At 40.9% G+C, this 67,859-nt stretch overlaps 7 protein-coding genes and 1 long non-coding RNA gene across 8 annotated transcripts in view; 3 read left to right on the plus strand and 5 right to left on the minus strand.

Moving 5' to 3' along the window:
* Positions 1-4,824: 4,824 nt before the first annotated feature.
* Positions 4,825-27,975, plus strand: LOC140373775 (uncharacterized). Its single transcript, XM_072460428.1, has 33 exons — positions 4,825-4,987; positions 9,278-10,563; positions 10,636-10,875; positions 11,226-11,495; positions 11,574-11,678; positions 11,774-11,892; positions 11,983-12,201; positions 12,537-12,624; positions 12,845-12,997; positions 13,591-13,688; positions 13,884-14,056; positions 14,136-14,207; positions 14,647-14,799; positions 14,903-15,025; positions 15,104-15,829; positions 15,910-16,131; positions 16,230-16,442; positions 16,523-16,753; positions 16,822-17,037; positions 17,367-17,582; positions 17,674-17,838; positions 18,471-18,701; positions 18,782-18,937; positions 19,011-19,214; positions 19,295-19,474; positions 19,921-20,126; positions 20,881-20,946; positions 21,069-21,113; positions 21,686-21,748; positions 22,616-22,795; positions 26,766-27,140; positions 27,562-27,681; positions 27,828-27,975. The coding sequence occupies exons 2-33, from the start codon at positions 9,286-9,288 to the stop codon at positions 27,945-27,947; spliced, it is 7,026 nt and encodes a 2,341-aa protein (XP_072316529.1). The 5' UTR covers positions 4,825-4,987; positions 9,278-9,285; the 3' UTR covers positions 27,948-27,975.
* A 406-nt stretch (positions 27,976-28,381) lies between these two features.
* On the plus strand, positions 28,382-29,934 carry LOC140373776 (uncharacterized). The gene is made up of 3 exons (XR_011929047.1): positions 28,382-28,478; positions 28,550-29,440; positions 29,512-29,934. It is a non-coding gene; the product is annotated as an uncharacterized lncRNA (long non-coding RNA).
* Positions 29,935-30,032: 98 nt separating this feature from the next.
* Positions 30,033-31,824, minus strand: LOC140374348 (casein kinase II subunit beta-like). Its single transcript, XM_072461216.1, has 6 exons — positions 31,664-31,824; positions 30,878-30,980; positions 30,687-30,802; positions 30,547-30,622; positions 30,281-30,470; positions 30,033-30,203 (listed from the first exon to the last, which is right to left on the minus strand). The coding sequence occupies exons 1-6, from the start codon at positions 31,733-31,735 to the stop codon at positions 30,113-30,115; spliced, it is 648 nt and encodes a 215-aa protein (XP_072317317.1). The 5' UTR covers positions 31,736-31,824; the 3' UTR covers positions 30,033-30,112.
* Positions 31,825-32,611: 787 nt separating this feature from the next.
* On the minus strand, positions 32,612-33,692 carry LOC140373834 (allograft inflammatory factor 1-like). Its single transcript, XM_072460529.1, has 6 exons — positions 33,623-33,692; positions 33,485-33,546; positions 33,312-33,378; positions 33,191-33,232; positions 32,946-33,111; positions 32,612-32,700 (listed from the first exon to the last, which is right to left on the minus strand). The coding sequence occupies exons 1-6, from the start codon at positions 33,636-33,638 to the stop codon at positions 32,613-32,615; spliced, it is 441 nt and encodes a 146-aa protein (XP_072316630.1). The 5' UTR covers positions 33,639-33,692; the 3' UTR covers position 32,612.
* A 535-nt stretch (positions 33,693-34,227) lies between these two features.
* On the plus strand, positions 34,228-35,862 carry LOC140374378 (uncharacterized). Its single transcript, XM_072461258.1, has 7 exons — positions 34,228-34,329; positions 34,420-34,734; positions 34,815-35,081; positions 35,161-35,187; positions 35,258-35,434; positions 35,509-35,550; positions 35,809-35,862. Exons 1-7 carry the CDS (start codon positions 34,233-34,235, stop codon positions 35,847-35,849), a joined length of 966 nt encoding a protein of 321 aa, XP_072317359.1. The 5' UTR covers positions 34,228-34,232; the 3' UTR covers positions 35,850-35,862.
* A 4,528-nt stretch (positions 35,863-40,390) lies between these two features.
* cyp21a2 (cytochrome P450, family 21, subfamily A, polypeptide 2) lies at positions 40,391-44,647 on the minus strand. The gene is given in 11 exon segments (XM_072461257.1): positions 40,391-40,784; positions 40,941-41,044; positions 41,668-42,017; positions 42,508-42,573; positions 42,647-42,733; positions 42,810-42,920; positions 43,006-43,101; positions 43,662-43,816; positions 44,086-44,175; positions 44,248-44,436; positions 44,505-44,647. Coding segments are annotated over 11 exon segments (1,614 nt in total). The 5' UTR covers positions 44,623-44,647; the 3' UTR covers positions 40,391-40,536.
* A 6,948-nt stretch (positions 44,648-51,595) lies between these two features.
* On the minus strand, positions 51,596-57,316 carry tnxba (tenascin XBa). Its single transcript, XM_072460954.1, has 14 exons — positions 56,113-57,316; positions 55,933-56,034; positions 54,692-55,591; positions 54,503-54,625; positions 53,874-54,017; positions 53,676-53,795; positions 53,449-53,604; positions 53,269-53,378; positions 53,051-53,183; positions 52,719-52,870; positions 52,553-52,649; positions 52,305-52,466; positions 52,054-52,217; positions 51,596-51,964 (listed from the first exon to the last, which is right to left on the minus strand). Exons 1-14 carry the CDS (start codon positions 57,245-57,247, stop codon positions 51,866-51,868), a joined length of 3,597 nt encoding a protein of 1,198 aa, XP_072317055.1. The 5' UTR covers positions 57,248-57,316; the 3' UTR covers positions 51,596-51,865.
* A 3,981-nt stretch (positions 57,317-61,297) lies between these two features.
* The window catches only part of c4b (complement C4B (Chido/Rodgers blood group)), an 11,076-nt gene continuing 4,514 nt past the window's right edge, over positions 61,298-67,859 (minus strand). Inside the window, exons 20-41 of the mRNA XM_072460255.1 lie at positions 67,700-67,839; positions 67,133-67,348; positions 65,706-65,757; positions 65,368-65,460; positions 65,089-65,295; positions 64,805-64,889; positions 64,527-64,719; positions 64,366-64,461; positions 64,140-64,299; positions 63,930-64,069; positions 63,706-63,861; positions 63,565-63,624; positions 63,136-63,226; positions 62,896-63,067; positions 62,726-62,816; positions 62,547-62,621; positions 62,381-62,483; positions 62,228-62,317; positions 62,038-62,145; positions 61,882-61,965; positions 61,678-61,810; positions 61,298-61,605 (exon numbers count right to left, since the gene is read on the minus strand). Coding sequence (XP_072316356.1) covers positions 61,470-61,605; positions 61,678-61,810; positions 61,882-61,965; positions 62,038-62,145; positions 62,228-62,317; positions 62,381-62,483; positions 62,547-62,621; positions 62,726-62,816; positions 62,896-63,067; positions 63,136-63,226; positions 63,565-63,624; positions 63,706-63,861; positions 63,930-64,069; positions 64,140-64,299; positions 64,366-64,461; positions 64,527-64,719; positions 64,805-64,889; positions 65,089-65,295; positions 65,368-65,460; positions 65,706-65,757; positions 67,133-67,348; positions 67,700-67,839 — 2,681 coding nt within the window. The 3' untranslated portion in view covers positions 61,298-61,469. The remainder of the gene's footprint in view (positions 61,606-61,677; positions 61,811-61,881; positions 61,966-62,037; positions 62,146-62,227; positions 62,318-62,380; positions 62,484-62,546; positions 62,622-62,725; positions 62,817-62,895; positions 63,068-63,135; positions 63,227-63,564; positions 63,625-63,705; positions 63,862-63,929; positions 64,070-64,139; positions 64,300-64,365; positions 64,462-64,526; positions 64,720-64,804; positions 64,890-65,088; positions 65,296-65,367; positions 65,461-65,705; positions 65,758-67,132; positions 67,349-67,699; positions 67,840-67,859) is intronic.

Here is a 67,859-nt window from a genome sequence, read left to right on the forward strand (position 1 = left end):
GAGTAAGTATGCATGATCCATGCCTTCGGCATGGGCTAGTTCACTGTACTTGCCAGGGGCGACGGGGTACCAAACATGCGGGCTGCGCCCGCATGTTTGGTCAGACAGTTGCGTTGCGGGAGCAATAGGCCCTCCGCCCTGCTGGGGCTCGGGCCTAAATATTCCGATGCGAAAACAATGTTTCCCATTTTTCAAATATCATAAACTATACATTTTCGGAAAGCGCTCGCGCTTTCCTACCTCATGGTGTGGGTCCCTGGTCACTGACGGGTACTTTCGTTAATTTTGAGTGGGCTCCGCCCACTTTGTGTTTTTGGCCCTCTATACAGTAATAATGTTCAATTTTTGCATTACATGCTATATGCACGGAACATGCAAGAGATGGGGAACGTATTTGTGAGGTACTTAGCGCAAATGAGTGCTTTATATGCCCATTCACTCATTGTTGACGATTTCTGTCATAGCAGGAGTAAGTATGCATGATCCATGCCTTCGGCATGGGCTAGTTCACTGTACTTGCCAGGGGCGACGGGGTAACAAACATGTTTGGTACCCCGTACCTGTCTGACCATGTTTGGTCAGACAGTTGCAACGCTGCCGAAGGCAGCGTAGCGGGAGCAATAGGCCCTCCGCCCTGCTGGGGCTCGGGCCTAATTAGTTAATATTGCATCGGAATAAATAAAGGGTGAAATAGACTCTCTCATGTGCTTTTACTCTCACTGGAAAGAAAACAATGCATTGTAGCTGTGGTTCAATGGCGCCCTCTAGTGGACACAGTGGGCTGTGGTAGACTGGATAATAACACATTTAAAATTATTAGTATGGTTAAAACGAGGTGATTTGACCATAATGATAACCTATTCCATAATGGCTCTTGTAGCAAGCACAGCCACAGGTGTAAATCACCTGTTCAAGCTTAAGCCTTTGAAGGAAAGGTGATTAAGGTCAAATCCATTAACAGCATTGGGCCACTGTCTGGGTCCATATTGTAAGGGCTTCCTTTTCACACTGCTTATGTTTAACCAATACAGTATTTGATTGAAGACGTTGCTTGATTTGTTTGGACCGTTTGGCAGTGTTAGAAGGCGGGGGACTGACCGGGTCCCACCCAACACCCAACACCCAAGTGCTTCGTCACTGTAGCTGCGTCACTGCGTCAGTCGGAAACCTGCCGATTACCTGCAACTTCAGAATGAGAGCGCCACAGCGGGACATGCCATCAAACTAAACAAGAATCACTGGTGGGCTGTGGTAGACACAGGTAAGAACTCATGTTGAACTATTGTAGCATGGACATTTTGCATGTCAGTGGCAAATCCCTTAGTTGTTTCTGAGTTCACGACACGCACTTGGCAGGATTAATTCCAGTGCGTGTAGTATCAGGGTTATTCTTGTTACCACATCACAACATGTAATGACTTAACTAATACATGTTTATTGCCAGGTTATTAACTATTAATAGGCTGTACATTTTGGTCCACTGTCCCAGTTTATTACAATGTCACAAAACAAAACATTCCTGTTTGTAGTCTGTCCTGTCCTGCATTAATGCTAACACGAGAGGAATAAATGAGTATAAAGGAAACTTGTTTTTATTACCGTTGTCACGATGATTCCATATTGCATGCTCAGTTAATAATATAAATGATTGTAATTTTGTTATTGTTACTGACCCATAATTGTGTTCCCTGACCTGGTCACATCTTCTGCTGCTGCTGCTGCTGTGGCCTTCATGCACATGATGTGAGTATCTGTCTTTTTAATTTGGGGGACATGGGTTGCTGGGGTGCAACATTTCACCACTGAGCATATGTTTCATCCCACAATATTCTTATAGTACTAAATGTGCTGTTAGGTCAAATATAGAGTTTTTATCCTCAATTGCAAGGGCACATATATTTTCTACAGTAACTCTTAAGTCGTAGCTATTTTTGGGAGGAGTTGATGAACTGCAGCTTCTTAGGTTTTATCTCCTCCAAACACATGCTCCCAGCATGCATTGCTCTTGTCTGCTCCACTATCAGTAAAATTAAGGGAGATCTTACTGTATATGTTAAACTATGCCTCCAAATGCTATTTACTGTGTCACGCGGTGATCTATTTACCTTTTAGCTCTGTTGCCTTTCCTAGACCCAGCAGGTGGCAGTGTAGACCAAATTAAGTTTCACATTTAGAATGGATGATCAAACACAACGTTGCATGGGCCTATGTGGCACAGAATGTCCAACTTGATTTGCTCTTTTGAGAGCCTCTGGGCTTGGCACCGTGTGCTAAAGAGATTATTTCACAAACGACATCTAGAGAGTGTGCTGGATCTTAAAGCATCTATTGTGATCTGCTGTGTGGCCTTTGACAAATACAGTCTATAGTGACTTGATGAGTAGATGTTTGTCTTAAATGTTAAACTGTTTGTTCTTTTAATTATTACTATTATTATAATTATTATACTACTACTATTATACATATACAAAACCAAACAAGAGCACAATAGCATGGTTGGGGTAAAAAGCAGAACATGGAGTGGTTCATAAATTCTTCATAACATAATGCAGGACTATGAATATTTATGGAGTTACCATCTATTCTGCAGCATACCCTGCTCTGTGTGATCGAGGCAGCAGCCAGAGCTAGCATTGTCTTAAAATTCCCTTAAAAAAATGCATGAGAGAATTTTATGAAAAATGCCTTGTAGATCTGTGTTGAAAATCTAAAGCAAAATGAACTGGGTGGCAGCAGTGGGGTTGTTACATAATCACTGAGGGATGGAGTCAGAGAGGATAAAGATGTTCCAAACAAACATAACCCCGTGCACTCAGCTGGAGTAATGCTCTGTGCTGTCGCGTGTGTTCGCCTCTGCTTTTGAACAAATGAGGAAGGAAGAGTGATGAAGAGGGGGCAGAGACTGCGTCAGTTGTTGGGTGTGTCTGAGTTCAGTCTGCCCCTGTCCCCGGGGACTGGAGCTCTCCTCTGGGGTCCGGCCTCACACCTGCTCCAGCAGTAGGCACAGGGCAGGGGCTCCTAGGCAACTGGCACTAACTAACCTCTTTGTTTACCTCCTCAATCTTCCTCCATATGGACCTGTACTTTGTCATGACAAAAAGGATCCAAATGCAGCTCCTTTCTAAGTGCAGTCTAGAGCAGTGGTAAATGTTTAACATCAGTGGTAGCAATCTGTATCTCCCCTGGTGTGTGCTCTGTGATCAAAGTCTAAAGCAAAAAATGTGAATCGACTGTTACAGTGGTACATTGGGCTAGAGTCCCATGGAATCTGCACCAGGCTGTTACGAGTACGAATCTTTTTTGGAGAAATCTTGTAGACTGGTAAGAATATTTGTACAATTTTGAATGAACTACTCAACATGGTCAGTGTGTATGTGTTTACACTTTTCTGTGGAGAAACCTCTGAACCTGCTGATGTGGTTAATGAGGCTGTAATGAGGTCAAGCAGAGGGGTGGACCCCAAATCAGGGTTCTAAAACAGCCCACAAGCAAGCAGGTGGAAGCACTATTTGATTACATTATAGACATTATTAGAACGTGGTTGTGTTGGACTACTTTTATTTCCTTCAAAGACGAAGAGTCTTGAGGTAGTCCAGTCTTTGCCATGACAGCTAATGATTTACACTCAAAGGTAAATCATCAAACGGACTCCGCCATAATAACAAGTTGCCGTTGGCTCTAGGGTCCAGGGCCTAGTTGTAGAAAAGCTCCTGCAGCTCTTGGACCCGTCCTGCCCATAGCTCCATGGTCCTGCCCATAGCTCCACGGTCCTGCCCACAGCTCCACGGTCCTGCCCACAGCTCCACGGTCCTGCCCACAGCTCCACGGTCCTGCCCACAGCTCCATGGTCCTGCCCACAGCTCCACGGTCCTGCCCATAGCTCCACGGTCTTGCCCACAGCTCCACGGTCCTGCTCCATGGTCCTGCCCATAGCTCCACGGTCCTGCCCATAGCTCCACGGTCCTGCCCACAGCTCCACGGTCCTGCCCACAGCTCCACGGTCCTGCCCATAGCTCCACGGTCCTGCCCACAGCTCCACGGTCCTGCCCATAGCTCCATGGTCCTGCCCATAGCTCCACGGTCCTACCCATAGCTCCACGGTCCTGCCCATAGCTCCACGGTCCTGCCCATAGCTTCACGGTCCTGCCCAAAGCTCCACGGTCTTGCCCACAGCTCCACGGTCCTGCCCACAGCTCCACGGTCTTGCCCACAGCTCCACGGTCCTGCCCATAGCTCCACGGTCCTGCCCATAGCTCCACGGTCCTGCCCATAGCTTCCATGGACCTGCCCATAGCTCCACGGTCCTGCCCATAGCTCCACGGTCCTGCCCAAAGCTCCACGGTCTTGCCCACAGCTCCACGGTCCTGCCCATAGCTCCACGGTCCTGCCCATAGCTCCACGGTCCTGCCCATAGCTCCACGGTCCTGCCCATAGCTCCACGGTCCTGCCTATAGCTCCATGGTCCTGCCTATAGCTCCACGGTCCTGCCCATAGCTCCACGGTCCTGCCCATAGCTCCACGGTCCTGCCCATAGCTCCATGGTCCTGCCTATAGCTCCATGGTCCTGCCCATAGCTCCACGGTCCTGCCCATAGCTCCACGGTCCTGCCCATAGCTCCACGGTCCTGCCCATAGCTCCACGGTCCTGCCTATAGCTCCATGGTCCTGCCTATAGCTCCACGGTCCTGCCCATAGCTCCACGGTCCTGCCTATAGCTCCATGGTCCTGCCCATAGCTCCACGGTCCTGCCCATAGCTCCACGGTCCTGCCCATAGCTCCACGGTCCTGCCCCGCACGCGGTTGTGAGGCGCGTTCATGTGCTCAGCCTCGCGACAGGCTCCGCCCCTTTACAAGCGTCAGACACCTTCAGCACAACAAAGCATGTGCGGCTCCGCTACACTGTGTCGACTCTGAACCCACGGAATACGCCTTTTTGTCTCATTTCTGTCCTTTTTCTCCCTTCCGCTTTGATGCAAATCTTAGAATAGGTAAGATTAATGTATGGCTCATGTTCTCCCTGTGCAGAAGGTGGTGTTTATTTTGTTTTGCGGCTCTTTCGGCGCCATTTTCATTCAGATTGTTTAAATGCCCTGGCACGCTCGCGCACCCAATCCAGCCTCTTGTGGTTTTGCGGTTTATTTGAAAAAGTTAGATTTTTTTGCTGGTTGAATACATTTGGACGCTAAGTAGCCTACTGAATAAATTAGAATTTACAATATAGTTTCAACAAAACAAAAGCGTTCTCTTGCGTCCTCATCAATTACAAGTTGTCGTTTAATATGTCCTCTGATTGGTCCAGACACATCGATTGTTGTAAAAAGAAAGATGGAAAAGGTCTGTTTAATACACTTCAAGTTTTATACACCTTTTGAAATGGCTTAATTTCAGTCCAATCAAACTATATCGATGGCTATATCGTTGTGATTTGATTGCACAAATAAAATAAAATAAAGGCAGCTTGTTCGTCTTGTTTTAGAACACACTCATTCACCAACAGGGGATTGTTTTATAGAAATGATGCCATCAAACTTTAAAACAATGTGTCCAATGTGTTCATACCTCTGAGAGACAAAAGGCCCGCGGGAGCGTTTAAATATTAGGGCACACGGTTTGTTCAACTTTGTGATGCTTCATGTTTGAGACAAATTATCCTCGGACATTTTATGGTTAGAATCTCCAGAATGTCGCGCTGTGCATCTGAGCGTCTCATCCAATAAGACTCATCTCCAGTGACACCGCTGTGCTGTATATAGATAATCTTTTATGGAGAGCGCAGATATGACGTTGAAAGAATGAGTTGGAAATGGAGCAGGTCTTAAGTAATCACTACACTGTGGTTAGACCTTAGACCTGGGCTCTCCTGCTGAATCAGCGAGTTGACAGTCCGAGGTGTGGAGGAGATGCTGAAAGAGGATGTTTTGGATGTTTGTTGCTGCTGCACGAGTGAGGTCACCAAGGTCCCAAAGGAGCTGGCTGCTGCTAATCCTCTTTTGGGAGTTATGATGCATTCATGCAGCTACACATCACTACTCTGTTGCAAGGCTCCCTTGATAGTGAAAAGTGCACAGGGAATGATCCCTGTGCAATCATTCCCTCTGCACTTTTCACTATCAAAACTGATCTAACCAGGGATCCACACGACACCAAACCGTCACATACATATCCTTCCATAATATTATTGTCATAGTTTCACGTTGGCTGATTATTTCATATCTTTACATACATAACATTTAAGAAAACATTTTGTAATGGCTCTTGTCTCATCTCCTGATAACACTTTTCTTTGCAGTGTGTTGCAAGCAGCGATATAGTATTACTCCAATTGGCTTTGGCTGTGAGGATATTGGAAATGGGTTTTGAATTGCTTTCAGGCCGACCGCAGTAAATCAATGAAGCTACTTCATTCTTTTCCCCTGTCGGTTCATGTTTCAGCACTGAGCTCTCAGACCATCTGCGTGTATTGATCCATCCAGTTCTTTGTTTGGAAATAGTTTTACAAACCTGTCCGAAGACTAAGCTGCCCTCTTTGGTCACTTAAGGCACTTTTCCCAACCATGGGTACGTGGCCACTTAGAATGGTTTCACATTTTCAAATAATGTGAAACTGAATAATATTTGAATGAAAAAATCTTGGTTATAAATTTGAAAACTTTTAGATTGTTTTCGGTGCAAAAGACCTCAGAATCATTAAAACAAGAAACATAATTGTAATAATTGATAATATACAACTAAAGCAAACAGATGTATTGTCTTTTTTTAGTGGTCCCAAGTTTAAATGTACTCTGAGTGTCAGATAAAACTTAGGACGTTAGACAAGAAAGTTTGGGAACCACTGACTTGCGGCATACATTTATTGGGGGGGGTTTGGTCAAAATGTATTTGCCCCAATGTGTTTTTACTGATATAATAAATGCTCTTGAACATTGAACATGTATGAACATATGTTTCATTCAAATTACAGATGCTTTTGATCAAGTTGCTGGGCAGGATTCATGTTAGCCATGCACGTGCCTGTGCTTTAGCCTGTGCTTTGGCATGTGTGTTTGTTTATTTAAGGAGGTTATTATGGCCGAGGACTGATACCAGCCCTGAGTTCATTTCTGTTGATTTGAAGCCAGGTGGGCGGAGCACGCCATAAACCCATGAATCAGCACAGGCTCCCAAACAGAGCAGCAGATGCACAAGTGAAGGGAGAGCCGGGGTAGATACTGCAGGCAGGTACATGAAGATAATCTCACTTGGGGCCTGATTAACTCTAAACTCCTTCTAATTCCTTAATCCTACTCTCTGTATCCAGGAACCATGGTTTCTGTATGTCCTCTTAGTGTTCGACAAGGTTACACTATTTCAAGTGTTGTTTTACTCCACTGGGATTGAAAGAACAATTCAGGAATTGGCCCAAAACAAATGTACTGCATCAGCTGTAGCAGAGAGCGTAGATTTAACATGCGGCTGGGGCTGTGCACAAGTGCGTGTATGCACAGTGCTCCGTGCACAAAAATAGATGTGAGCTGTAAATGCTAACTAATGAGACCACGTATCCTGGGCACAAGAACTATTTTTATACCACACCTCCTCCCCGTGTTCTGTGCTGGCTCATTCACTACATTTTATGCTCTATCACAGCAGCATCACTGACAATCTCTTTTGCCAACAACAGACTTAGACTCAGTGCTTTCAAACAAGGGAGCATTTGATCACAATTCATCCGGGTTGAGGTAACTGAGGTATTTGAATTGAATGTTAATTTAAAATAAGCCTGTAATGTATTCATTTATTTTGCTCGGTAATACTTTCTCTGCTATATTTACTAATGATGCGGTCCGGCCCTGCTCAGCTGGCAGATAGCAGAGATGTTCGATGGAAACACAAAATGGAGGAGGCAGCAGACACAACCTCAGCTGGTCCATTAAGGGCATGTCTGTTTTCTGACAATCACAATTGAGATGACAGAGCATTAAACAGCCCAGAGGAGCCCATGGGCACTGAGGCATGCCCGTGTGTGTGTGTGCTGACCCAGGGAACAGACCTATGGGGGGTCTGTGGGGGGAAGGGTACACTGGATTATTTCTAGAGAGTTGCACAGTTATTGGTCACTGGACACAAACAATGGGAGGGCTAAAGAGGATTTGGTTTGTGTCTACACCCCCCTCCTCCTCCTGCTGTCCCGCACGACCAGTGGGAAGTGTAGAGTGAGGAGGCCAAGCTTCACCCTTTGGGACAGCCCTGTACATCTGGAAGATTGGCCTGGCTGTCTGTGGCCCCTCCCCCACCGCACGACAGCCAGGAGACTTGAACTACTTATGGAAGGGCAAATACAGCCATATTAGTCACCAATTAAATCAGGTCTCATTCATGAACAATGCTACTACAGTAGAGCTTTAATCAAGAGGTGCAACTGAAGCCACATGAGTCTGTCCCAGGACCAGAGTCAGTGAGTGTAATCCCTCAGATATTGGTTATTTTTGGTTCTGCAGCTTCTTATTTAAATACTAACTCGATGCCACTCGTCTCCTGTATTATCGCTTGAGGGTTTGGGTGCCTCAGATAACCTGCGATGGTTGGGTTGTGAGCTGAGCAACAAGGCATGCTGGGAAATGTGAGTTTGAGCGGTGCTAATGGGCAGCTTGGGAGGAGAATGCCCCCTTTGTGTGCGTGGACTTTAATGAGTCTCTCATTGACAGTGTTGTGGGTTTGCTGTCATACGTCAGTGTAGACCGAGACAAACCCCTATTGTTATTCAACGATGTTTTTTTAACGTTTGATGCTTCTTTATTACATGGAATATTTATGAGAATTTAACAGATATGATATTAAAAACATATTTTTATATAATGTACAATGATGTCAAGCTTGTTAGTCGAGTGTTAATCAGTTGTCTTTGAAGAGACGGTAGTCTTATTTATTTAGTTTATTTATACAGGGGAAGACCTCAATGAGAGAAGCTCTCTTTTTCATGGGTACCCTGTGGTCACAGAACGCACATAAAACAAGTTCAGAATATCAAAATAAAATGTCAGTAAAACTGTCAAAGCTTTCAATAAAACATTCAATAAGCACAAAATATAGACTAAAGCCAAGTGTTAACTGTAGTATTTTTAAAGACAATTGACTAACATGATTTATTTAATTTAAGTGTCAAGCCAAGTGTTACACCCAAATTACTAGTATAGTGCTGTGTTTGAATAAATACACATCCCTACGATTACTAGTACTACCTTCCTGTTTGTGTGGGGAAGTGTTGCTCAGTTTGACCTTTCTTCATCTGTCTCCTCCAGTGGCTGCCATGACGACAGAGGCGAGTGCTTTAAGTGAAGCGGACACTGAGGGGAAGCAGACGGCCAGTCCCACCGAACCTGAACCAGAGAACAAACAGAACCCAGACCCAGAGGAGGGGGAGTCCTCTGCTGCCAAGGCCCAGGAGAAGGGCTCTGAGCCTGGGCAGGCCGAGGCAGCAGTCACCCCAGAGGAGGAGCAGCTGAAACCTCGCACCAGGACCTCTGCCGGCAAAGGCTTGTCCAAACTCTTCTCCAATTTCCTTAAGCGGCGCTCGCAGTGCTCAGAGGGAGAAGAGTTTGAGGCAGAGAAAGCCAAGGAGGACGAGGCCGACAAAGAGGCAAAAGCAGAGAAAGTAGAAGAAAAAACGGCAGAAGAAAAGAGCGAGGAGGAGGACACCAAAACACAAGAGGCAGCGGCTGAGGTGAAAGAGGAAAAGAAGGAAGAAAAGGTAGATCCCCCAGCCAACAAGAAAAAAGAGGAGGAAAAGACTGAAAAGAAAGGCAGTAAGAAAAAGAAAAAAGAGGTTAAGAAAAAAGTTGACGACAAGACAAAAAAATCTGACAAAAAGGTTAAAAAAGAGGATGATAAGGTAAAACCAGAAAAGGGAAAAGAGGAAACAGTTAAACCAGAGGAGGAAAAAGAGGAGAAAGTACAACCAGAGGAGGAAAAAGAGGAGAAAGTACAACCAGAGGAGGAAAAAGAGGAAAAAGTAAAAACCGAGGAGGAAAAGGTAAAACAGGAGAAACAGAAGGATGAAGCTAAGGAGGCTACAGCTGCTGAAAAAGTAGAGGAAAAAGTTGAGCCTAAAGCAGAAGCTAAAGAAGACGCTCCGGCTAAAGAGGAAACAAAGAAAAGTGACAGCAAGAAGGAAGTAAAAATTGACAAAAAAGGGGCTAAGAAAAAAGAAAGAGAGGAAAAGGAAAGGAAGAGGGAAGAAGAGAAAGCAAAGAAAAAAGAGGAAGAGAAGGCACGCGAGGAAGAGAAAGCAAAAAAGAGAGAACAAGAGAAGAACAAAAAGAAAGAGGAGGAGAAGGCGGCAAAGGAAGCCAAAAAGAAAGAGGAGAAGGTAAAAGAGGAGAAAAAGAAAGAGGAAAAGATAAATGACAAGAAAAAAGAGGAAAAGGTAAAGGAGGATAAGAAGAAAGAAGAGGAAAAAAAAGAGGAAAGTAAAAAGAAGGAAGAAGAGGCGAAAAAGAAACCGGAGGAGAAACCAAAAGAAGAATCTGTGAAGAAGGAAGAGAAGTCAGAAGAAGAGGTGAAGAAGGAAGAGAAGTCAGAAGAAGAGGTGAAGAAGTCAGAAGAAGAGGTGAAGAAGTCAGAAGAAGAGGTGAAGAAGGAAGAGAATTCCGAAGAAGAGGTGAAGAAGGAAGAGAAGTCAAAAGAGGAGGTGAAGAAGCCGGTGAAAGACGAACAGAAACCCGTCAAACCAAAGAAAGAAGACGAAAAAAAGGGGAAGAAAAAGGACAAGGGCAAGAAGGGTAAAAAGGGGTCTGCTATAGAACAGGTCAAGGCGCCCATCGCAGATCCAGAACCTGAGCTCAAAACGGAACCGGAGATCGAGCCGGCTCCGGACCAGCGCTCCGTCGGCAGTGCAGAGGTGAGATCTACTGTGTATAGTACTAGATACACTCGGGTTAGTTAATATTACAGATATGGGGCTTTATCTTTTATTATAGATCACTTCATACCCTTCATATCGCTGTATGTGTCCTCTTAAATCTGGGCTGTCCAAACTATGGAACTGTTGAAATGCGGCCATCAGACACACTTTTTATTTATATAAAATACTCTCAAATTTAGCTTTACTTCAAAACAACATTCAGAATATTAACGACAATTTGATGTCCTTTTGTAAGTTTTGTGTGAAAAAGACACTAGTTATTTTTTAATCTTTGGCCTTATGAACTATGACCCAACCAATTCCCCTAAATGTATATTATTCTATAGCAAGCGCCAGTGGAAAACAAAGAAGATCACGAAGTGGAGACGAAGCCAGAGGCAGAAGAATTGAAGGAAGACGGTGAAAAAAAGCCCTCACAAAAAGCAGAAGAGAAAACTTCAAAGGGAGAGAAAAAATCTAAACAAGAGGCAAAAAACCCAACAAAAAACAAGGAAACTGAAGACGCAAAAGACGCAAAGGGCTCCAAAGGCCGACAGAAGACCATGCAGTGCAAAGTCACGTTACTGGACGACGCTCTGTTTGAGTGTGAGCTTGATGTAAGAGGATTCCACTGTGACATTATTCCGTGTTTCTTTCATTTTCCCTGGACTTAACATTTATTTTCGTTTGAACAGAAACATGCCAAAGGCCAGGAGCTGTTTATCAAGGTGTCTGACCACCTCAATCTATTGGAAAAAGATTACTTTGGCCTTGCACACTGGGGATCCCCATCTACCATGGTAAACCGCTTGTTTTGATGTATTTGAATAATCACCTGTCATCAGCGGTACTGTAGTGTCCAACTGCATGTGTAACTTCCCTTGCTTTACTTTAGACGTGGGTTGACCTCACAAAAGAGCTTCGGAAACAGGCCACAGGAGGCATTTATGAGTTTACTTTCAACGTGAAGTTCTACCCCCCAGACCCAGCCCAGCTCACTGAGGATCTCACCAGGTAAATGCGTCTTCACTGAGCCTCTCTGTTTGTCTCCTTCGTTCCCCAGCCGTGTAGTAATTCCAGGCTGATGATTTTGTTCCTGCGTAGGTATTGTCTCTGTCTCCAGCTGAGGAAAGACATCCTGCGCGGGGTCCTGCCCTGCTCCTTTGTGACGCTGTCGTTACTGGGCTCCTACACTGCTCAATCCGAACTCGGGGAGTATGACCCCATGGTACATGGGACAGACTATGTGAAGGATTTGAACCTGGCTCCTGGACAGACCAAGGAGTTAGAGGACAAGGTCATTGAGCTTCACCGCACATACAGGTAAGACCTCATGTGTATTAGGGATGGGACCAAATCTAGCACCACAAGAGCTCACAAAATATAATAGCCACGAGATTGTGCACACATGTGTTTATGTTTGGCTTGGACAAAAAAGGCTTAAGTGCTGCTGAGTTATGTTAAGTTGTCATCATTTTAAAAAATCCATTCTACAATGGCAGCAGTAAAAACATAAAATATAATAAATGAAAATTATTCTGTCAAAATTGTTAACTGAACTGCACAATATTCAAAATATTTTTTTTCCTGTTCTCGTGGGAAATGTCTCACCACATCCTTTTGTAGTTACTGTCATATTATAATATAACTCGTTGCAGGTCGATGAGTCCAGCCCAAGCAGACTTGTTGTTTCTAGAAAATGCCAAGAAACTTGCCATGTATGGAGTGGACCTTCACCAAGCTAAGGTATGCTAGTATTTCATTTAAAGTTTTTGTTGTTTGTTGTTGTATTTTACAAGTTAAATTACATTTGAGTTGCTGAAATATTTTGTCAGTTAAAAACTAAAATAATACATTATTAAACTAATATCTTCCCCCTGGTGACTCTTTTCTGTTATTGCATTAAATGTGATTGCAGAATATTCAGTGGAACAGAATCATCTTCTAACCTCATTTTTTGCTTTAGGATCTTGAAGGTGTTGACATCACACTAGGTGTTTGTGCCAGTGGACTCATGGTTTACAAGGACAAACTCAGGATTAATCGTTTTCCTTGGCCTAAAGTGCTCAAGATTTCCTACAAACGAAGCAGCTTCTTCATCAAGATCAGGGCATCAGAGGTACATTCAATTTCTGCTTTCTTATATGATATAATTATTTCAACATTAATCTAATTCTGGTTAGAGCTGTAGTCAACTAAACATATCAAACGTATCAAAAAAATAAAAGTCAAACTGTTGATTCACTCCCAAAACCCCAGCAAAACTCACTCAATGCTTTCTCCTTTCTGCTTTTGTTCTTATGAATCGCTGTTGTCTTGACAAAATGATAGTCGACTAATGACAATTTTGCTAAACTAAGGCATCATTGAACTAAATGATCTAGGGCAGCAATCCCAAACCTTTTTTCTTGCAAGGACCAGTGCAGTCACTTTTTATTTTTTTCCGGGACCGGTTGCAGGGTCAGAGCCAGTAACAACAGCGTAAAATGTGTACAAACCTTTCTATAACTTTGAATTTAAAATAGCTTATTACTCATATTTGCTGTTTATTGGAATGATTGGCTCTATTTTCATGGTAAAACACACATAGAATATAGGGACAGAGCAACAGACTATTAAAGAAAAATAATAATACATAGTAAAACATGGGTTACATTTGCCTCTGGGGACCGGTAGCAGATGGCACTGACACTTTGTCGTTTTGATTTGCAGCAAGAACAATACGAGAGCACCATCGGTTTCAAACTGCCAAACTACAAAGCCTCAAAGAAACTGTGGAAAGTTTGTGTTGAGCATCACACCTTCTTCAGGTAAAGCCCTGTTCTCTGTCACTTCAGTGGCTTATTTCCCACCTGACACCACAGGTAATTTGACCTGAGGTGGAAATAAGTGGCTTATGCAGTACTTAACCACTACATACTACGATGTAGTATGTAGTGGTTGTTGATGTTTTGTCGTCGCATTAGTGGGTTGAATTAAAGTAATTTCATGTTTTATTTTCTCAGAGTTCCGACTGTGGAGCCTCCTTCCTCTCGGCGTTTCCTTGTGTTGGGTTCAAAGTTTCGTTACAGTGGTCGCACTCAGACTCAGACCCGCCAGGCCAGCTCTATGATCGACCGGCCCGCTCCGCGCTTCACACGCTCTGCCAGCAAGAGGCTGTCCCGCAACCTGGATGGAGGTATGTGGCATGTGTGGATATGAGTGAAAGCTCCATCTTTGATGTGCGCCCTATCACGTTTGCACGATTTGTTCATCAGCCAGGTGTGAGGTTGATGACTGGTCGGATTATCTGCTGTCCACCAGAGTCGTGTGTCCCTTTAGAATCTCAGGTACTTAGGTTTTGTGGAGCATTAACAAACTTACACAATCATTCACTGCTTTGTTTGGTCTCATAACAAGCGTTGATAAGCTGCAGCATCGTCTTCAATGCTTGTGCTCCTCATTTGTGGGCAACATTATCATGACATAATCTTCTGAGAGCAAACTTGTCTTTGTTTAAATTTGTGCTTGCAGTACCACTTTAAACCTCTCTTTTCTGGTTGCTGTGTTGGGCATAGTCTGCATGCCTTTGTCATGCAAACTCATGTGAGCCCAGGAGGCTTTGGAAAACGCCATTGACGCTTTTATGACTGCTCTGCTTGTGCGTGTTGAAAAATTAGATACATTTTGCAAGCCTTGCTCTAACATACATTTGCTGGATTGAAATGGTCTGGTAAATGCCACACCAGCTTCATTACATAATGTCTTGATGACATGATTTGTCCACAGTCACAGAGCAGTGTGTCCAGACTGACCTCGAAGTCAGTCGGCCGTGGCCTGAGCTGCTCCAGCCAGGACGCGTGAAGGATGAGTGGTCTGCTCTGCTCCATCGGCACCCTCCTTTTCCTCTTACACCAACCTTTGCTATGGTTAAACAGTCAGGTATATTTCAATGGTCGCTGTCAGCAAAAATCACTTATTTTATTCTGGCATCAGTCAAAATTCGTATTGATATTCTCATTCTGTCTTTACCTCGATTTATCAGTGGAACTTAACTTGTCAAAGATGAGCTCTGTAGAAAGACTGTTCCAACCGGTGCCAAAGCAGACAGACGACTGGTTCTTGTACTTTGACCGGAGTAGTGTGTTGAAAGGGGGCGATATCTCATGTAAGCATGTGGAAACACATTTTAGTTCATTACAAACAGCACATTATAATCTTATACCCACAACTTTGCTTCTTCTAGACCAGCTCCAGCAGAAGGAAAAGCTTTCTGAGGAAGTACTTGAGAGAATGCAGGAAACCATCACTATGGTGGAACCACTGAAGGAAGTGGGTGTTTTAGAAAGACGCCTGAAGGAAGTCAGACATTTAGAGGAAAGGCTTCAACAAGTGGACGAGCTGCAGGTGAGGCTTCAGGAGGTCATCGAGGAGGAGTTGGGGAAAGAGGAGGTGGCTAGGCTGAGGGACGAAGAGCAAGATTCAGAAACACGAGTAACAACAATTATAAGAACACTGGAGACAACAGAGGGGAACCAGGATGAGTTGGAAGATGACATAAAGAGGGTGTTTCTTAAAGGTTTGCTGTCTGAAGAAGAGGCCAGGCTTCAGCAAAATCTAATAAAGGCCACAGATAAGAATGAAGTAATCGAAAGTTTGAGAGAAAAGCTTGGCCAGATAGAAAAGGAGTGGAGAGAGGATGTAGATAAGGAGCTTAGCCTGTCAGATGTTGGCACCACTGCTGTTGTATCGTACCGGATGGAGAAAAGGACCAAGAAAAGGGTAACAATTGTTGATGAAACGACTGAAATAAAGGATGTACTGCCAAAACTTCAAATTGAGACTAAATCCATATTGAGCAGAACAGACATTCTTGAGAACAGGGCTAGCAGGTCTGCAACACCAAGCCAATCTGAAGACGTCTGGTTCAAACTTTTTGATCGTCTTCCATACAAGGCGGTTTACAAGCCAGGTACAGTATGCCGCAGTTGAGCCGCTGCAACTCACCCATTTCTCATCATTTCTCTCAAACATACACATTGTTTTTGCCAGTAGTGGTTGCCTCTATGGAAGGTGTGCAAACTGATGCCGATAATGTCTCAGCAAAGCCACTTATTTTGGAGAAAGTGGAAGTTTTCGTTGAAGAGATGAAAATTGAAGATGTGGAGAGGTTTGAGCCGACCTCTCTGGCTACACTCTCCCCAGTTCTGAGAATGGACGATTGGTTTGTCTGGTTTGATGTTGATCCAAGACATGTTCCTCGTAAACAAACAGGTACAGAGTTTGCTTCACTGCGTTGCGCTCAATCTATTGCATTTGCATACATTTTTTAGAAGGTTTTAAAGCATGGCATGGATGTTTTCTTGCACTAGCTACAACTCTGTTACGCGTCGTTGAGGTCGAGACAGACGAAAATGTTTTTGCTGACGTGCCAAGAGATAAAATGATTGAAGAAGTGGTTGGAAGCGGCAAATTGAAAGTTCAAAATGTAGCTGTAGTTTTGCCAGGGGCTGTGAGGAAAACAGAAGATGACTGGTTCGTTCTGTTTGATCATTCGCCAAAAGATGTGCAATACGTGCAACCAGGTATTACACATTTCCCTCTACAAATCTTTGCTTTGATTCTTAATGTGTTCTCCTATTCGTATGTTTTCATTATTAATCAGTAAAAAAAAATGTCATGCGTGTTGATGTCTACCACAAAGAAGAGATAATTTATTCTGAGACAATAATATCCTCAGAAATTGCTGGGATAGAGGAGATCATAACTGTGAAAAAGGAGTTGTCCAGGGTTAAACCAACTGAGCAGAGAATCCTTAAACCAGTCTCACAAAGGGAGGACGACTGGTTTGTTTTGTTTGATGTCCCCACCAAAACGTCTCCATACAGGCCACAAGGTTTTCGTATGCTACTATTTCATTTGCTCTTTAAATTAGTCTGGTTCTAATCCTGCTTGGTTTCTCAGTGGTGGCGGTGGCTTCTTATGGTCAGGATTATGTTGAAGAAGCAAGTACACTGACGCAGATGACAAAGATTTCCGTTAAAGAAATGACTGAGGAGAAAAAGGTCATTGTCGGTCCGGTCTCAAAAGCGAGGATTTCACAAACTTTCAGAGGGATCGAAGATGATTGGTTTGTCCTGTTCTTTGCTGGGCCTAAAGAAACTCCTTATAAACCTAAAGGTACTCAACTTTCTTCAACATCTGTTTTCAGGCACAAATGCAATACTGTAGGGAGGTTATAGATGATATAAAGATATTTGCTTTCAAATACAACAGAGACAGTTTACATTTTCAGGGATTTGGTGCTATATTTGGCTCTTGTTGGTCGATTACATCATATTAGATCAATAGAAATGATCAGTATCTAATGGAGAAGGGCATTTGCCTATGGAGTGGATGTTTTTACAGTTTAACTATTTTGGTTGAGGTTATTTTTTATTTGTAGCTTTAAAAACCTTTTCGCAGTGCTGCATGTTTGTCACTGGTTCTAATCCTGCTTGGTTTCTCAGTGGTGGCGGTGGCTTCTTATGGTCAGGATTATGTTGAAGAAGCAAGTACACTGACACAGATGACAAAGATTTCCGTTAAAGAAATGACTGAGGAGAAAACGGTCATTGTCGATCCGGTCTCAAAAGCGAGGATTTCACAAACTTTCAGAGGGATCGAAGATGATTGGTTTGTCCTGTTCTTTGCTGGGCCTAAAGAAACTCCTTATAAACCTAAAGGTACTCAACTTTGTAGCTTTAAAAACCTTTTCGCAGTGCTGCATGTTTGCGTGCAAGAACTTAACTTGATCATATGTGTATGTGTGACCAGCTGCTCGAACAATTCCAAAACCTGAGCCTAAAGTTGCAGTTAAAGTGGTAGAGACGAAAGCTGAGGCAACGCAGATAAAACCAAGGCCCTCTCAGCCGCCGCCACAGCGAGACGACGACTGGTTTGTTTTGTTTGGGCCCAGATCAAGGTTAATCCTCCCAACAGGTACATCTGTGTGACCTTACATTACCATTAGTGATGTGACAATAACTAAAGTATAATATTAACAACGTTTATATTGTGGCAGCACTAAAATGGGGAAAAGGAACTTGGTTTGTGGTGTTCCTTTTTTGGCGTGCCGCTCCATCAAACAGTGGATTTACTCTTAACATCTTACAATTCAATAGATTAAAATCCTGTTCACAATATTCTTGCAATTGAGCTTGCTACAATAATATATGTTGCCGTGCCATATGTTGCTACATCAGATACAACTGAAACTACTTTATGCCATTCAGACAATAATTCTAAAGCTGAAGAATCCCAGCAAAGCCTTTTCCAAATGTTTATTCTCTCAGTTAGTTAGTATCTATTATAGTATTTGACAGCTCAAACTACAGAAAACATATTTAAAATTCTCCACTAATGCAAAGAAAATTCACACAATAAATTTTAAGCCCAAAAAATCTTGTTCCAGCTTTTTTTTTTTAATTTAGCAATAGGTTAATATGGTAATTATTGTGACAGGCCTACTTGCGAAATCAAAATTTCAGGTATTGTTGCATCTCTAATAAAATCATAAGTTTATTTATTGCTTCACACAAGTGTCACTGATGATATCTAATCTATGGCGCTAGTGCTTCCTGTTAAACCTCTGCCGGATACAAGACAAACTTTGGGTGCTGAAATAGAAACGGCTGAGGCTCGGGCAGAGAAGTTGATAATTGGTGTGGACAAAAGACGAGATGAAACACGTTTGTTTGAGAAAAGACCTCGCCCAATCAGAGCCATGTCTGAAAGGGGGATAACGGACGATTGGTTTGTCGTTTTTGACATCATCCGTTACGAGCCTGTTGCCAAGCCGAGAGGTACTGCGAATTTTCTCAACATCAATTCAAACTTGACTATTAGCTCCCATGGGTGATTTAAAATGAGTCCTTTGTGTTAGCTGCCGTCAGAGAGAATGCTGCTGTTTTGCCAAAACCAAAACCAATTCACGATGATGTGAGTCCACTTAAGACTGTAACGAGGATTAAAACATCGCAACCAAGAAAGATTGATGATTCCTGGCTTGTCCTCCTGGATGTTGCACCTAAAATAAAAGGTAGTTTATAATGAGCGAGTTGTTGTGATTTGCTGTAGATCCTTGATGAGATTTCTTTATTTGTGGCCTACAGCTGTGGCTAAATCAGTTGGTGTTTCTCCTGAAGTAAAACCAACCAAAAGAGTAGTGACCAAAGAACAAAGAGTGCAGCTGGCCGTTACAGTAACAGAGATGAGGTGGCAAAGGGCAGGCGTGGAACGAAAAAGACCACCTGCTGAAATGAGAAAGGTGGATGATGATTGGTACATGCTTCTGGACAAAGTCGTTAAAGCCCCAGGTATAGTCAGGTTATCACATGGCACTTGTAAGATTGTCCATTTCTGTTCCTTCTAATTTATTCCAATACTTGTGCTATAGTATCTAGGCCTGCTCGTGTCCGGTTTACCACCAAAGAAAGCAACATTTACACTAAAACAAAGCTCACCATTTCTGAGACTCGTTCGCGGTTTGAGAAGCGGGTCCTTGAAGAAAGGCGTCCTCCCGCTCGGAGAAACGAGGACTGGTTTGTTCTGTTTGAACGTGGCCTCAAGAAGTCAGGTATTGGAGTGTTGGACTAACGGTGTTGTGACTGCGCTTCTAACACTACGAGCTTTGAGCCAGAGTGGAAAACTGTGTGGCTATGGCAGTAACATTTCTCACCAAGGCTAGTCAAAAAACACAATTTTACTTTTCGTGTAAAAGCTTTTAGGAGATCTTTTTGCTTTTTGCAACCTACTCTTTTGCTTTTACCTTTTAAACTTGCTGTTTGGGTACTCGTTTGTTGTACATTGCATGGTTTCTGCTTGATCATTAAACCTGTTTAAGGATCCCTTTGAGGGACTTGATAAATGTAACTCCTGCCATCACGTAAGTATGAACGCTTTCTTTAAAAAAGTTTGTGTTTTTTTTACCACCTCTAGAGTCTTGGCTGTGTTAAATATGGTTCTGTAAATGTAATATCTTGCTCTTTAGTCCAATGTGTAAATGTTTTCTTTCGTTTCCAGTGGTGATACCACAGCGAGGCGCCCGTCCCGTCAGTGCCCCGGTGTTCTCTCAGGCCGCTCTAGCTGAAGCCGGGATCCCCATGGCCCCTCTCGACCAGCCCCAAACCTCCACCCCCATCAAGGGGGGCCGCCAGGATGAGAGGCGACTGGAGGTCACTGTGGAGACAGAAGAGATCTCTAAAATGGAGCCACTGTCTGAGGTCAAGGTATGAACTTTATCAATCACATTCTTACCTTTTTAACCTAAAGCTCTTTTTCATTACAGCAAAGCAGAATATTCTGTTATAGACACTATTATCATATATTTTATGTCATGTATTTTACTCTTTAAGTATTGATACTTTTTATTTATTTTTTTAATGAAGAGGCCCAAATTGGACCTTGAATAGTAAATGAGACCACATGGTTATGATTGAAAATACCATTATATTCTGTTGCACAAAAAGTGTATTCTTGTGGAATCAACCTTAGCATCTAGACTTTTCCTAGTGGCAAAATAAGTTTGAAATGTGTACATCACTTGGGGTGGGCAATATTGACAAATATTTTTTTGGGAGTATACATATTCAGCCGATATTATCTAAATCCAACAGAAATGGGCCTTTAACATTTGTTAGTTCAGGTTCAATTATCAGACAAATGTGAATTGTCAAGAGTGCAGAAACCTTATACCCTTATTTGAAAGTTTACAAAATAACTTTTTTTCATTTTAACTTTTAATCAGCTCTTATTGTTACATTTTTGTCTACTATACACAATATACTTGCATATCTTCAAAACAAGAATGCACCATATTATCTAAATTGCGATATATTGCCAGCCTTTAATCATGACGATACCGGGATGTCATACTGGTCTTAATATTGTCTTTTTAGCTACTTCCAAATAATTCCCCTCATAAATCCCTATAGTTTTTCTAAGTAAGGTAATGAGAATGTGAACTGTGTGTGTGCTCTGTAGCCAATATGGAGGGACCGTAGAGAAGTAAATTCATCCCTGATGACCAGCATCAATGGGGACGTGAAGGTTAGTTTGCGAGTGTGGCCTGGTGCATGGCTCTGTAGAGACTTTGGCTTTGCTGTGTCACAACAATATGAAAGCCAAATGCAGAGGATGTTAACGCGTGTTCCTCTGTCCTCCCGCGGTAGCACCAGAGAGAAGTGGCGAGCTCGGAGATGGTGCAATTGAGAAAGGTCAGCAGCTCAGATGTGTGGCAGCCAGACATGATCCCACTTCCATTTTCAGTATTTTGGCTCTTTAGGTCAAATAAGTAACACTCTTTTCATGTGCTTCCATACAGCTAAAGCTTAAATGACATCACCTGCAGTGTATTTGTAAGACAATATGAATACATTACCATTCATGATCTGCTGTAACAGTTATAGAAGTATAGTTATTTAGATTAGATTAGATTACAAGGCAAAATGTGTTTCCTCATTTCTTACTGCTGTAAAACCTGGAATGCACTAGCATGATCCACCACACAAGACTCACTCTGGGCATGGTGTTAGTTTCTGCTTTTCTGGTTTTTGTCATGTTGCTATTTCTTTTCCTAATATGAATTTAAATATTTCAGCTAGTTCAGTACTTCTCTGGTTCATTTGCTGACATTAGCACGGTCTACTCTTTGCATGTTCTTCATCATTACTGTTGTTCTGTTAACATTGTAGCTTGTTTATAGAGTGCATGTGTGTTAAGGCACTTTCATTCTGACCCTGTAGAAAAGTGAACCAAACCCACTCGTTTTTTCTTTTCGTTTTCACAGAAAAGGGCAAAGAGAATTGAGGGTGACTCAATTTATATCAGACATAGCATTTTAATGTTGGAGGTTTGTATCTCTTTGGAAATGTCTGTTGCTGTTTGGATTTAATTTAGCTTCTCGCTCTCTGGCTGCTCTATAATCTCACGCTTTGCATGCTGCATGATATGCAGTGGCTTTGTAAATAACATGTTAATTGTGTTTCAGGAGAGTCCTGTCGGATTATAGGTCAATTAGGTGTTTATTTTACATAAGAATGAGGAAAGATTTTATTTACAGAAGTATCTGGGAATATTGATCACTTCAACGCTGAATGTTTTAATAGATCACCAGTATTCTCCTGTCTCCGCTTTTGCTTCCAAATGCAAATGTTTGGCTTTGATTGATTTGATATGAACTATTGATTGATTGATTGATTTTAATGATTTAACCAGTAATTGAATGGTTTGTAACAAACATGCTTTTAAGCAAAGTGGCTTTTTCTTATGTACATATCACTAAAGGTATAATGTATGTGTGTATATATATATATATATATATATATTATATAATATTTAATTATATATAATATATGATGATTGTATAATTATCTATTTATTTGTTTTCCTTTTTGCCATCTGCTTTGTCTGTCTCTCTAATCATCACCTGCTCATTTACAGCTTGTGCACAAAATAATGTTTGATATAATATGACTAAATAATTGTCACTCTGCTAATGTTATTCTGGAGGGCAACGCGCTTTGTCATCACTTCCCTAAAATCATTTAATTACATTTGCCAATAACCTGCTTCAGCTTAAAATATCAGACATTACCAGAATGCTTTCATAATTAATATATGTTCTTCATTTTTTCCTTTTCTCCTTCACCTTCCCCTCATCACATCATGACCTCTCTTAACCCCTCCACCACCTTATGTGGCGCTGTGGTTTGTGTAGGAGTTTGACAAACCTCAGGAGGACCTGCTCCGACACCACGCCAGCATCAGTGAGCTCAAGAGGAACTTCATGGAGGCGCTTCCTGAGTCTCGACCCAGCGAGTGGGACAAGCGTCTGTCCACACACTCTCCTTTCCGCACTCTGGGGGTCAACGGTCAGCCTCTGCCCGGCGCCGACGGGGTAAGTCTCACTCGTGTCTGCACATCACGCTTTAGATTTTAGTCTGCAGTTTCTACTTAAAGATAAACTATTACTTTTCTTGTCTCCATGGAGATGTTATTGTTTTCCCTGGAATGTTGTACAGTTATGTCTTACTTATTGTGAGCAAGGCAGCCTCTCCACAGGTCTGACCTGTAACTTAATCTAATGCTATCACCTGCAGCATAGATGGGTTAAATGCCATAAGGGAGATATTCCAGGAAAAGCACTAACACAGTGGTCCCCAAACTGTTAATCGCAATCTACCGGTCGATCTCCGTGCCTGTGGAGGTTGATCCCGAAGTGTACAATTGGCGGGATAAATGCGGTGAACAATCAGTTTGTTACACACAGAGATTGCGAGTGAAACGTGAGCTGTAATGTACTTTTTTTTTTTTACAACTTACCACAGCGCGAGCTGCGATACGCACAAGCACGAAGGAGGAGAGAGAGGGAGGATAGAGAGGAGAGAGGGAGGATAGAGAGGAGAGAGGGAGGATAGAGAGGATAGAGGAGAGAGGGAGGATAGGGAGGATAGAGAGGATAGGGAGGATAGAGGAGAGAGAGGAGAGAGAGGAGAGAGAGGAGAGAGAGGAGAGAGAGGAGAGAGAGGAGAGAGAGGAGAGAGAGGAGAGAGAGAGGATGGAGAGGAGAGAGAGGAGAGGGGGAGGATGGAGAGGAGAGAGAGAGGAGAGGGGGAGGAGAGAGAGGAGAGGGGGAGGAGAGAGAGGAGAGGGGGAGGATAGAGAGGAGAGGGGGAGGATGGAGAGGAGAGGGGGAGGATGGAGAGGAGAGGGGGAGGATGGAGAGGAGAGGGGGAGGATGGAGAGGAGAGGGGGAGGATGGAGAGGAGAGGGGGAGGATGGAGAGGAGAGAGGGAGGATGGAGAGGAGAGAGGGAGGATGGAGAGGAGAGAGGAGAGAGGGAGGATGGAGAGGAGAGAGGAGAGAGGGAGGATGGAGAGGAGAGAGGAGAGAGGGAGGATGGAGAGGAGAGAGGAGAGAGGGAGGATGGAGAGGAGAGGGGGAGGATGGAGAGGAGAGGGGGAGGATGGAGAGGAGAGGGGGAGGATGGAGAGGAGAGGGGGAGGATGGAGAGGAGAGGGGGAGGATGGAGAGGAGAGAGGAGAGAGGGAGGATGGAGAGGAGAGAGGAGAGAGGGAGGATGGAGAGGAGAGAGGAGAGAGGGAGGATAGAGAGGAGAGAGGGAGGATAGAGAGGAGAGGGGGAGGATAGAGAGGAGAGAGGGAGGATAGAGAGGAGAGAGGGAGGATAAAGAGGAGAGGGGGAGCCAGGTAGTGTCATAGCCTAATCCTACCTTTTCATGCAGTTTTTGTCTTTCTCAAAGCAGCAGAGCTAAAAGGAAAGTTGATTATCTCAAAGTCTCAAGCTTCTCCCCTGAGTGTTACCATGGTTATCACCAATAACTGATATATTAGTTTGGGGATCTTCAAGCCTATTTAGATGTGGCCACTATATTTTATTTTGCTAAATTACCAACTGTAGGCAACTGTATAATAGGCCATTTATTTCTTATAACATTTTCCTATCCCAGTTTCATATTTTGCTTAAAATTCCAGTTAAATACTCATTGATAATACAAATAACACTAATAAAAATAACAATAAATTGGAATATAAATCTCTAGGTAGATCTTCCAGCTTTGCTCAATCTAAAAGTATCTTGCGAGCCAAAAAGGTTGGGGACCAGTGTGCTTACATCTTCATGGAGTCAAGCATTTGCTGAAATCTCCACCAGAAACGTTTTAGTGCTTCTTTAATATTAAGTTCCTAATTCTACAGCTTTTTTAGTAAATTGTATGCCAATTGTCCTTGTATTTTATGATGTCAGTAAGCATGCCATATCTGTAAATACATGTGCTGTTTTCTATATAATAGTCAGACTGAAGCATATTGATTGTGTGTGTGCATGACATGTACAAAGCATAAGTTCTGGTTTGCAAAGCATGAATAAAGATGCATCTGGACTTGCACTGCCTGTCCAAAAAAGGGGGCCACACGCTCTAGTATTTGGTAAGACCAGCTTTGGCTTTGATCATTCGCTGTGGCATAGTTACAATAAGCTTCTGCAATATATTCTGCAATAACATTTAATTCCATCCAGTGTTATGCATTGTTTTTCAAATTGATCACACTCTCACTGGGGATTCAGATCTGTAGTACATTAGTTTCTGCGTCTCCTTTTTCTCCATGTTTTCTCTGCTTGATGCCAATGATTTGAACCTTCTCAAACACACTTTTTTTTGACAACTGGATTTGTCTTTACACACGGTTGTTTCAGAAATGAGAAGCCACTCACTGCATCAGTTGGGTTTAAACACTGTGTTGCAGCAGAAAGATTCTCACCTGCAGCAGTTATCCAGTTAGAGGCTCGGACCTACTGCATTTGCTTAGCTGAATCCAAGTGGCGACTTTTTTGGACAGGCAGTGTAATAACCTGACCACACTGCAGTCTGTGTGGGCGGCATCACATACTGTATGTCCCGTGTCTCTGACCCCGGTACACGCTGCATGACTGACCGAACCAGATCAGACCAGGCAAGAGCTGCTGCTGCATGACATCGAGGGACATTTGGACTTGTGCATGTTAAGACTCTTTCCTCTGCTCCTCCTCCTCCTCCTCTGATCCCTCCATGTTTTCTGTTCTAGTGCATTTCCTCTTGAGATTAACAAGAGACAAGACATCATTCACAGCTGATATTTTCCACTGCTTTAATTGTTAACTTTGAAGCAGTCACTCCATGTGCTTTGAATCTAGCTTCAAAGTATTCACCCTATGGCATGGTATGAACCGAAGATGAATTCAATTAGCGAAATGGTGGCCTCGGAGCACATCATATTGTCCAAGTCTTCTGTGTTGCTCGCATTGGTCTTTGCCTCACTGTGTGCTGTGTCTAACAGACAAATCGTTTAACACCTGTGGATGAACTTCTGTCTTCTCATGACGACTCGGGTCATCGGAAAGGACTGCATGTTAAAATGCATGTCTAAAACCCTTTCCATGCTTTGAACAGCAAATAACACTCAATATGATGTTATCCATGCTCAAGATTTAAAAAAGCAGTTATTGTTGGAAGTTGTAGTTCACTGTCAGCCATTTCAAAAGTCCTCCCTGTCATCTCTTCTCCCCCGCCTCAGTTTGTCACCCGCCTCCCTCGCGGCCCCCTGCTCGACTTCTACTCCAAGCGCAGCTGAGGGGCCGGCAGCCGCGGAGACCCCCACTCAGGTGTGAGCCGCGGACCTCACCTTGTCTTCTACCCATCAACCACTCGCTTCTTCTTGCTGTTCTATCCCTCCTTCACTCTGCAGCATCACTGTCGCATCCTCACCACCACTCATCCTCTGCTCACCTTCAGAAGCTGCCTTTTACCTGGATTGACTCACCAAGTTTCCCTCTGTTCTGCTTTTCACCTTTTCTCCTACTACAAAGACTTTTGGACTGAAACTATACTGTGCGTGTTTATTGGACTGAATCAAATTTTTTCGTACTAATCTGTGTGGTTTTGAATTTTTTTTTACACGATTTGTCTTTTTAAAAGTGAAAAAAAAATGATTTGTAGTGTTTCTGAATGTTTTGTATTTACAGTATTGTGAAGTGTTATAATAATAACTTAGGCAGCTTCTTATATTTGTACTCTGTTGCATGACAATCAATGACCGAATAATAAAAAACATTTCGTATAGATTAGAGTAAAGTTCACAGCAAAAAAATGTTTTGGTCATTGTCATTGGTCAAAAATATCATACTCTCTTACATTGACATTACTTCACATAAATGGGCATCGTATTAATTTAACCTTTATTAATGTGGGCCATAGTCTGCATACACCAGTAAAGCATTCATGACTGTCTCAAGAGTTTGTGTATGGATGTGTTTTGTTAACATTATGGGCAGTTGCACTGTTACTGTATCTTGTATGTGTCTTGTTTTAGAGTGTTTGTGATAGCCCTCAGTGCAGTGAGTCTAGGACCAACACTGCACATGAGGAAACCAGAAGTGCGTTGAGCTTTTCGGGCACGTCCAGTCCTGCAATAAGCCGCACGAGTGAGACTGACGGGCCGCAGGATCAGGAGTTATGCGATCAAGACGTGGTTGTAGTTTTTGAAACGTCGCTGGTGCCGGTTGTGGAGGTGGAAATGGCCCCGCTGCCTTGCCCTCTTCACGAATGTAAAGATTTACATGCAGCACAGATGAAGGAGCACCAAGAGTCACATTCGGGAGAGGAGTACCACTCTGGGACAATAGTTGGATCATCATCTGTCTCTTATTTCAGAAGTGTTGGTCCCAAGGTCATGCGCTGCTTCCAGGTAGCCTCCAGTGTCTGTGATTCTGTCTCTACTTGGCTCTTCATTAATTATGGATTGCACTCTTGAACACACCTTTGCAGCAGCTCTTTCAGATCCAAACAGCATGAAGGTCATATCTTGGTTTGGATAGTAGTCTCATAGGATGCTGCACAGGTGTGTGCAAAATACTTGGTGATGGGCAACTCTTTTTTTGGCACATTAACTTTGACCTTCCTCTCTTTCTATATCACTGAATGCTTGATGAACAATATATTTCCCTCTCCTCTTTGTTAATTGTCCTGATCTGCCTATAGTGGGGGGGAAATGATCTGGTGAAAGGCTCTATTATAATATTGATCAGAGGGAGTAACTTGCATGGTGTGATCCAGTTTCTGAGAGGTCTGTTAAACAGCCACTCAATGGGCTTTGCTCCCATCCACAGCCCCCATTGGTGCAGACGCAGACAGTCACCATCACAGCAGAATCCTCCTTATCCAGTGGCATCTCCACCACAGACGTCCCTATCGTCCCAACCCATTCCATCACCTATGAGTCTTCAAAGGTAGGGGTTTTAGCACCCGCCCGGCCCAGATCTGTACCAGCGCAGGCACATGCTCGTGTTCACTCTATGCAGGCCGACGCTCCACTGTTCGCAGGAAGAGGAAAGCACATTGCAAAGATAATAATGTAGTATCACCTCTCTCTCAGGTCGATGGGACAGACGAAGACAAAGAGTGTTCGTCTGAGTCCAGCTCCAAAACCGTGACATCAGAAATGACCAGCGGCACCACGGTCACCACCACCACCACTCACATCTCAAAGGCATGAGCTCAAAACGAATAGAAATGCCTGATTTGGAACCTTGCCCGATTTGTCCAGAGTTGCTATCGTAACCATACTTGAGACAAACCTAATTTTGGAGACTTGTTTGATTAAATTTACTCTTGGAATAGATTACTGATAAATACTTTCTCCAAGTCTGTACAATGTATGTATTTGAGCTGTTGACAAACAGAACAAAACTGAGTAAAGTCTGACTTAAGATGTAAAAGGCTAACTTGGATGATGATGAGCTAGAACTATCACTTTTGTTTCCAGTTCCAAGAAAAAGCTTAATTAAATAATACATTTTTATAAAACGACATTAAACTGAGAACTATTAAACACATTAAAGAGTTAACCGATTTGATAAAGGATGTGCCAAATTGGACCAGGTTCCAAATCGGGCAATGATATGTTATAATGTTTTGTATTGTCTGTAACTTTACTGCTCCTTTTTAGGTGGTGAAAAGCGGCTCATCTGAGACTCGTGTTGAGAAAAGAATTGTCATAACTGCTGAGTCTGACATTGAGGAGAAGGTATTTCCTTTGTTTTACAGTGTAAAGGAGAAGCAATGAACATTGATTTTAATACATTTATTCTTCTACAGGGAAAAGGATCTGGAGCCTCTGCGTTGTAACTGGGTCACGTTTCTTTCTACAAATTTTCTGCCATTGTTTTTCATCAGTGCATCGCACTACACTGTGGCTCATCTCTGCGCTCACACATATCAAATATCTCCCATAATTATTGTTGTAGACAAGTTGTAGCTGTTTTGTTTTGGTTCATTCATATTAGAAGACATTTGATCTGTTTTTTTAATTCAGCAGCAGCTCCAGTTGAGCGATGTCATGTTTTGCTTTTACAAGATTTTATGTAGTTGTTTTTACATGCTTTTTTAATCAAACCATTTCCTTTGTAGTTTTAGACTACATTATCCGCATTTATACTCTTGTTAACCATTCAAGGGAATTTATGTTGTTTACATGTCTAATAGTTTAGGTTTTCAAAAATACATTTTAAGTTACATACCTCGCAACACAATATGGACAATTCTGTGCCCAAAGTGGGCTTTGTTCCAGCTCAGGTACAAAAGTAGATCTGATTAATTTCTTCCCTGACCAGCCAAGAACCGGTAGCTTAATCATTATTGTAAAGTTTAAATTAAAAATTGTTCTATTTTGAAATATTTCTCTATTTTATAGAATTGATGCTTTTATAGTGTTTGTACAAATTAAGGTTTTTAAGTTATACATAACCATTTCCTCATGAATTGTGGGTTACTATTGTGTTGTGTAAGTATAATTTGGGATCATATTTTTTTTTTAAACAGTCTTGCTTTGGTTTTGTTTGCTCGTGTGTACCCTCATACATAGCCTGTTCTTTACTAAACATAACACCCTCTTTATGTTGACAAAAGTACATGGGGTTGGATTTATTATCACTGGACTTTGTATCTCAGGTTTTGTTACAGACCCTCACGATTGTATGAAGATTGTTTGTATGTCCCTCCTTGCTCTAAATGTGCATTTCTTTGTCAGTCACTGACAACGTCCACAGTCAAAAGTGAAGGAAGCTTTTAGAGTGTGACTTTTTCCTAGAAACATGTTTTCTATGTGACTTGTAAAGCAGAAGCTTTGTGATATTAATCTAATGTGTTTTTCAACATAAGCACGGCTCTTTGACTCAACACCATTTTAATGTATTTCATTCTTGAATCAAATTGTAAAGCCTTTTACCACAGTCTACGTAGATCACGTCACTGTTTTCTGAACTTCTGTAGAAGAAAATGTACCACGCTTACAAAATGTCAGTCCTTTGTCATAGCATGTTAGCCAAATTTGAATCCCCAAATAAGCCATTTGTATTGTACTAGCTATAATCCATCAGTAGTTTCCCCTAAAATGTTTGTAGAATATAAAATATTGTTGGATTGTGATTTATCCTTGTCTTTTTATGGAGAAAAATAAAACGTGCATTTTGCATTTACACGAATGAATAGAATGTTTTTAATTTTCTCTGAATGGCATATAAAAAGTGTGGACATCTGGTTCTATTATAGCAATGGCATATTGAGGCATGGACACTCAAAACCGAACTGTACAGGCTTTATTATAATACAGTATAATATCTGTTTCAACAAGAAGTAAACAACACAAGTGTCCACTGACACCTAGCGGTTGCTTTTGACTGGGCTCTTAAAACTTGAGGCAGCCTGGAGTTGAAGCTGATAGGCCATTGGGTGAATTTTGAAACCATATAGTCTGAAAGAAAAGAAAATGCATAAGATGGATTAAAAACACCCTGCACTAAATATTTATACCACAAAGTGAACAAACACCTTGGCACAAACTGGTTGGCTGGTCGCTTTGGACGATACTCTGGGTGCACCATATACAGCATGTGGGGGAATCCGGTGCCAAAATAGGCTCCGTCTGTGTGGTGGTGTTTGGAGGACTTGGGTGTGTACACATCCATGCACTTTGGACAGTAGAGCTTTACCATTGCTTCTCCGGGAATGTCTGACAATCCTGAATTAAAAAAAGATTGTCAATCCAGATTCCTAAATGCGCACATGCTTGTGGGGAGACCAAAAATATAACATACCAATGGGTAACATAGTTTGATTTTCACAATAGACTCTTGGGCAATGTCCAAAATCACCCTGTTGATACTTTTCCAGCTGTGAAAAAAGTCATAGTCAAGTAAAATATAATAAACCTGCTTTTAATTCTGTTATGACCTACCATTTGTGCGATGCCTCTGTTAGTGAGGATGTACCGTGCATGTATGAGACCATAAAGCATTTCTGCTGCTTGCTCTATCAAGTCACTCTGGTTTGGGTTGTCTTCAAGTTCTTCATCTGCAAAAATAGGCAAACAGTTTTGTTAACTCTCACTACAGAATATTATAGTTAAGTTAATACTTGAATTCTCACCTGGTTCTAAATCAAGGATCATGTCCAGAGCCTGTCGATAGTGTGGCACCTGCTCATTCAAACCCGTCAGATTAAATTTGTCCTGAATGTAGTCTTCATCGACCTACATAGAAAGTGACGAACGTTAATGTATTATTTTTTAATCTCATTGGCATTCTGTTAGCTAGCTGAGCGTTTGTTGCACTTTACTGTTGGAGCTGGGAAGTAGCTAAATACATATTCAGGATGGCAAGTAAAGTCAGTAGAATTGAGGAACTGTAATCCGGTTAATCTTTTATTTTGTGGTATTCAGAATACAGTTACTTTCCCAAAATCAAAAGGACTACATTGCAGTGTGTGGTTGTCCATGCAGTGTAGGCTTCAAACTGCACAGTAATAAATGAGCAAAATGGAAAGCACAGCTCTTATGGTGAGTGCATATATTATTTTCTTCTCTATTTTGGTGAAAAACAGTGAAGCAAAAAGATAAATAAAGCCATTTAATCCTAAAATCCTATGTTTCACACTATTATATAATGCACCTAAAAGTTAAAGGTATACCAAGAATTCGGAATGCAGTACTCTGATTGGACCATGTAATTAAATATGTAACAAAGTACGTTTTATTGCAGGCATTTAGTATTCTTTAAGTGATTCTTCCCATCACTGTTTACTGACGTAGTGAAGCATGGTATTGACTTGGTATGGTATGTATATTACAGGCGTATTATGGAAACGTATAAAACATATGACATTGTGTGGTTGAATGTCTTTGGATTGATAAGAGGAAAAGGGATTGGGCCGAACCTCACAGAAGAACTCGTTTCCCCTGAGGCCACAGAACCAGGAGATCCAGGACACCTCCTCTGAGCTGCTCATCCTCCTGAAAAATGATTAAAGAAAATGCCGAAAATGCAGGACTTTTGTGTGTAAGACTCAATGTAGCACAGGGCTTAATATTCATCTTTGTTAAACGCGTTTCTGCGTTCACTCGTCTCTACAGGCTTAGCAGGTCAGGCAAGCTTTTAGGCTAACATGCTATAACTGTGTTGCTAGCGGTGCAAACGCATTGTATGAGCTAAAAGTACATTTTATAGTGTAAGTTAAACACAACAAACTATGCTCAATGTTGGCACATGACGATGACAATTTATTACCTTAAAATGTTAAAATCAGGTCATATATCAACTTCAACTAGCTTCGCTTCCGCATCCGAACGATGAACAGCGGCGTTTCCGGCCATTTCCGGTTGTTTCAGAATAACATTTACATATATTTATTATATTATTATAATTTGCAGTAGTAGTAGTATAATTATTAGAAGTAGTAGTATGGTTGATATTAGTAGTAGAAGAAGTAGTAGTAGTAGTAGTAGTAGTAGTAGTAGTAGTATAATTATTAGAAGTAGTAGTATGGTTGATGTTACTAGTAGTAGTAGTAGTAGTAGTAGGAGTAGGAGTAGGAGTATTGTAGTATTGTTGTTTTTACTCAGATATTTTGTTCAAACTCATCAATCATTTAATCATTTTGGTCAGTATGAATATTGTTTATTATTTAAGCGTTTTAACATTGTAGATACCAGAAAGAAAAAAATAAAATAAAGTGTAGGCATGCAGAGACTATCCTACTTGCTATGACGTATGATGATGTTCATATACTGCATGTCTATTTTCAGTACTTAATTTTACAATGAGAAGCAGCAATAGGCTGAATTGCAATATTTCTCTGGCTTGTTCTCCTATGTGTTTATTATGGTTCAAGGCAGGTCAGAGAAGGTTTTCCGACATGGTGGACCTGATTCTTGCTGTTCCTGCTCCTTTCCCATGCCTTCAAACATCAGGATCCTGCAGACAACAAGTTATTGTAGCATCAAGGCATTTAATGTAACTCAGCGTTTTTGCAGGGCTTTAAAACTACACAAGCCACATCAAGGCAGAACCATAGAGTCAATGGGCAGAATCAAGTTATAGAACAACTCATGCACAAGATGATAATTTGTATGATTTGAATTGTACTTTCCAGCATAAGATTTACCATTTGAGAATCAAATTGCGCGTGGAGTATTAATATATTTGTGTATTATACTCACAACTTTAAAATGGCATTCCTCTTCCCCAGCATCATGTTGAGGAAGTCGTGGTAGCATATGGTGTCCTTTGATGACCCCCCAACCACCTCTGAAATCATCTTCTTCAGTTCTAAGTGTGTCTTGGCCAATCCGAGTTTCTCAAGCATCCGTTTCAAACCCATTAGGTCTGCCAGGATTGGGTAATAAAGGAAAGTTGGTCAAAAGTAATACTGTTTAACAACTCCTCTTCTAATCTGTTTTACTACCTATTTCGCCTTGGTCATTGAGGTCAAACTCCATGTATTTCTCTAATATAAAAAAAAATATATATATATTTAATCTCTTATAAACAATGTTATCATAATCAGTGTTTACAACAAGACAAACTTTTAAACAGTTCCAGTTTTGAAGCGAGTTCTTCCTCTTCTGCATATTTTTCATCAGATAGAAAAGCCTCAAATACAGAGAATAGATAGAAAACATGATAATAGGCCTATGTAGTTTTGTTTGTATTTGTGCAATGTTATAAAGCAAGGCACTAATTAAAAAATTCCGCTCACCTCATTGATAGAGTTCAGTTTTTCTTCTTGTTTAGATTTGAGCTGACCAAATGTCTTACCGCCTGCACAGATAAAACAATACAAAATGTGTGAATAAAAAACAATAAAACAGAAAAAAAAAATGAGACAGAAACTGACCTTGATGCGTGTTCATTTTATGCAGAACTGCGGTGCAGTGAAAATCCCTGCGAGAACTGCCCTGAGAGTGTTAAAGTGAGCAGAAGAGGAAGTCCTTAGTTAATCAGCCACAGTTTACACGCAGTAACATGCAATATAGGGCGAAATGTAGCAGCATCTCTTATTACAAATCTTAATAAACTCCTTCTACAATTATAATTAATCAAGACAATGGTTATTCCACATTACACTCAAAGTGTTCTAAATCTAGGACTCACTGAGACATTTTTTAGATATTGACTTTTCTAATGAAACACACTATTTTGGTTTCCATCAGCGGTAATAGGCTTGACAGTCTAAATACAGAAAAGCTTTACAAATACAATACCATTTCAGTCTCATTGTGTTGTTTTTACTGTAAACTTTTATGAAAATATATTTTGTCCATTAAAGCAATATTTATGATTTTTATCAAATGACAGAGGTGAGGATCATCACACTTTTCATGCTGCCCCATAGGGACGCTATTGCACTTATATTATTTGGCAAATCACCTTTCAAGAACAAATCTAGGAGAACTGAGAGTAGGTGGGGACATGAACAAGACAATACATGTCCCTTATGTTCATGTATGAGGCCACTTTTCATACAGGTTCCAAATATGGCTCTTTTAAACATTCTATTCTTGATGCAATTGGTTTTCTTTGTTGTCCAGTCTGACTGCAGAGGTAAGTACATTTGAATTGTTTTTAAATTATTGACATGAAATGTATGGACAGTGTCTAACAAAATGTATTTATTGATTTCTTGTATGCCAGATAACAAAGTCATTTCCACATATGTAGACGAAGATGTATCTTTTGATTGCTTTCATTCAAAACCTTTGGATACACAAAGCTGCTCCCGGTTAAAATTCACTAAAATATCATCAACTGGCTCAAAAGTTATACTTGCTTGGCCTGAGATCCCTGAGCTTCCTAATGCTGGACGTATAAAATGGATAACAAACGAAGACGTCCCAAATGTTCTCACACTGACTAAAGTACAAACATCGGATGGTGGTGACTACAGCTGTGAAATCTGGAATGGCTGGAAGTGCCTTCTTGCCAAAAACTTCACTTTGAAAATAAAACGTAGGCTGAACTTTATCAATGCATTCTTATTTTTACTTTCTTACTCCCTATAACAACTATTTCACCTGTACATTTATCAGGTTGCCCAAGCCAGGTGAAGGCTGTAGCACTTGGATCCTTTGTTACTTTGGACTGCTTAGTGGGGGACCAAGCCAGAGTCGAGGATCAGTCCTGGACCTGGCATATGCTGAAGTCTGGAAACCCCGATCTCCTCACCGACAGGTTTCAAGTGAATGGGTCGACCGTATCACTCAAATCAGCATCGGGTTCTGACAGTGGATGGTACCGATGTCAGTACAGGCTTGGAGACAATCAACGCTGCATGGATATCAATCTTCAAGTGGGATGTGAGTCTTTTTAATTTTTTATAAATGTGCAATAATCTACTGTCCATTTAGTAACTACTTTTTGCGTTAATAAATGCAGTGAAATTCATCACTAAAGCAACTCAAGGTCAGTTTGATAATATTTTAATATCAATACATCATTTGTTGTAAGATTAACATGTCTCTGCCCTGTACAGTGCCAACACATACCCAGAATACTCAGATCCTTCATGGTGACAGTGGGGAAGGATTCTCAACTGCTAACACAGTTGCGGTGTTAGCTGGAGTTGTCATCCTTGCTGCGCTTGTAGGAGCTGGACTTTACTGGAAACATAACAACAATAAAGTCCCACAGGAGACACCAGAATATGAGGGTCAGTTTGGCCTCTCGTCTGCACGTTTAGACCTGAAATGGAAGTGAACTGACAGGAGGCTTTTCTCATTTCAGATTGTGTAGATTTTAGTGTGACATATGATGTTGTTGCCGAAGGTGAGTTTAAATATGATTTTACTTGATTTTTTGAAAACACGTATGTATGCCATGTAACCATTAATTAATCTAAATGTTCAGTTGAGTTAGCCAATTGCAAGTAGAAATTGTTCTATAATGCACAGTTGAGATACTGAGTTCCACACAATAAAACATTATAAATAAAGTAAAATCAAGCACACTGAAAAGCTGATGTAATTCTTTTTACTTTACATGAGTTTATTTACATTCACCTGTACAAAATGTTTGTCATTTTAGAGATGTCCACCAGCCAACCCAGTTTCCAAGACCAGGACTAGCAGATTTGCACTTGTGAGTAGCTCAAAGGTCGTTTGAATACAAGTTCTCATTTATAATTGTTATCTTTTTTGCCTGCAGTTTAACTCCACTTGCTGTCCTGTGGGAGACGGTGCTAGTTCACAGCCTGTAGTAGATTATAGAAACTATCATTTGAGGTGACAACTTCTCTTTTGCTCTGGCGTTCATGATAATTCACATCCTCATAAACATGTGTCTGTAAAAAACAATTATTGGTCAAATATATTACTTTGATTTCCTTTTTTTCTCCCAATGTTTCATTCTTACCAAGCCAATATTTGCTTGAGCTTCTGTAAAAAAATAAACAGACAAGCCAGACTTAAGTCCACAGTTTTCATTTTGTAAATGTAATTGTACCAAACAACTGTACCTTGATCCTTGTTGTGCCTCCTCTTTCTGTAGAACAACACTATAGCGGCAATGCACAGTAAGACTACAGGAACCGCTATCCAAGCAAGGCCAAGCAACGCTGTAGGCACATGTACTTTTATTTACAATCATAACGACATTAGATTATAGGCATTTTTCACTTTAAATTCATTTAATAAAACAACTAATTTGTTACAATCTAGGAGAGGACGACATTTATGTTGGCCAATGTTTGTGTAGTAATATTTTTCCTATTAATATTTTGTCAGCTAGGGAACTTGTAGCAACATTGGATCATCAAGCTGCTAAATAATGTTTTTTGGTCTTCAGCTCCAATGGAAAGGGTGCCATCATATAAAATGGCCTGATTTGTATTTAAAGTTGGATTGTCACTAATTCACCACTTCTCTCATAAAGATATGATTGTTTTGTCTGGATTAGAATGTTCCACAGCATGGCATGTCTATCTCACATTTATTCAGTCAGGTGTTTTTATTGCTCAAGTACACATTCTTTCTGTGCGCGGTGTCACCTCTCCACAGATCTGACCTGTAATGTGATCTGATGCATCACCCGCTTGTCTCCATTGCAATAGGGGATTCTGTGTTAGAACTACTTCCTGTAAATTTCAACCTTGATTTTTCAACTTTTCTTCACAAATTGTCACTGGACTGATGTAAAGCTATGACACATACTGTATTTACCTTGTGTTTTATGTCTCCAAACAAAGAAATAATCCAAAAAAGCACTTTAAATGAAACATCTTACTTACGATTTCTATAATGCCACTTCTTTGCCGCCACTCGAACACCTTCTCTAAGTACTGAGCACACAATGACATCGGGGCCCAAATCAACCATTGGGATGGACAGTTTGTAGATGATACTCCTGTTTACTTTTAATAAACCACTTGTTATATACGGAGTATAATCTTCAGACCAGGTTAGGCTGAAGTCTTCATCACATGTGGTATTGGCACAGGTTAGCACACAGCTCAGTGTGACGTTTCCTTTTGGGTCCATCTCTGAGATGACTGCAGAGAGAAATGTGTAGAAAATATGAATATATGAGTCGTTGACAGTGAAGACAACATGTTTTGAACTCACTGTCAACTGTATGGAGCCAGATTGTTTTGAGCTTCCCTTCATCTACACACTGGTACTTCCCAGAATTTGAAGCACGAACATTTCTTATTAAGATAGTTGAACTCGTATTTGAGAAAGAGGTCAGTTTTTGGCCTTTTTCAGTCAAAACAAGAGAGGAAGTGTTTGAACAAGTGAGAGATACTGACTGACTCACTGCTGCAAACACTTCCTCTACGCCATCTGTGGAAAATAGGGCACATGTCACCACCAAGTACTAAATATATGCCTGAAAGTATAGCATGTTTCTTCCTAACCTGTCACTGTTGTTAGGTAAGAGGTCGTGGCTTTAGCTGAGCCATTTAGATAGACTTGACATTTCCATTGTCGGTGATGGTCGGTCTTTTTAGGTTGAATGTAAAGTTTCGAGAAGCAGTTGTTAATGTTCACAATTTTAAACCGCTCCCCTTTGAGCAGTGTATTGTCCTCTGCAAGCCACTTGACTTGTAGCCCAGTCCTGTTGCAAAGGCGTACGAGTCCACTATAATCGTTAATATGACAATGGAGCTCAAGTTTGTTCTCTTGATTATCTTGATTTTCTATAACTGACAAAATACAAAATTGTTGACTATAAAAATTATTTTGTGTAGTTTCAAGTCTACATTATACTTACTATGAAGGAACTGAAGGTCAACACTGGAGTTCTTGTTGCCACTATAACAAGTGTAAATGGTGGCGTTATTGTTCTCCATGTAACTGATGTGCAGAGAACAGTCTGTGCGCAAAGTAATGTTTGGAACCATCACGTGTCCATCTTTCACAAGCTCAGAGAGAGAGTGAGCAATGGTCCACGAGACGGAGGAGCACCCAGACCCACGGCTCACAGCGCATGGTAAAGTCACACTGTCTCCCAATGCAGCAAACATCACCACATCTGCAAAACACAACACTCATTTCAAACAGTGCTCACATATTAAAGCATAATAACACACGTTTAAAGCCAAAGCATATATAGATTAAACCCAGGATAGACCTCTCTGGCACAAATCTGGCTCATCAGAAATCACTTTCAAGACACTGTAGTTTCATTGAAAGTTGTCACCTGTCACACTTTGTTTATCTAAATACAGAGTCCAGATGACAGCTGAATCTTTTTCTACAATGGAACACTCCTGGAGGAATGAGTGATTACACCAACATGTCTTTATCACCTATATATGTGCGCTCTTATTTAAAACGACTGTATGGGCTTACCTGTTGACTGAAAAGCCATTCCTCTCAGAAAAGCAAATAGAAGTCCAATGCAAAATAAGATAATCATCTCGACACGCTTGTGGGCAGCCACTTCTGTTTCAGCTTAAAGAGTGCATGACCACAAATGAGTAAAATTATATTTCAGGAAATTGCATCACCTTTGGTCTAACTTCTCTTCACACAGCAAACTCAAATTTAACAAGGCCATGGACAACTGTAGGCAGGTTTTTATAATTCTATGTAGTAAAATATCATTCGTTGCGTCAATAAAACCACTAACACTTCAAATGGACACAGCGGAAAGTCTAAAGAATAAAACATAAAGTCTTAAGTCTAAAATGTGGTAGAATGTAGTAAATGCACCTTTGCAGTTGGCTGCCAGTCGCCATTAATAGCAACAACAACCACAACAACAACAAAATAAGATATTCCTTTATTGTTGCAACGCAGGTAGATACAGAGGAAAAGGACCGATATCTTATAAGAAGTTTAAAAAAAAACACTCTCTCAATAGAAGAACTCTTATAAAAAAAACTCTTGTAAACAAAAACTCCTATTGACAAAACCTCTCATTTCCTAATAATGAATGGAGGGGAGAAATAAAGATAAAATAAAATAAAAAAACAGCCAGCGTAAGACAAGATAATACTAATAATAATGGTAAAATAAACACTCTAATTTCATCAGTTATATGCACATGAATATGACGGTATTGCACATGGTTAAGTCAGTATTGCAAGTGTTCTGGGCTAGCAGTGTTTGTTATAAAGTCTGACAGCAGTAGGAAGGAAAAATGCATTTATCACTCTTATAATACACATTTACTTAAATATACTATTAATTTGTGACAAAATAGGACATGATGACATTTATCTCGGCCTATAACTTGAACTATTTTGACCACAATGTGTCTTAATTTCTGTTTGACTGAGTTGATACTTCAGAAAAGCCAGATGTGCTGTGCTGCCCGGTGGTGGAGTGGTTAAAGCAGCAGCACAGATGCCAGGCTCCACGTGCAGCCGGTCGCAGTGTCGCTTACAGCCAGAAAAGCCTTCAAAAAAAGAAACGTTTCATAATATGTGCCAAAGTGATTGGGGGAAAAAAAAAAAAAAACTTATATTGTCACATTTAAAGTGCAATATCACCACCAGGACAATGTTTTAGTTTTAACATCGAGGATTTGTTCGAGCTTTTCTCAATTCTCAAAGCAAAATAATCTGAAGGCTGAAGGCTCACTATCCTCAAATGACAACTAAAATACAGTGCAAAATATAATTTATTTAGTTGTTTAAAATGATTAGGAGGGCTTTTAAATGTCAAAGTACTTTTTACAAATACAAATGTGCACAGCAGATGGCGCTATAATCTACAACCTCGAAGGGCAGACAGCTACGTGTTTGAGAGAAAAAACAGAGATATATCCTTCTGTTTTATGTTTTTCAGACATGCCACTTCTTTGTAACTAAATTATATAACAGGGACAGAATGTGGGTAGTGCTTACATTTAACTTTGTCAAGAAATTGTTCTTAAGTAACTTTCTGACACCATATTTTTACTCCTACTTGAGTAATGTTTTTATTGAGTAAAAGTTCCTCTTACCGCTGCTGTACTAGTGACAAAGCCTTTATGTTGTCAATGTTAAATATTTGAACATTTTTGTTTCTTGTACTGCTCCTTCATGATGTTTTTCATGTTTTTGCATCTATTCTTTGGAAATAGCAGATTTTGAGCATTAAGTTATTGTTTTGTCTTTCCAATGAGAGATGTTACTCTATTACTCTTACTTGAGTAAAAGTTTCCCCATATACTATTTTTACTCTTACTTGAGTAATTTCTTGGACCACTACTTTGTACTTTTACTAGCGTAATATTATTATGAAGTAACTTTTCTCTCACTTGAGTACAATTTTGGCGTACGCGACCCACCTCAGCAGGAATGTAACTGGACAGTCCTACATCATTTTAGTTCAAATGTCCCAGTCTTGGCAGTGCTACGGCTTTAAACGGCTTGGTCTTCAGCACAACACTGGCCACGCCTTTCAGGTCTGGCGCAGGGACCTTGTCAGGGAGAACAAACTGAAAGTCCCTCAGCAGGTACGCCGTGAAGAGGAACATCTCCATTTTAGCCACAGACTCCCCCAAGCAGAGACGCGCCCCTCCTCCAAATGGGACCAGGGCACGAGCGGAACCCCCTCCGTCCAGGAAGCGCTCTGAAGCAGAAAAAGCCGTTTGGTTGATGTTATTGTACGCTTCGGAGGAACAGTCATTCAAAGTGATGAAGGGAGTGACATGTTAAGGTTAAGAAAACAGTCACGGTTGTGCAAAAGTTAGGAAGAGGCAAGGTCAAGGTTAGAAAAACACTTCACCTGGTCTGAAGCTGTAAGGGTCGGGCCAAACTGCAGGGTCGTGGTGAGCGCCAAAGAGGTTTGGAAGGATCACTGTGTTTTTCGGGATGAAATAGCCCGCAATACTACCAACAGAAAATGGAAATGAGTGTAGGGAGTGTTGGGTTGCTTGTTGAAACATGTGTGTTTTTCATGCTCTTATAGTTTCCCCCCTCAATTTTGAACACAAAAAATAGAACATAAAACATGCCACAGAGAGAACAAAAAGTGAAGGTGCATATTGTCGAACACACTGGTCCGTTTTCAAATTAAGTCAGAAGGTAATCTTTTCCATTTTTTAAATTTCAGGTATAATTTAGGTCCAGTCCTTGACCATTGGTTAAATTTCTGTCATACTTTGTTTTGTTATGGCTGTCTATCTTGTCAATACTCCTGATACATAAATAAGCTCTAAATGTTAACCACTTAAGTGAACAAACTTATAATACCTCAAATCCTTACAATAGACACAAAATAATAGTACTTTATTATATATTATAATCTTATATACTCCATCTATATTTCTCTTGCTCGATTTGTATCTGATTTTGGATCCTTTTGACAACCCTATTTCTTTGGAATATATTGTCTTGATATTCTTTTTTTGCACATCTCCAAAGCAACAATAGTACTATAATTCATTTGTATATACCCTACCTACGTTTAACTGAATTAGCTTTATATTAGTGTGCAGCGGTAGTCTGAGTACCTGCTGTCCCTGATTGCCCTGTGAGGCACGGCTAAAGGAGCGACTGGCCGAAGCCTGAGCACCTCGTGGACCAGAGCGTTGAGGACAGGGAGTCTGTGTCTGTCGCTGTATTTGGGATACTGTCCGTCCAGCACTGTGCACATCTCCTCATATACTCTGTTCTGCACCTGTACGAGGCAAATGTTTACTCTGATTTCTATCGCTTTTAGTGCATTTCATTTGTGGTTTGCACTTGCCTCTGGTCTGTGCAGAAGAAAGGCTATGGTCCAGTTAAGCCAGGCTGCAGTGGTCTCAGTCCCTCCAATAAGAAGATCCACAGTGGCCATGTGGACGTGAGTGTCTGTGAGCGTCTGTGGACACACACACCAACACACTAGCTACACATTTAATAAATACAATGTCTTCAGCCCATGGGAATATAGCAGTGCTGCTCTCATTTACACATGATACACATGACAGAGAAATACTTCTGGATGATAATGTTACTGTGACATTAACACCCAGATAAAATAGCTTTACATATAGGTTTACTTTATTGAGTATAGATTGAACAGAAATGACTTATTTTTGCTTCTAAATTTGTCAAAATGTATATATTTGTAGCTGTGCAATTAATTGAATCAAATTTATTACTGCTCTAATTGTTTACATAATTAAGTAATCCAGATTATTGACAAGTTAATGAGTAGGAAGACGTTTTCAAATGTATTGCATCTTACCCCTGTTGTAAGTTGTAAGTATCAATGTTATGTTCAAAAACCTATTTTCACCATTAAATTCTAATTCTGTTTTTAAATTTGAAACATTAATATCATAAATGCACTTCAAGATGGTGCTCACCGTGTTTTGTTCAAGTCCATGCAGTAATGAGCCAGTTATAGCGTCTTCACTTCTCTTTTCTAGAGACTACACAACAGGACCAAATGACACACCAAACACTGACATCAATATTTGCAAAGAACAATATATATCTACCAACTTTAAAATCATTGAGATGTTTTTGTATGATGTCATCTCTCCGCACCACCTCTTTCAGAAGACGTGCAAACACTGGATTTGGTAGTTTCTGTAAAAAAAAACCCACACATATTAGAATTGTGATCATATACAACTGTGTGCGTTTGAAAGCATTTCTCTTTTACTCTGAGCAGTGGGAAAGAGTCCAAGGCAGAGATCCAGGATGAGCCCCACAGAGCCACAATCTCATTCAGGCAGCTGTGCAACTGCTGCAGCTCAGGTGAACTTTTGTCATACTGGACACAGACAGAAAAGCACACAAAACCAGGTGAAGTTCAGATTACAGTGTAAGTCAAGTGACATGTGCATTGTGTCGCTTACTTCTTTTCCAAAAGCCAGAGTAGTGATGACGTTACTTGCAGCCACTGTGAAATCCTCTGACAGATCCACAGCTGTGCCTTTATAGTCCATCAATACCTCAACAAAGTAATACATTTATTTCATAATGCCATATCACAGTACTAGGTGCTGGAGATTTGTAGATTTGTTGTTGCCAGGCGGCCCATCACGTGGCCCGTCATGTGTTTTGGGACTGAGATAAACTGTTGAACTTAAACTTGACTTCAGAACGATGTATTTAGGCCTCAAAACTCCTGCTATTGAATCCTTTTGAGCATTCAGCAGGAAACAAGGCCATTATGAAAGAATGAATGATACAAACTGCACCAACGATCAAGGGTTGGACTGACATTATAATTGACATATGTAAAATCGAAAAAAAAAAAAAAAAAAAAAAAAAATTGGACTTAACTTAAAAACATTGAAAGACTGTGGATCAAATGTGGCATGTATTTTGGACAATTATGTGCCTTCATTTTCTTTGGATTCCTTTTGCTTAGAAAAAATAAATAAATAAATACATATATATTATTATTATTATTATTTTATTTTTTTTAATTACAATTCCATCTTTGGTCATGTTCTGTTCTATGTGTTTTTTTCTGTTTTGTGTTATGTGTATGTAACTTTCCATTTACCTTTCTTAGTTGCAGTGCATGTCTCTCTATGAGTTCGTGCAGAGACTTCTGACAGCATCGCTGCAGTGCACTGTGAACCAGGCGTCGATGTGCCCTCCACACCTCTGTGTAGTCACCCAAAGAGATGGAGCACCCTCCACCGGACACTATGTTTCCTGTGGCAAGTATACAACAGTATTAAGAATGTGCCTAAACCTAAACTTCAACTGTCACTAAAACTAAAGAAACATCAACCACTACAAATACCACCACTATTATAGATTTACGAGTTATTGCAAATACACAACCCTCAAACCCTCAAGACCCATGATACTACTATGCAATATCTTTTACATTTATTTTACCTACATTGTAACCTTTTTCACATATTTTACCTATAATTGTTGTCAGGGGCCCTGGCCCCTGACAACAAAAAGGGACCCACCTGTGTAAGAATGTGGTCTTCCTGCAAAATCTGACCATTTCTTTACCAGCGCCTCCCTGATGACTTCACTGCTGCTCAGAACCACAATAGCTACAAGAGGAAGAGGAAGTATTTTAGGTCTAGTAATACATATTGGACATGCACAAATGTGGCTTCTATTACTGATGTTTCCACATCTGAGGCGGTAGATGCTTCCATAGCGCTTTGCCAGGGAGGTCAGATGCATAGGCAGGTGATCATGAGAGAACTCGATCATATTCCCAATGAGAAAATAGCTTGGGGGTCCAGGGAGGGAGAGTGACGGGGAACCACACACAAACTGGGTAACATATTGGAGTAGGCTTGGTTTAGCTGCAAAGAAATAATTATGAATCCGCATATAAAGCTATAAACCATGCACAAATTTACTTAAAACTTACCCCTGTTGTGTTCTGCAGTTTTAGGCTTTTGTCTCTCATTAAAAACAGAAATGAGTGCAATCACAAAAAACACCAACAAAACCAGAGCTCCCACACTGAACACACTCAGCAATGCCATCCTTCAGAACACCAGTAACAGCACTTAGTTTGAGCTCCTTTTATATCGTATATCTGTTGTTGTTTTTTCCTTGACCTCGGAGTGTTTTGTTTAAAGATTGAATCAGGACTGCATGTAATCGGTGTTCAGTAAACATGGACAGGGAGGGCTGAAGGATAAGATAATACTTATTCTGTCCTCACTGTGGTGTCACTACCAGGGCTAGACAGAAAGCGAACATCAAAAAAGAGAGTCCAACGACCATGTAGAGAAGACTTGTCTTTAATGGCTGTTCAGACGCTTTTCCCTGCAACTTGTCTCTTTGATAATCATTTTTTTGTAAAACTGTAACAAAACACATAAAACAGTGTATTAATAAACTGTACATACAAGTACATATCAAATAAATCATTTGTACATCGACTTATACATTACTACATGTAAACACATGTAAACCTTCACATCAATTGTACAAGAACAGATACATATAAGATCAAATAAAATAAAGGTCTGAACACATAGCCTAGCTCAAAGTGGGACAAGGCTACATGCACAGCAGCTAGCAACAACTAACATTTCAAAAGAAGTACAGATTAAGGCAAGTTTAATTGTAGAGCACATTTCATACACAAGGCAATTCAAAGTGCTTCACACAGCAGGAAAAATGCATTAAAATCAGAAAGAAATTACAGAAACAGAAATACAATAAAATTGATTAAGTAAAAACAATTTAGGTCATAAAAGAGAAGAGTGCAAAGAAAAATCCTTTCAGTCATATGCACAGCTAAACAAAACTGTTTTTAGCTTAGATTTGAACATTGTCAGAGTAGAAGCCTGTCTCACATCTTCAGGAAGAATGTTCCAGATTTTAGCTGCATAAAACTGAAACGCAGATTCCCCATGTTTTGGCCTGACTCTGGCACCAGCAGGAGGCCGGTCCCTGAGGTCCTCAGAGTCCGAGATGGTTCATATGGCACTAACATATCCAAGATGTACTTTGGTGCTAGGCCATGGAGAGACTTGTGCACAAGCAGAGCTGCTTTAAAGTCTATTCTCTGAGCCACAGGAGCCGGTGCAGAGACCTGAGAACAGGACTAATGTGATCATACTTCCTGGTTCTAGTCAGGACCCGAGCAGCAGCGTTCTGGATGTACTGCAGCTGTTTTACAGCTCGTTTGGAGAGGCCAGTGAGCAGCCGTTACAGTAGTCTAATCTACTGGAGACAAACGCATGGATAAGTCTCTCTAAATCTGGTTTAGACACTATACTTTTTTATTTTGGCAATGTTTTTTAGATGGTAAAAAGCTGCTGATGTTATTGATTTGACGTGGCTATTAAAGTTCAAGTCTGAGTCCATTATTACCCCCAGATTTCTAACTTGATTTGTACGTTTAAGAGCGAGACTCTGGAGGTGACCGCTAACACTTTCTCTTTGTTTCTGTGGGCCAAAAACGATTATTTCAGTCTTGTCTGAGTTCAGCTGGAGAAAGTTGTATTTCATCCACAAACTGATCTGTTGGATGCAGTGACAGAGTGAATCCACTGGTCCATAGTCACCTGCCGATAGTGAAACATAGATCTGAGTGTCGTCTGCATAATTGTGATAGGACACATTTTCACTGCCTATCAACTGACCTAACGGCCAGTGACGTGCGGTGAGGTTCAGGGCGAGTGAGGCACCAAAAAAAAAAATTCAGGACAAGCTGGAGTCGAACCCACTTTTTCTTCATTTAAAGGCTGTGTCACTAACCATGTGTTAATCAAATGGTGCCAACGTTTTTAGATATATGACTCCGTCTAAAGCAACCCATTCAACTCCGGTGTAGGTCTTTCTTGAGTTATAACCTCTTGCTTTGATTGAAAATCCAGATTTGCGAAACGTTTTAACTTGGAAATGTTATCGTCCAGATTCTACAAACACAATGATAAGGAAGAAGATAGTGAAACCTGTCCACACACGGCCGGGCTCAGGAGCGCCCTCTTCCATGAGGCGCATGTAATGAAGCCTCTCTGAGTGAACTTTTACTACGGTTTTATAATGAATCATTTCATACATTATCGAGAATATGGAAGCACCGAGCACATCGTCAGGGTGTTTAATTTGTTATGAACAGAGGGAGAGAGAGTGACACATCATTTGCATTGCTCCAGCTCAGTTTGTGAGGAGTGTGTGTGTGTGTGTGTGTGTGTGTGCTCCAGAGGCTGAGCAGGTACAGCCTCCTCCCTGTATCTGAATGGCAAACATCTGGACATTCTTATTTGACAGGTGAGTCCTCTAGTCTCTGTAAGAGGATCCCGTGATCGACAGAGTCAAAAGCAGCACTCAGATCTAACAGAATTAAGACTGAGGCTTTGCCTGTGTCAGTGTTCAGGAGGATGTCATTTGTCGCCTTGACAAGAGCAGTCTCAGTGGTGTGATGAGGTCTAAAACCTGACTGAAAAACATCAAATGAGTTGTTTATTAAGAGGAAATCTGTGAGCTGTTGGACTTTGCCCCAAAATGGCAGATTAGAGATGGGCCGGTAATGACTCAGTACTGCGGCATCAAGACTGCTCTTCTTTAGGAGAGGCTTTATGACCGCAGTTTTCAAAGACATTGGGAATGTTCCAGATTGAAGCGACATGTTAACTATGTGAGTGAATGGTGCTAACAAACTGTTCAGCACAGACTTTAGAAATCTGGAGGGTAACACATCGAAGCAGCATGTAGATGAACTCAGACTGGTGATGATCTCATGGACAGTTTTGTCCGTTACAGGTGCAAAGTGAGTTAGCTCTAAGTGTCTTGGTGGTTTTAGGGTAATTTTTTGCATTGTGGGATTTATAGCATTTTTAATGCCCTGAACTTTGTCATTAAAGAATAATGCAAACTCATTACACTTGGATGTGGAAATGAGTTCTAACGGCAGCTGAGCTGGAGGGTTTGTTAATCTGTTTACTGTGGCAAACAGGACACGCGAGTTGTTACTGCAGCTTCCAATTATTTCAGAAAAATATTTTTCCCTAGTTCTACATAAGATTAGGTTGTACATGTTCAGCTTTTCTTTGTAAATCTCTTTTTGAACCTGGAGCTTTGACTTGCGCCATTTCTATTTGGCCCGGCGGCACTCCTGAAACTGCTGGGCTATTTGACCGCGCCGGGTTAGGGTTAGGGTCAGGGTTAAGGTTAGCCATGAGGCTATATGGCCGTGCCGCGGCTCCTGAAACTGCTGGGCTATTTGACCGCGCTGCGGCTCTGTAGCCACGGCCCATTTCTCCATGGCGCTTTCTGCTTATTTTTAACCATTTTAGCCTTCATAGGGGCAATGGTGTCTAGAACATTCAAAACACTAGATGTAACAGAGTTCAACAAATCATTTACATTGAACATGAGACATTTTCAAAGTTTATCATTTCCATAAACAGTGCACCTGTGCCATCACTTATGTGTCTCCTCTGAACAACTGCAGGACCAACCGGTGGTTTGGGAAAAACAGACAGGTCAAAGAAGATACAGAAATGATCAGACAGAGCAACATCGATCACATTGACATTTGAAATATTTACCCCTTTTGTAATTATGAGATCTAGAGTGTGCCCTCTGCTGTGGGTGGGGCCTCTCACATGCTGAGTAAGACTGAAGGTTTCAAGGACAGCATCAAGCTCTTGTCACAAATATTATCAACATGCACATTGAAATCACCTGTAATGACCAAACCATCAAAGTCTGTGCATACGACTGAAAACTTCTCAGTAAAATCATCAATAAAACTTTGGCAGTGCTGCGGAGGCTTGTATAAAACAATGAAGAGAATGGATGTAGACTGTTTCAGCTCCATTTTAAAGGATACATACTCAAATGATGAAAACACCCCAAAAGACAACCTGCGGGTAATTATTTCATCCCTAAAGGTAGCACAGACTTCACCCCCTTTATTGTTTTCTTGTGTTTCAGATTCAAACATAAAGTTAGGTGGAGCAGATTCTATCAGAACTACATTTCCTGTGTTTTTGTCAAGCCATGTTTCAGTTAAAAACATAAAATCAAGATTATAAGAAGAAATAAAATTATTAATTAAGAGAGATTTGTTACATAAGGATCTGACATTTAGCACAGCAAGTTTCAGACTAGTTTCAGTGGGACTGGGCTTTATCTTTTCACAGGGAATATGAATCAAATTTCCCAGATTGGGCCTGACTCGCATTTTGTTTTCCCATTTGTATGATGAGACTACAGAAATAGCACTAGGGAGGGCTATTTTTACATAGGGCCCCGGGTTGGTTTGATTGTTAATATGACAATAAGTCCCGGCAACGCTGAGACCCAGTGCATCCAATCTATGGGAGATACCAGGTGAAAGGCGAGGGGTGATGGGTGGTGGGGCTTTTGTAGCCAAGGAGAGTTTGGGACCAGGTGAAAGGCGAGGGGGGATGGGTGGTAGGGCTTTTGTTGGTGTAGTCGGCTTGTTGACTACACTAAGTATATATATATATATATATATATATATATATATATATATATATATATATATATATATATATATATATATATATATATGCTATATTGGGCGTGAGTGGAGCCATCTTAAGGCCTGATTTGATCAGGCATTCAAATTAGCTGGGAAGGCCCATGGGTCTGGGTGGAGATGAGAAGGAGAGTGAGTCACAGATGGGTTCAAGGCATTTGAAGATTGTTGTGGTGCTGTTGCTGATGAGTCCTTCGCTGGAGGCGGTGGAGGTGAATGCGGAGCAGCTGGAGCTGAATCCTTTGCTGGTGGTGGTGGAGCGGCTGCTGATGAATCCTTTGGTGGAGGCTGTGGTTGTGGTGCTGTTGATGTTGAAACATTGGCTCGGTCACTGGCTGATGGAGCAGGAATTCTTCTCTCATTCCTCTCTTCTCTAACTATCTGCTCAGGACCCTGTCCAGGCCCAGTCCAATGCCTCAGAGCGTGGAGCAGGTTCTCTGTCAGCACCCTCACTCCACCTCTGCATAGGTGGGGGCCATTTCTCTTAAACAGGTCCTCTCGTTTCCAGAATAGATAGAAATTCTCAATGTAGTGCAGTCCTCTAGCTGTACACTCTTTGGACAGCCATATGTTCAAACTTGTTTGTCTTCCTGTCAATGTTTGGTAGAGGTCCACTTATGAATGTTTTGATTTCCACGTCGAATAACTTCAAGAAGTCTCTTTTCAAAACTTCAGTCAGTTCTTGCCGCATGTCCACTGCCCCCACTGTCTCCAATCAGAACAGACCTATGAGTGACCTTGAAGAATAGCACAGATCGTCCCACTGTCTGCGGCATTTTGGCCACGTCATCTATTACATTTTTCCTCTGTTCATTTCATTTTGTCTCTGAAAGTGGTAAAAATCTGTTTGTAAGCTGTATTTTAAGTGACTTTACGTTATCTTTGTATCGTTTCACTGCGGTTTAGGTTGAAAGTAGCAGTTTTTCTTGTAAAAAGTGTGCTCTTCTAACCACCAGTTGACAAAGGAATTGTATCGTGAAGACCTTTTTCAGATTCCAAAACAAATATCCGTGTTTTCAGCTCGTTAATTTCTTCTTTCACAGTCTTTCTCCCTTCTTCTCCCGGACATGTCGCTGGCGTCAGATATGCCGTTAAAACTGTAAAAATGTTCTTAAAATCCTCGGTTTACTCGAAAAAGTCATAAGCAAAAATGTTTGGAAGACAAAAATTGATTAAAAAGCAAAATAAATAAGGAAAGCAGCGATAGCAAGCTGGAGCAAGCGAGAAAGCGTGTGCACTCTTCGGAAGCAGGAAACAAGCTTAAGTTTAGCATAAGTTTTTATATGCAAACGTAGAACAATATTACAACACGAAATAGCATTCAACTTACGGACAAAGATATCCCAAGGCTGAAAACGGGATGTGTTTGTCTGTAGCTGCACTGCTGGAGCCAGACACGCTTGACTGAACGCATGTGGCCGAAAAATGAAACTCGTACCGACAACGTCCACTAGGGGCAGTACATGCGTGTGGTTTTCAGTGTGCAACAGCGACATCCAGTGTTTGCATAGAGTACAGCAGGCCTTTTCCTCTGGCCTCGAGTGTAGATCATTGGCCCACGCGGTTCACTCATGTCCAAAGCCATCATGGTAGGTTCATCGCATTATTAATCCTCCGTGGAAAAAAATATAGCCTCCATTTGTAAATATTTAACCAGCAAGAGATGAACAGATTCAACGTAGAGATGCCTGGATTTAGCCTCTAATGTGATAAACTTGACCGAGCTCACTATTACCTGGCTTTTACTGTTTTTCTGGGCTTCAAGATTCATTTTACGTCACCTGGTTAAAGGAGGCTAGTTGGCTGACTTTTATCATTTATCCCCGTTCTATCCTTACCTTTAATACTTGTTGGAGTGCAAAATGTAAAGTATTAGAAGTGTGTATTCTGGATCCCAAGCAAGATTTAGCCTATACTTCTTCTGCAGACTCTATGAAATAATTATAGACTACAAATCAAACTTTTAGCTACTTTTCAGCCACAATACTTACACAAAAGTTTTTATTTTGTTATGTTTGTGATGCACTGGAAAACACGTGTCCTTTCTGTGAGTGGGCTTGCATCTCCACAAACCTGACTTGTTCTGAGGAGCCTCTTCATGCTTGTCTCCGTGGAAATTGATGTTTCTTTGGCTATTCTATGGTATGATTATATATATATCCACAGAGAATGTTCCAATGTATGGTTTTAACTTTCCTTTTCTATGGGATCATGCAGAAAGTTACACAGTGTCGCTTTGATTTAGACTGACTTTATCTACATGTTGTCCTCCTTTGTGCTAGTCCCTGTTTAGAACTATATGTGCAGGTAGTTCCATTTGAGACCTGGTTCAACTGTTATTTTGTTAAAGATGTGGTGATACTCGAAAAGCAAAACATTTTCTCAATTGGAACTTGGTGTAAAAAGTTTGACACCCTTAAAATTCTAATTAGGCTATAGAATTTGAGCTGCTGGCCTTATGAATAATGCAAACGAAACAATTAGACCCACAATGGCACATTTATTCAATTGGAGTGAGACAGTGCATACTTAAATACAGTAGTGAAGTACCATTGCAGCACACTTGAAGGTGTTTCGAGTACATTGGTGTGGGCCAGTTATCCGGTTTTCCTGGCGTGTGTGTAAACGTAGTGACAGAAGTACGATGAAACTAAATGTTTTTTTTCCTCAACAAAAACACATGAACAGTTGAAACAAGGAGACAAATGGGATGGAAAACGTTTAACATTCAACTTCTCTCTGGCACAAAGTGAGTGTTGTTAGCCGTGTGTGGCCGGAGAAAACGAGGAGGGTCTGAATTTCATCTCAGTGAATGGAATGGAGGAGTCCTTGCCTTTCCAGTCAATCCACACGATTCCCTGTTAATAAAAGCAAGTGAAATATGATAACATAATTAAGCAATATGTCCACAAACAAATAGGACTTATTCTGAAGGAGAGAGATGTACCTGATTGTTGCTGTTGATGCCATACAGACCGTTGAGGTTAGTTTTGTAACAGTTCTTGTACCACCAGCCGCCCATATAGGCCCTAGCACAATGGATGCCCAAAGGATCAGGGTCCTTGTCCCGGGCTGAGAAGGGGCGGCCATTGTGATACCGCATAGAGTCCCCTAATGGATGTATACAATTTAGACATACTGGCAACATTTTAAATAATAAGATACAATATCATGTTTGAGCATAAGCTGCTTGTTCACCTGCTGAACCTGTGTATCCAGATAATGTCAGAGTATAGTTCCTCTCCTCTGAGGCAATAGAGAAGTTTTTGTAGAAAGCATACACAGTGTCATTTCCAGATCTCATATCCACTCTCAGACTGACGGGGCCAACGCTGGTCAGGTTGTGAAGCAGTCTATTTCCTGTTACCGCACATGGTATATTCATCAAGCTACAGAATAGTTTACGTTCGATTAAGAGTTATGATTTTGCCCGTAAAACTCTGTACCGAGCCAGAACTCTTCGCTGATGTTGCCAAAACCAGTGCTGTATTCGTTCCAGGTTCTGTAGAAGTCAGTCCTTCCATTCATTCTCCTTTGGAAAACCTAAAATATGTCTTGTTTGTGAATGTTGTGATTTGAAATGTGTCGTTAGATTTGGGCTGTTTCTCTCACCGTCCATCCACCTCCATCCGTCTCCATGTCACAGTACACTCTTACTGCCGGACCCTCTCTGCCGTGTGGGTAAATGTCCAGCTCTCCAGACTGATAAGCCTCATTCAGCATATCCTGGGAGCATTCAGTGGGAAAAGGGACACGCAGTTTTCCTGTAACGATTCAGAATGTTCATAAATTCAGATTCTTTGGGGACATTGGGACATTTTATAAAGCTGCGCTCCACTATGTAACTTGGTGGGATGTTCCATAATATGGCAATAAACGTACTTGAATGAATTAATGACATGTCTTTTTGTTGGTCAACTATCTTACACACTCCAGAACTGTACCTGTGGTGAATTCTGCGGTGACAATGGAGGTGTAGTGCCCATCTCGATCACCTTGCACCAACAGCGTGTAGTGAGACATTGGAATCAGGCCTGTCAGCTTGTATTCAGTGACAGTTGGGTCCAAAATGATCTCCTTATGAAATACAAACGGTTTCAAAAATTATTAAAAATCACTCACTTTTGTCTGAAAATCTTCATACATCGAGAAGAGCCTTTACCTTTGTCTCCGCTCCAACCAGCTCGTATGTAATTCTGTAGCTTTGATAAAAAGTTGAATATTTCCATGTGATGACGGCATGGCGAGCACCCACATCACTGGGCCTGATCCCTGCAATGCACAGAATTGTACGTCGAAGAAAATAAAAAGTGAAATATAGTTGTAATTGCTGTAAACTCACCATTAGCAGTAGTAAATGTGGTTGACACACTGGGACTCAGATGGTTGTCTTTCTGACTGAAGATCTTGACTGAGTACAGGGTTCCTCGTTGCAAGCCCTTCAGCTGGTGTTCAATGGTGTTTTCAGAAAGCGTCACTGTTACTGTCACATTTGGAGCTGCGGCGAGACAAATATGAAAATAATGTTGTTAATCTTTTTCTTTAGCTTGGTCAAGTGTTGTTTCTCACTTTTGGTTGACTCGTAACTGACGATGAAGCGTTCGACTTTGCCCAAGCTTGGCGTCCACTTCAGGAGAGCCTTTGTGTCGGAAACGTCTACAGCCTGGAACTGCGTTGGTGGAGCAGGCACTGTGGAGGAGACAGGACCAGGTTAGTTTGGTTTAGCTTCTTTTAACAAACGTTGTGACATGCTTTAAATGAATTTACCTGTCGTGATAAGTGCAGTTTTGGGATCACTCTGGACTCTTCCGTATGTAGTATACACCGTGACGATGTAGGACGTGCCAGCAGACAACTTTGAAAAGGTGTAACTGGTATGTTCTGTACCGACAGTCACTGAATGGCTTTCCCCTATCAAAAAATACATGTTAAAGGATTATTATTATTCGAGGAGTACTCCAATCTATACTCTATTACTAACAGGGCTTCTGCTACAAATATTGCTCACTTTAAAGGTGCACTGTGAAACTTTTCTGGTTGATGGCCCGCTACCTGCTTGCCTCCATGGAGATGTTAGTTATGTTATTGGATCTCATACCAGAACAGTTATACAGTGCCTCGTTAAGTTGTAATTCCAGTGAAATTATAAGTAAGACTAAAATGTCCTGATAAACTGTAATCGTGATCTGATCCTGTGGTCATATTTTATTTTATAGATTCAGCGCAGAAACTTTTCCACTTGGTCAGAGTGAGTGACAAGTGGATTTAACCAATCGCAGTGAAGCACGAAGCAACAGATGGCGTTAGTTCCCTCTTAATGGCAGATACTTTTAACTTAATTAACAATAAAGCACGTTTAATTTTGAATTAGAGTATGTTTTTGTTTGTTGACAAACCTGTGATGATGTTGATGTATGAAATTCTGTAGCTAGTGAATACGCCCTTTGGTTTATTCCAAGACAAAGTGAAAGAAGTCTCAGTGAGATCACTGAACAGCACCTCCTCGAGCGGCTCTGGGCCTTGAGAAAGAAAAGAGATCCTTGTTAAGAACTCTCTACATGTTTCTATCTAGTATTTTAAATTACCTGTCGTAGCTGTTACTTCATGCTTTTTGGATCGTCTCTCCATTCCTGAACCGTAGATGTAGAGCACATACCGTGTGTTAGCCCGCAGGTTACTAAATTCTACTGAACGCGTGTTACCAGGGACGACCATAGAGATCCTCCTGCCTTCTGCTTTATTTCTTGTTGCCGTCACTTTACCAGAAGATGTTCCATTGATGGTGATTTCGGTTTGCACCTCATTGATGTCCTTTGCTGTTTTTTCGTTTTCAAGGACTTCTTCTTCTTCAAGCTCTCTAATCTCCGGTTCGTGGCGGACCACTGTGAAATTCTTGAACATGCCGTGTGGGGCAGACCAGGTGAGGATAAAGCTATAAGAGGAAACATTAGTGACCCTTACCAACCCCAGCCCTCCAGATTTTGGCAGCTGTTCTTTTACTGTGTCACTCTTGTTTTGCTGAAGTCCAGTCTCCTCTGGTGATTGCGCAGTTGTCACATTCACAATATACATACTCTTTTGGTTGATCTTTGTGGTCTTGCTAGCGTCTGCTTGTTTGTCAAGCTTGTTTTGTGTGACATTGGTGCGAGGTTCATCTTTGAGTTTGTTAGATTTAGAAGTCATTCTATCTGCAGATTCTTCAACCTTGACTTCTCGATCTTGACCGGGACTTTTCGGAGCCATGGTCACCCGCTTATCTGTGCGCACCTCTTGCTTCTTCTCATTATTCAACATTATCTGAGTGATCGTACGGTTCATCTTTTTAATAGGGTTGTGCACTTTACTAGTTCCTTCCTTGGCTGTGGAGTCCGATTCTTCCTTCTTCGCCTTTTTTTGGGAGGTGTCTTTTGTGGTACCATCCTGTTTAATCCTGTCAATGTGGAGCCGGTTTTCTCCTGTAGTCTTGGGCTTTTCTTTGACAACTTCTGCAACACAAACATAATAATTTTGAATTACATTACCTATTTGATAACTAATATTGAACTGCATTGATATTTGATAACTAATTCTATATTTCCAACATGTAGCGGCTGCTGCTATATCTGCACTGTATTATGTGAGATGGAATGACGTGATGAGTATTGTTGCGCTGTAAATTTTACACTTTGCCCCCCTTCCCCTCTTCTTTTAAGGACTGCAGATGGAAATGAGCTTTCATAGCCATAATCTAATACGAGCATCTTTGCCCTCTGGCATTATGTAACTGTACTTTGTCCTGACAAAATACCTTCACAGTATCTATGCACAATTTATGTTTCTTACTTACTGCTACAGTCTGTTCCAGTGAACCCTTGTTGGCAAATACATTTCCCTGTCTCACATTTGCCATTGCCACTACAGTGATTGGGACAACTTGTAGAACAGGCACCTACAAAACACCAAAAAAACATCTTGAATTAAAATACACATAGACACATAATATCTGTATTTTACAAAGTTACCTTACATTTCACTTTCAGGGATGACATTTCTTTCTCTAGTAGAGCCACGCGACCCTCAAGTGCAGCCATCTTGGCCTCACAGCCGCCCTTGCAGCTGCTGGGGATCAAACTGATCTTGTGTGTCATCACCAGGGGAGCTCCCGGCTTCAGCTCCATCTCCTCGTCCTTTTTGCCGCCGGACTCACAGCCGTCGCTGATGACCACCTTGATTGGCGGAGTGGGGGCTGCACTAGGCTTGGAGGCTTTGGTGTCAAGTGTCTGATTGGCTGAGAGTTGGTCCTTACCTCGTGCAGCTTGGGTAGGAGCTTTAGTCGGTGGTGGTTTCACAGTTTGATTTGTGGAGGTGGTCTTTTCTTTGGAGCTCTTGTCTGCGCTGGGTGATGCCGGTTTAACTGACACAGATGGATTTACTGTGGTCACTGTTTTTTCTTTTAAGGTTTTAGCAGCACTACCTGAACCAGTTTTGTTTGAAGTTGGCTTTGCCTGAGCGACTTGAGCAGTTTTTGGTGTTCTTGAGGAGACAGACTTCTCTTTAGCTGCTTTTGTATCAGTTGTATTTTGATTTGCAGAGGCCTGAGGTATGTTTTTGTTGGGTTTGACTGTTGCAGTGTGGGACACAGATTTAGCTGATTCACTCTGAGTTACTGATACTTTGTCCTTAGTGTTTTTTACACTTTTTCCTGACGCTGCCTTGGCTGCTGCAATTGGGGCAGGGTTATCTCTGCTAGTCTTAGCCTCAGCAGCAGCCTGAGGTTTGGCTGAGGCTGTCTGGTTGACTGAAGCTGAGAGCTTGACTTTGTTGGATCCACTGGAGGCAGGAGCTGTCTTTGAGGGCTCTGCCAGAGTGGTTTGAATCACTGGTGGGCTGGGCTTGGTTTTGGCAGGTCCTGCAGTGCTGGTCGTTGGGGTGTTTGGGGTGGTAGTGGGAGAAGGTAACACTGTCTGATTGACCGCATTTGGCTTAGGGGCAGAGCGAGCAGCCGCTTTGGCAGCAGCTACAGTGGTTTTTGGTTTTAGAAAGGTAAGACCTGCATTTGCTCTGCTCCCTTCACTTCCCACAGAGTCCCTCCTGTCACTGGTTGGGCTTTCAAAGGAGGGAAGTGGGGTGAGGAGTAGGAAAAGTCCAAGCGTAAACAGCATTTTCAGGCAGCAGCTTTGCCTTTGTGCAGTTTATGTAGATGTACTTTCGCTTACCCTGGTTTCCTTCCTGAAAACAACAAAAAAAAAAAAAAAGTACATCCTATGAGATCAATCAATGGCAGTAGTAGACTGCTAGGATTTAGTGGCTTGCTCAAAAAACTGTAAAAATAACTGAACGTGCACAGGAAGGAAAAGGTGTTAAAAAAGTGCGTGACATGGAAAGAGCAGCAACAGAGCGTCAGTGTGCAGGACTGTGGCACTCTCTACATCTCATGAGGTTACATAATTCATCAACCTACACTGTACCTACTACTAGTGACCACAAAAAATACAAATAAAATCATATCAATCAAATAATGAAGAACATAGTTTACATATAATGTCCCACTTAAAACTACACATGCACACTTAAAATCATACCAATGTCCAAAAAGTTTAGCAAATCCAAATAAATGAAATAAGGACTGTGTTGAATCATAAAGACTTACCTGAATAATTATGTTGTCCTATTTTATGATTGTCTTTGAGCTAGAGCGCCCATCTGAATAAAAAATCTCCCCAGGCTCTGTAGATGGTATCTGGGAGAAAGAAGTGAGAGAAAGAGCTAGCACTAAAAGGAGGGGAGAGATATACGTTTGCTCGTACTTAAGGACCCCCTCCTTCGCCACAAGTGGTCCCACTCTACACCACTGCGGAAAATGTTTGCACAGGCCCTCCAAAAAGAGTGGCATTTTACACCAATTTATATTTGTTAAACCAATAAATAACCAAATTGTATTATATAGATTTAAATAAAGATAAAATCCCAAATGAAGTTGCTTAATGAATGAGTGTAAGTGTGGCATAGTTCATTTTCCATGACAGTAACATGTCATTTTGATCAGTACATTTTTAATCTATTGTTTTGGCTGTTACTTAACAATAACTGTTTAAAACAAAGATCCCAATCCAATGTAAATATTTCTGGACATAAGAAACTTTCTGCTCTTAAGAAGAATTGATTGATGAGATCCATTTGTGTTAAAATATGTATTTTTACCTAAAAATTCATGGCATGTTTGGAATGTGCAATACTATCATTTGTATTTAATGGAGATTATTCCTTGTCTGTCTGGTGCTAGTGGCCAGCCTGTAGCATGTGTTAGGCAGGCGCAGACAGGCAGATTGATGCAGGCTTTGGGTGGATAAAGGCTCGATGTGAGAATCATGATTCAGCTGGAACACATAGTACATAACAGGGCAGGTATTCAGGCCGCACTCTTGGGGACAGGAACCGCGCACTATATGAATTGGCCGCTTGTTGGAGGTAATGAGATGTAACTACGTGGGAGTTATGTAAGTGACCAAGTATCCACCAGCTTTAAGCGAGCTCTGTCAAGGCCTTGCGGCCCTGACCAGTTGACCACCCACCATCCTGCCTTTTGTAAACCACATGAAGATGTGAGGGCTTTGGAGTTACTACAGCTCCAGCAACATGCACGCAAACGTTACTAACTGAAAGTATTACATCGGAGATGTTACACCCATGTCCATTTATTTGCTCAAAGGTGACAATGTGTAAAGCTACAAACAAAGCATTTATTTTATTTAATTTTTGGATTGCAATTAGACTGGACAGTGTAGCGTGAAATTGGGGGTGAGAGTGAGGAAAGACATTCAGCAAATTGACAGAGCCGGGAAGCAATCTCACAATGCTGCACAAAGACTGGTGTATGTGCTGCTGCTTACACTACCAGGCAAACGTGACCTTTTATAATCATGAATACATTTCAGACCTAATAACTGCTGCTATGAAATGATATAACCACAACTAGAAGTAAGAAAAGAATGTATTAATTCAAATTGAATAAGTTTGTACCATTATTGTTTTTCCTCACTCGTGGATGGCACAGTAGTTAAGACTCTCACCTCATAACATGAAGGTTCTGGGCTCATTTACTGTGTGGAGTTTGCATGTTCTCCTTCTGTCGGCCAAAGTTATACCTCCAGGTACTTTAAGTGTTTCTACCTCCGAAACAGTCCAACAGTTCAACCAATTTGTTAACTTATGTTTTATCACGTTAGAAATTACACTATTCTTTGACTACTGCAACCTTTTATCAATACAGTTTCATCTTCTGACCGCAAGAGATTTTATTTCACCAAATGTAGAGATATAAGTAGTTGGTTGTTTATATATTTTCTATATAAGTAAATAAGTAAATATGCGCAGTATATTTGGCAGATATAGTGGATCTGACATGCTGCAGACTCTACAAACATCAGTATAGGGGCTGTATGATGTTCTCTTCAGGATGCAGACGATAGACTAGACTTTGAGTGTCACTGCTGTGGTTGTCCTGTACATGTGAGGTGGAAGTTATATTTGCATATACATATATTTAGACCTACAGTAAGTGCATCCTAAAAAGGCCAGCTCAGCAGACAGTAAACAGAGAAATAATGAGTAGTGGGTAAATGCTTTAGATAGTGTTTTTAGTTAGATTTGGCTAAAGGACGGGACATGCTGTTCATTGCTGTTTGAAGCAGAACCTTCTATGTTTTGGTCTTAGACCTGAAGTAGGTTTTGAGTACTGGATTGTGACTTTTATGTAAAATGTATATTAAAATGACTGAATTGTGAATATTATGTAAAAAGTATATTAAACAATATTCCAGTTTGGTCATTTTAATATACTTGCCTGTTGTAGTAGCACTTTAGTAATAATACACAGTAATAATACAAGAAGCAAATATAGTAATACAGTACATTAATATTAATATAACACTCTAATTGCAGTGTTGAGAACTAAATTCTGTACATGTAACGAAAGTACTTATTTGGAGTAACAGTATTCAGGTACATTATAATATAATGCAAATCAATGTGAAACTATTCCAAGTATTCAGAATGCAGTACTCTGATTAGACTATGTAACAACACATGTCACAAGATACATCTTAAAGCAAGCATTGTGTAACAGAATACATTTTCAAAGTATTCCTCCCTGTGTAATTAATTGCTCATTGTAACGTCAACTCTTAATTCAACACTGTTCAAAAAAGTACTCGTGTCTCCTTGATGATATCTTATCTGTTGTGACGTGTTGATCTGTGCCACTGTATTTTGTTCTCTTACCTGATTAACATTTGTCTATACTCCATAATCCACAACCTTTTCAGTTCCAGAGGATGGTGTAAACTGCTTGCTAATTGTGAGACAAACCTTGGTCTTCGCGTCACACGTTTGAATGAAAGGAGACAGCTGTGTTACAAATAAGATCTCTTTTTCAGTCACAATGTTTTTGTTGGCAGCTGACGTGGATTATGTCCGTAGTCCAAGTCAGACCTATATATTTGGCACTTATTGATTTATATTTAATGAACTGTCTAATAACAAATCCTATGACACTGCTGCCATTGATACGACCGTGATTGAAGTGACGGTCAGTACTCCCTGTGTTGCTTACATTAGACCAGGCCACAGAGATTAGAATAATATAAGTGCATAAGCTCTCACTTGTTCCACTCCTCCGCCCTCCGGCCCCCCTCGCCTTAACCCCCTTCCACTCGCCCGCCCCATCTTTCCTCACCTTCAACTCATCATACGTTGCATAATGACCCGTGTCTTCATGCACATGTCGATAATTGCACATAAAATATTTTTTGATCATCTTCAATCAGTGTAAATACTTTTTGTTAATTAGTGCTCGACCACTCCAGGACCCAGACTCCACATCCTCACTTAGCAGAAGTTGGAGAAGATGGAGGGGGGGGGGGGGGGGGGGGGGCTGTGTGGAGTACAGAGCCCCCTCTCAGGTCCCTTTTGAAAAAAAGAAAAAAAAAACGAGAAAAAAAACAAGCTGCAAACCAAAGTGAATAGTCATAGTATTTAGATAAGATTAGCTGTTTACATGGGCTTTTTTTCACTGGTTCTGTATGATTCCATGTATTAACGAGCTGTCTTCACCTTTAAGGCTAGTTCAAGTAATAAAGTTAATTTTGATAGTAATAGAGTATTAGTAATAGTAATTATAACAGTTATAGTAAAGCTGTAATATTCCATTTATTTGATAGGGACGGCACATGTGAATTACAGTGTAAATATGCCAGATTTTCAATACAAATCAGATATACAACATTGATATTGCTGATTAAAACAATATTGCTATTTTATAGATGAGTACGTTTTGAAGCGCAGATGCAGCTCTTTCTTAAAATTAAAAATTAAATGATGGTTTCCTTACTGCTTGCATGAGTTAGTCTTAAAGTCTTCCACAAAGTTATTAAAATCATTGTAGGCAGATGTATGAGCAGTCTTTCCACTATCTAATGGTCTCGGTTCAACCCAAGTGTTCATGTCCAAGAGATATTGTTTCCTTCAAGGTTAGAGAATGAGAGATTATTGGAGATTAAGATTGTTAATTTGACCTAACACTGATTATACTTACTGCCCGCTGGAGTCGGTAGTGGTGCCATCTTTTCCCATAATGAGGTACTCGGTTCCCACTTCTAATCTGCCTTTACACTGCCGTCTCTTGGCAAACGTTCGATGAGAGCCAATCTTCACAAAATGATCACCATCTAAAAAAACAAAATGAAATATTATTAACATTTGTCTGAGATGCATCGGTAAATCTAGGTATTTTACTCACGGATTTTTAAAATATTAGTGACAGTGGTTCTGTACAGTTCAAAGTTGTTTTTCTCAGAACTCTCGGAGACAGTCACCATGTAGGCTAAATGAACAGAAGACAAAAGCCTTTGTTATGACAGCGTTATTGAAAGGGTCTGATTGAAAATGTGCTGACCATATTCAACAAGAGGGTAGAAGCAGGCGAACTCTTGGCGGTCGGTCATTTTGATTGGACCGTCTCTTTCAGCGTGCTTGAATGTATTTTGTAGCTTGTGACAAGGCCCTGTGACAGAGTCAATATATATGATTAACTTACCGTAAGTTAAAAAAAAGACTTCAATATTGTATTTCAAAGTTCAACAGACTTTCTGCGCACTGGCACACATCCCCTGAACACAGTTTGGAGATCACCTTGCTCCTCCGTGGAGCAGAGTAGAAAACTGTACACTTCTGACCTGCACCAGAGAATCAGTAATGAGTTGAGTGTTATGACTATATAATATCTATCAGGCACTTACTTGGTTCGTAATAGTCATAAAAGACTGCAGGGGCAGGCTGTAGTAGGCCAACTTCATATAACTGTTTAGCATCAAACTTAAAGCAAAGCTTTTCATCGACGAGCTGTAAAGAAGTGTGATAGTTTTAAGTGTCTTTATATGAGCGCTGAACAAGTTGAAGCTTTACCTCATTCAGGTAGATCAGGACTTTTCCGTGAGACAGTTCATAGTGGGAAATGTACTGTTCAGGGAGAGCTTTAAGCTATTGACAAAAATAGTATGATATAATTTATGTATCGTATTTTCTCAGATTTTTTAGATAATCAGCTCTTATTGTATTATACAGGAAGAAACAGAGATTCTTACAGTCTTCAGGTCTTCTTCTTCAGCCTCAAACCCACTCAGGAGCGTAAGGTCAACAATAGCCATTCCTGAGAGCTGATAGCCTGGGCCACGCCTACAAACGAAGTACATTTTTCAATACAATTCAAAAGAATATCAAATATAGCATATAATTTCATAACTGCTATACTAACGTGACACAAATTTCATAAGTGACATATTTATCTTCAACTTGGCCACTGTCTATGTTTCTTCGCCTGCGCGTGCGAATATCAAACCACTCAATGGCTGAACGAGGCACACGGGCGTCATCACTTTGTTCTGTATCGTCGTAGTCATAGTAGTTATAGTTCTCTTGGATTGCAGCTGTGGAGTCAGGAGTCAGAATCAGGGCCTTGTTTAGGGTTGTACTGTTTAGGTTGATAGTCTCTTACCAGTGTACTTGACTTTCCCCTGCACTCTCACATCAATAGACATGTTATTACAAACGTCTTTGGGCTCCATCAGGTGGAAAACTTTTAAAACCTACACAGACAACATATGCTTGTCTTTTGTTTGAATTCAAGTCAAGTCTTCATTCTACTTATACTTGTTATTTCCTCTATCAGACCAGTGTTTGTTTCATACCGTGACATGTTTTCACTGCTTGTCTGCTATCATCCTGTTAAAGAGACAATAGAGATCCAGAAATGTGCTCCGAGTACACTAAACCAAGTGCAACCATAACAAAGACAGTAAATCAGCAACAAACGTCACTGCAACAAGCAGTCGAAACAAACAAACACTGATCTGAGGAAATAAAAAGTATCTATAATCGAAAAGGACCAAATGAACATGTTTGTGATCCTTTCTACTGAACTCACTTTAACTTTGGCTTTTCCGTGTCCTTTGAACTCTGCTGTAATTTCACTCCCAACAAAGCGCTTTGGCAAACAATAAAAGTAGAGTTATCATATGCTATTCCAGACAATAGTTTTTTTAAATATTTTACCTGGCCTTGATACCTTTAAATCTTTTTCCACGTTTTCATTGTTTTCCAATTCTAACTTTTCAACATGGTTTTTCCCTCGGACAGTAAATGAAGCCTCTACTTTTGTTTCAGATCTGGCCGGTCTCATCAGTTCATATTCGGAAAGAGCCTCCAAAGCTACTATAGTATCCTAAAAAGACATACATTCAGATCCTCTGTAATGAATCAAAACAACTGTCATTTGTATTTTCCTGGCACCTGTGATGAGTAGAAGCCACTAAAGAAATTTTCTTGCAGTGTCAACCAATGTGCTAATTTATGTGCCTGTTGAACTTTATTGAGGGCCACTGCAGTCAGCAAGGCATATGATGATGTCTCCACCATGACTGCAGTCTTGTCTGTTTAAAATAACACATTTAACATGGCAGATGATTATGCTTTACACACTGTAAGTGATTCTGATACTACCTGTAGCTTCAAATTGGTCCCAGTTAATTGTGCCGTTGATCTGCTGTGCATAATCTTCATGCAGTGAGAGGGAGTATGCCGTGATGGCAACAGCTAGCGGATGTTGAAGTTGGTTAAAGTTTGACCAAAGATAGTCCCTTGCTTTTGAAATGACAGCCGCCTGTATGAGATTATCAGTATTGGTCATCATTCTGCATCAGTTTACCTTCTGTAAGCGTCATCATACCGTGGAATTCTTGTGTTGTTCTTCCAATAATTCAAGAGAGTGGTTAAGTGCCAGAGCAGCGAAGGCCGTCATGGCTGCCTTGCTATCTACGCCTGTCTGAAATGTAATGTAAAGGTTTTACCATGCTACTTCTAAGACACATGCTTTTAATTTGAATTTACCAATATGTTTCTGTGCAGAACGGGATTTGCATTGCCAAATGAGCCATCGGTTTCCTGGTTAGAGCTCAAGTATCTGACTCCTTCTGTGAGTTCCTGTGCTAGTGAGTTTATATTCTGTCTCCCCTCTGGTCCAAAAGTGTACAGCTGCCGTTTCCCCAACATCGACAGCACTTTCAATACATGGGAGGTTAACCTGTAAAACAGCAACATATTTTGGATATATAATCTTTTATTGCACTACACATTTATTGCATTAAAATAATCATTAGAAAACTTACCAGGTGCTGGGGCGGTGCGATGGCCATGACCCATAAGCCCCTGGTTTCTTGTTTTCGCGTAGTAAATAGATATATCTATCTACACCTGTATAGGGGAAATTATGTTTAATATATGAACTGGGTGGTAAATGTCACATTATTTTATGAAAAAGATTGTCACCCAACAGATCGATAAATGAATAGACTTTTTTTTTTTAATGCAGCAGGTCATTTAATTTTAACAAAACTTTTTAAACATTTTTTAAAGCTCTGTGAGATGCTTCAATAGATAGATTTAATTTTACCTTTCCCAATAAAATTAACTGCTTGATCTCGGGCTTCAGGAGGCATGCTGAACCACTGCTCACTCATATCCAGGTAGCGCACAGCCACAGTTGTCGGAACCAGATTCCTGGATGTCTGCTCCAAACAGCCACTGGGCAAATGAATGAGCTTAGCAACTTTCTCTGGGCTAAGAAGGTTCCTCAAACGCGAACTGCTAAACCCATCCTCTGGCAAAGACAAATATTATTTAAGCAATCCTAAGTTTAAAGGGTCATTTATACATACAATAAGAGACATACCCTCCATTGTAATGAAAATGTTAGAGGTCGAATCAGGAACTGCGTCATTGGGTAACGTTCCATCAAATATTGTACGGCTTACATCATTTGTCCCTTTGACAATACAAAACAAATTATTCAATCAATCAATCAATCAATCAATCAATCAATCAATCAATCAATCAATCAATCAATCAATCAATCAACCTTTATTGATAGAGCCCTTTACAACAGTGCTTCACAATAATATCAAGGCAATACATAACTAAGTAAAAACAAACTGTACAAAATAAAGTGTCATAACATTACAAAGTGTTAAAAGCCAGACACAGACACACAAAAAACAAAAAATCACCGACCTTTCAACTCTATTATTGTTGTTAGTTCTTCAGTCTTTTCAAATCCCTCCGTCTACAAAAAATATAAAACAGTTTAAAACGGCACCACACACAGGTCAGTGCTTCAATGAGTAAAATCAGTATGTCCAGTTTATGTACTTGTCCTCTTTGAGAATAACACCAGACAAAAGTCAGACAGACGATGAAGACACCTTAGCTGGAGGATTCTACCTATGGTGCATGTTTTGGGTTGATGGGGAAACCCCCCAGGGGCAGGGAGAAACATGCAAGCTCAGCATAGAAAGACCTGGAAGCAGTTCCAGCTCTGGCTCTTTTGGCACCTTATTGCCAAGATTTCTGATGATGGCCCTGTGCCACATTAAAACATATTCTAATTTTGGATACTTTTGCCAAGACCTTTGTTGGCATCAGTTCAATAATTGAGAGTCCCCGAATAGCATTCTGAATGGATTCTGTTGCAAGTATTTTGAATAGTACACTTTATCGTCCCCGAAGGGAAATTTGTCCTCTAAATTTGACCAATTTGATCAACAATTCTAAATGAAATTTCTGTAATTTAGTCATAGGCCTACATTGTGATTGTAGGTTTCTTTTCTCCAAGATTCAGATGGGACATTATTTATTATAACAACTTGTAGTACAGTTTGGGTTCACCTGAGTTCTAAACTTGATCTATATCATTTAAGTCCCGTGGAGCCCAATAGAGCAGCCTCCTCGTGCTTTGTCCCTCCAGGGCACACTGTGAGCTGCATCCTCACACTGGACTGTGGATGAACACTTCAGACTGCAGTCCGGCCTAAATCTTCTGTTCAGGCTCCTGCTCTCATGTTTTGTTACTTCTATATTCTATAGAATTCATTGGAAAATTAGAGAGAAAGGCCTTGCCACAGATTGGCGTGGTAATTCATGCTATATCAGCTGTTTGTGCTCAGGGGCACAGGGGCAAGTCTAGGCCAGTTTAGAAGTCTAGAACCGCCCCTGAGAGCCGCCTGCTTTTCCCGTATTTGATTTTGTTGTAGCATATGCTGTTATCGATCATATTCAGGTGCATGTAGGTCATTGAACACGGCACATGGAGCCGCGGCTGGCGCCCCTCACATCATCGTGCGCCCTTAACATTTGCCTGTTCTATAGATTATTTGTGGACAGTATCCAGGGTTACGATACCAGATTCTACCAAGTAATTCAAGCCAAGTAGGGACGAGTGGGGAAAAGAAAGATAAAGTAAAGAAAGGCTGGTAGAAAAGGACTAGGACAGGACTGAACCAGGTCTACATCAGGTGTAAACTGGGCTCCAAACCAAACCATGACACAAAGCGTTTTTATATATATATGTTACAAATATATATATATATATATATATATATATATATATATATATAAATATATATATATATTTATATATATATATATATTTTGTTACTTACCAATACATTCAAAGGCTTCTCGATGGCATCTACTTCTCTCTCCCCATTGATGTCATACAGACGTATTGTAATAGGTATGGAGCCACTTTTCATTGGAACAGCAGAAAATGTCACGACTTGTGAAGAGACTGGCTTCACGGTGATGTTTACAAATGACACCGAGGTGGCTGAGCCTGGAGAACAAAGGCCCTCGCTCTGTGCCATGTGCACGGCCACCTGTTTGAACAGATAATATAAGTATGTCCTGCCACCTGCATCAACAGATAACATGCAATCCTATGGACACATGTACTAAGGCTCTGCAATTCATTTAATTTCTCAAATGAAGATCAAGTTATGTCAACGTCAAATCTTTTTTGATCAAGAGCCATCAACGGCCAGTAAAAGTCTCAGCACAAGTTTGTAGAAATAATGATAATAACAAATCAAAGTTAAGGTATTCATTGTTATCCCTGTACAAAAAACCTCTGCTTTTGAGCCCTTCAGTGCTACTAAAAGAAAAACACGTGCACTGCCACCTGCTACAACAGAACACACGTAAATACAAGCTCATTGTCATTCACTTACATGAAGGACATCACTGTGGTAGTTGTAAATGACTGGAGAAATATACATTTGCTCGTACTTCTTGACTGAAGCAGGAAGTCTCAAAGACACAAAGGCTTCTTTAAAGGCTCTCAATTTTTCTGGTTTTGCGACACACAAACCTGTATCCAACCAGACAAAG

The sequence above is a fragment of the Eucyclogobius newberryi genome, unplaced genomic scaffold (assembly GCF_026437365.1).
Source record: "Eucyclogobius newberryi isolate DKJ021-1_F unplaced genomic scaffold, fEucNew1.0.hap1 SCAF_3, whole genome shotgun sequence".
In the NCBI taxonomy this organism is placed as follows: Eukaryota; Metazoa; Chordata; class Actinopteri; order Gobiiformes; family Gobiidae; genus Eucyclogobius; species Eucyclogobius newberryi.

Bases quoted from the DNA above. Each gene is read 5' to 3' on its own strand.
- tnxba (XM_072460954.1), bottom strand. From the start codon at position 57,247: ATGCTGTTTACGCTTGGACTTTTCCTACTCCTCACCCCACTTCCCTCC. The intron at 56,035-56,112 runs GTAAGGTAACTT...GGTGTTTTGTAG, and splicing joins GTCATCCCTGAAAGTGAAAT to GTGCCTGTTCTACAAGTTGT. The intron at 52,218-52,304 runs GTGAACAAGCAG...TACATCCATTAG, and splicing joins TGGATACACAGGTTCAGCAG to GGGACTCTATGCGGTATCAC.
- LOC140373834 (XM_072460529.1), bottom strand. The intron at 33,233-33,311 runs GTTTGTCTTGTT...TTTTTATATTAG, and splicing joins AAAACTGGAACTGTTTAAAA to AGAAATACATGGAGTTTGAC. The intron at 32,701-32,945 runs GTGAGTATAATA...TGTTGTCTGCAG, and splicing joins AGGAATGCCATTTTAAAGTT to GATCCTGATGTTTGAAGGCA.
- LOC140374378 (XM_072461258.1), top strand. From the start codon at position 34,233: ATGAGGCCACTTTTCATACAGGTTCCAAATATGGCTCTTTTAAACATT. The intron at 34,735-34,814 runs GTAGGCTGAACT...TACATTTATCAG, and splicing joins CTTCACTTTGAAAATAAAAC to GTTGCCCAAGCCAGGTGAAG. The intron at 35,435-35,508 runs GTCAGTTTGGCC...TTCTCATTTCAG, and splicing joins GGAGACACCAGAATATGAGG to ATTGTGTAGATTTTAGTGTG.
- LOC140373775 (XM_072460428.1), top strand. From the start codon at position 9,286: ATGACGACAGAGGCGAGTGCTTTAAGTGAAGCGGACACTGAGGGGAAG. The intron at 11,496-11,573 runs GTAAGAGGATTC...TCGTTTGAACAG, and splicing joins TGTTTGAGTGTGAGCTTGAT to AAACATGCCAAAGGCCAGGA. The intron at 11,679-11,773 runs GTAAACCGCTTG...GCTTTACTTTAG, and splicing joins GGGGATCCCCATCTACCATG to ACGTGGGTTGACCTCACAAA.
- LOC140374348 (XM_072461216.1), bottom strand. From the start codon at position 31,735: ATGAGCAGCTCAGAGGAGGTGTCCTGGATCTCCTGGTTCTGTGGCCTC. The intron at 30,803-30,877 runs GTGAGAATTCAA...CTATTTTTGCAG, and splicing joins GATCCTTGATTTAGAACCAG to ATGAAGAACTTGAAGACAAC. The intron at 30,623-30,686 runs GTAGGTCATAAC...CTTTTTTCACAG, and splicing joins ACAGAGGCATCGCACAAATG to CTGGAAAAGTATCAACAGGG.